Source organism: Cupressus sempervirens, chromosome 5 (genome assembly GCF_028749045.1).
Source record: "Cupressus sempervirens isolate cs-2001-9-10 chromosome 5, ASM2874904v1, whole genome shotgun sequence".
Taxonomy (NCBI): Eukaryota; Viridiplantae; Streptophyta; class Pinopsida; order Cupressales; family Cupressaceae; genus Cupressus; species Cupressus sempervirens.
Genome location: NC_143122.1, coordinates 400,019,294 through 400,091,117, shown reverse-complemented (window position 1 = coordinate 400,091,117; position 71,824 = coordinate 400,019,294). Strand labels below are relative to the sequence as shown.

Genomic DNA, 71,824 nt, shown 5'->3' with positions numbered 1-71,824 from the left:
CAATATTCCCTAAATTTGATAACTGAAAATTTTCAATCCATTGAGCATACAAACTAAAAATTAGAAGCTTTTGTTATCCAACTGTGAAAACATTTGTATATGGATATGAATCCATTGATAAAATAATTTTTGCATGTATCATGTTATGCCCCTGTTCCTTTTTTCTCCCTCTCACATTTGAAAAAATGGACAAAAATTACAGTCAAGCATGTTTTATATCTAAGGTGAAGCAAGATGTTTTGAGGCCCGAATCAGAGTAATTTGTTTTCTCAAAATCTAGATATGGGAAAGAAGCGTTGTTTGGAATATGATGTGAATAGTAGATTTGTTAAAATCTGGGCTAAATCTCCAATGCCACTATTTACATGTCCCCTTTTAGACCTAATAAAGAAATGGAAACTCTTATCGAAGCCACTTTTATGATTGCATTCCTCACCTTCTTATCATCGTGGGAACATTCAGACTCCCGAACACATCACCTGCTCAAAATCAGGTACCACAATTTCGATGGCTCTCCACATTTGAAATAGTCGTGGTGATCTCAAAGGTAACAAGAGTCGTTAAATATTTTCCGTCTTATTTTCTTGGTTGTATGAGACGATTCTGAGGGCCCATGGCTCCCGTGAAAAAGCTTATTGGTTAATTAATAAATACTTTGATTATTGGATTTTTTATGAGATTATATTTTAATTTTAAGTATTAATTTTCAATTGAGTAGTTTTAAAAAAAAATTATTATAAGTTAAATTATGTTTAGTGTATTTAATTATTCTAATTATATTTTTTTGAATTTATGAAAATGTTTAAAAGTTGTTATGAAGTAATATATTTTAAATAATATAAAGTTGAGGAAAATGTTTAAATCTAAAAAATAATATAATTATGCACAAGAATTGTTTTTTAAGATCAATAATTTAAATTAACTATCAATTTTCTTATAAGACCCTAGCAAATTCAAAATCTTCCCTCTTCCTCTTCTAACAGCACTATCATGACATTCATGTAGCATATAGTATGTACTATATAGGTTAAATTGCTATACTTCATATAAATTTATATTACTGTTTCTTTATGAGAATTATAAGGAATATTTTCTTTTTTAAACTTTTGTATCATTGAAGATTAGAACGACACTATTTAACTTTTCTATTGTATCAAATTAATTTAAAGTGATTTATATTGGATTGATTATATCGCAATTGATAATATACCAACAAGATGTGAATAGATCACAATTAATAATATGTAGTCTCTTACAATGTCATGATTGCAGGTCATGCTCAAAGTGAGGGTAAAGACTGTATTTCTTTAGCAATGCCACCTAAGAAAAATTTCCATATAGTCTGACACTCAAAGTGAGGGTAAATACTGTATTTCTTTAATAATGCCACATAAGAAAAATTTCCATATAATCTAGAAAAAATAAAAATAAAAAAGTCATAGATTGCATTACTAACCAACTAGTTGTGGAAAATCAAGTACATAATAATAATAATGACCTCATGAATACACCATGTCGTACAACATAGACAAAATTACATAAATGACATTATATACTTTGGATAATACAATGTAATTACGATCTTGTAAGGTTTCCTAGGTTGGTAAGGGTTGCAACTCAAGCCCGAATAGTTAATTCCATTCCAACTTCCAACAAATTGGGCTCGTCTCGCAACGAGAATACAATTGGAATAGGCATATGTATATTCTTAAAATTTTGAATTCTCTGTTTGGATGCACCTAATCAGAATGGGAATAGGAATAAAATTAGAATACATATTCCAATTTTGACCCAAAAATGAGGATTTGCTATTCCACCTAAATAGGTGGAATAGGAATATGTATTCCTATTCCTATTTTTATTTTATTTTAGAAAACATAAATTTTTGAGCCCATGAATTCCACATCAAATTCTAGTGAACCAAACAAGAATAAAAATATGTAACCCCATTTTCTATTAGAGAATAAGTATTCCTATTCCCATTTTTATATTTCCGCAGCCAAATGGACCCTTAAAGTGTAAGAAACGATAGAGACATCAAAGAGTTATTCAAATGAAAGAAAGCATCCTATGAATAAATCATTTAATTCAAACTAGTTGTGACTTTAAAACACTTATACCGGAGGAGTTCAAAATGATAAAATTAATAAAAAACTTGGAAACTTTTAAGCTACCTCTACTAAATTGTTTCACTCAAGTCTAATTTGGACTAAGTAATAAGAAGTATATTAAGGGCCCATTTGGTTGCTGGAATAGGAATATGAAATTAGGAATATGTTTTGTATTATATGTTTGGGGAGTCAAATTAGAATAGGAAATAGGAATACATATTCTCATTTTGCCCTTAAAATAATCATATGTCCATTCCCAAAAATAGTTGTTAGTGAAATAGGCCATTCCTATTCTCAATCTGTCTCCAATCGCATCTAAAGTTACCGAAGCATGGGGAGTGGGATATCCCATTACAGACTGAGTAGCGAGATCCCCAGTAGTAGCAGAGACAGAGTTAGTTGTCCATTATGGGATAGTTGAATTTGTTGATCTAGAACCGACACTATCAATAGTAGTATATTCATCAGATTGCATTCCATTTTGGATGCGTGGTTGTAAGGCACCCCAAATGACATTATAATAGCTTCTTGAGTGCGTGCCCAATTTAGACTTCATTGCCATTTTCAATGTATCTCATGCATCATGTTCTGATCAAACACATAAAAGAGAAGAAGCAAATCTAATATCCTAATTGAATTACCAATTCAAAACTTATAGTCAATATATCCAAACATGACCAAAATGCACAAATAGTTGATCCCTAATCATTGTAGGGATGAAGACGGTCAGAGCCCTTCTAATGTAGATCTATATTTCCCCAAGCCTTAGAAGCCTAAATCCATTGTCAGATCCGTAAACTATATACTTAAAGAGAAATGCTTAATATTTGTATTGGTGGGTACGTTGATAGCCACTACAATCTTCACTGAACCTAAACTTAACCTTATTCCAAGAACTGGACTGAATCTTGGTTTTTAGAACGGATCTGTATGGTTCTTTGAAAATGGACGATAAAGATAAATGCATTTTTGACACCTCTTGTAGGAGGTCAGCTTCAATCGTCCAATGAATGTATTGCGTAATTTTTGTGCCCTTTTTATTCATTATTTCATCTTTGCATTATTCTCTACTTTTATGAATTTACCTTGCAGGTCAAGTTTTTTTCAATAAGGCCCCGTTTGGTTGCTGGAAGATGAGGGCCAAAACCGGGTTATCAGGAGTAAGACCAGGTTTTGCAAAAAAACTTTGGTGTTTGGTTGGTTAAAATCATAACCTGGTTTTCAATTTCATCTTCCAATTTTAGTCAAAAATTGGAAGAAGTTTCTTCCAACAAAAAGGTGGAATTTGAAATTAAAACCAGGTTTTGAATTTTATGAGAGTTTTTTTAATAATATTTTGGGGTCCACGGTATATTCATCTTCCGTGTCAACCAAACGGACCATTAGCTTTCCAAACCACAAAACCAGGTTTTTGAAAACCTGGTTATAAGATAACCTGGTTATGGCACAAATTGATCTTCCCCAACCAAATGGGGCCTAATTTCCTTATATTTGATTGATATAGACATTGTTGCTCCAATTTAACAATTTCATTTTTATTTGTACTAGTTTATAATTCATTCTTTGTTCTTTTGTATTGTTGTTTTGGATCACATTTAGGGATCCAGTGCTAGGATTAACGTACATGTTTAGTATTATATCAATATTATTGACTCTAAACTTAACCTTATTCCAATTCTAATTTTGTACAACCAAATAAGGGACTAATATATTCCCAATCAAATTCTAGGTGACCAAATAAAATTGGGATTATCATTTTCCATTCCTATTCCTATTCCCATTTTTAATTCTAATTTATAATTCCTATACCTACAACCAAACAACCACTAAGTTACAATACAAGAAAAGTCGATTCAGGAAAGATGAAAATTCTCAAGCTAAGATACAACCCAACTATGTCATCATAACTCAAAGCACAAGAATGTAGGTGCTCCTTTCGCTACTATAATTATCCATTATTTTGTTTGAGTTTAGAGACCTCTACATAATGTATCATGTGGCACAACTAATGGGAAATCACTTGACTTACATTAAGAACCCCGTAGGCTTCGGTAGCCAAGCACAAAGCAAAGAAAATTAAAAAAATTTAGTTCCCAAATAGTTCATTTAAACCCAAAATTAGTTTTGGGGATTTGAACATGAAACTTCAGTCTTCTTAATCATCTTCTTTATCACTACACCAAGCAAGAAAAATGTTGAAAATTACTTTCTCTTTATTTTTTATACAATACTAAAAATAATTTTGGAAGTTCATATACCGATCGAATTTTATAATTTTACTCCATTGTAACGCTAGTTATCGCAAACTCGACATTCAATTCTTTTCAAGATGTAGAGTCATTGGCAAATTCTGGCTTTGAAAGCATATGCAGGAAACTACAAAGAATTAATTCAATCGATGTCTTCAGCTTCTAATTTCCCTATAAAGCAAAGACTATGCTAATCTATTAAATGAAAAAAAACTATTGCAGCTTCAATCAGGAATACCAATACAATAACATTTAATTTCCTATGTCATGAGGAAACACTTTTTCTTGTGCATATTTAAGATATTTTTAATAATTCACCATGGTCGCAAATAAATACGACCTCTTCTAAATTTTGAATGCCTGATACTAGTAGATATTGAGCGTATTTGTTGAGGGAAGGAATTACACTGGTATGTTTCTAGCCTATGAAACAATAAGTTTATAACTACATGCACTCTAGCAGTAAAATGTTTCAGCCAAACATGCCATTCCTTTCCTAATTTCAATATCAAGAGAAAAATGTTATCTTCTTTAGCTTGTATGTATCAGAGGTACAAATGGAACCTGGAATCTTTTTCTTTCTTTGATATTATTGTTGACAAATGTTTCTCCAACTCAATCCGGATCGGTTCCTCCCATGTTTCCACACAGATCAAGCTTGCTCTAAGGAACACTGCTGAAAAATCATTAGCGCCAGTTGTTGGAATTAATTTCCAATTTCTTCATTTATTTCAATGTTTACTTACTTATCTTCTCTAGCTTGCTCTGTCCAATCAATCATTTCATGCAAGACTTTTTTGGTTGAAAATAAATTAAATTATAATTTTTTGGAAATTTCCTAGGTGAATTTGAAACTTAAATAAAATGTCTTTAATTTTTTGGTTTTTCCCTTTTTGTTCAGCATATGGTGAGTTTGGTGTTTTTTTGTGTGGGTGTGAAAAGGTTTGATAAAAAAAGGGGTCTGTAGCAGCAAGGTAGAACAATATGAAAAGTAAGAAAAGGAAGGAGATTTTTGTAATGATGGAGCAACAACAAAGACAATGACAGAAAAAACCAAATACAAATCATCTTATGGGTGTATAGTGAGTGAGCAACAACTCTATATTGGTGTTTTACATAATCAAAATGGTGCATATCATATTGAAATATATATACAAATATTTTATAGTTTGAATGTTATTTATTTTTTATCTCCATTTTGGTGTTTTAATTAGTTTCATTTCTTTTCTATATCTACTCTGCCTCTTTTTAACAATTGTATCACAGTTAAGGTTCAACGATTATTTGGTGAAGTTTTTTGTTTGGAAAGCTCTCAAGATTAAAAGGTTTTTTGATATCAACAATGGAAGAAAGCACAAGCTTGAAAAATAATAAATTCCATAATTCAATGGGAAAAATTATGATTATAAGGCAGTGAAAATGAGGGCATTATTTTCTTCACAAGATTTATGGGATCTTGATGAAAATGGATACCCAAAACCAACAAATACAGCAACATACCATGCACTCTCTGAAGCAGATAAAGATTTATTGAAGGGTAATAAGAAGAAAAATTCAAAAGCTTTTCTTTTTATCTTTCAAGGGGTGCATGAAAGTATATTTCCAAATATTGCAATAGCAACAAAGTCCAAGCAAGCATGGGATATTCTTCAGACAATCTACCAAGGAATGGAAAAAGTGAAGACAACCAAACTAGAAACACTAAGAAGGGATTTTGAGTATATTTACATGAAGGAGTCAGATACAATAGATTTATTCTTCACTCAACTCCTTGGATTAGTAAATCAAATTAGATCTCATGGTGAAAAAACACTTAAAGAAGAGAGAGTAGTGGAAAATATTTAGAGATGTTTTCCTCCAAGATTTGACACTATTTTGGAGGCCATAGAAGAGTCAAAATATCTATCACAACTATATATTGATGAGATGCATGCCTCTCTCATTTCTCATGAGCATAGACTAAATAGATGAACACATACAAGTTCGGAGCATGCTTTCAAGAAACAAGTTTCAATCAACCATGGTAGAGGTAGGGGAAGAACAAATTTTAGAGGTAGAGAAAGAAACTCATATAGAAGTGGAAGAAGCAACCCATCAAGTTCAAGTGGAAGAGGTAGCAATAATAACCCAACACAAAATACATTTCAAAATTAGCCTCAAAGACAAAGGTATGACAAATCCTCAATCCAATGTCATTATTGCAAAAAAAATTGAGCAACTTTTAAATGATTGTAGAAAGAAGCGATAAGATTTAAGACAACAAAGTGAAAGTTTTACCAAAGAAAACCAAAATCATGATAGCATGTTCTTAGCTTGTAATGTTGCACAAGAAAGTTGAACAGATGTATAGTTTTTAGATTCCAAGATCAACAATCATATGACGAGGAATTTAGAAATATTTTCTAGTTTGGATGAAAGTGTAACTGATATAACATTCAGAAATGACAACAAAGTAGAAGTCAAAGAAAAAGGGAATATCAACATTCTAACCAAGAATGGGGAGAACAAATAGATATTTAATGTTTTTTTTTCCTAGTTTAAAGCATAATTTAATAAGCATTAGGCAACTTGTTCAAAAATGATATAGCTTTAAAATTGGAGTGTGCACAATCATAGACATATTTCCAAGTAATCAGCTCATTTCCAAAGTCCAAATGAAAAACAATAGTATGTTTATCTTAAACATAAGCCTTACTTTGACATGGAAAATTGTTCAAGCTCAACCTACAATGATCACACAAGATGAGAAAGAAAAAGTTGAAGCAGCCACACAAATAATATTTCAAGGAGATATAAAAGCTAAAAATTCGCTTTGGCATCTAAGATTTGGGCATTTAAACTTTGTAGCACTAAACTTACTTTACAGGAAATGCATGGTCAAAGGATTTCCCCTAATAGAGAAATTGGAAAGGGTGTATGAAGGTTGCATCTTAGAAAAGAAACATAGAGATCATTCCCATCAAGTGTGTCAATAAGAGCCAAGAAACCTTTAGAGATCATCCATTCAGATCTATATGGACCAATGCAAACACCCTCCATTGGTGGAAGAAAATACTTCTTGACATTCATTGATGATTATTCAAGGAAAAAATGGATATTCTTTCTAAAACATAAAGATGAAATGTTTGATTACTTCTGCCAATTGAAAGATCTTTTTGAAAAGTAAAGTGGTCATTATATCAAAGCATTGAGAACAGATAGAGGTAGTGAATACATCTCAAATATTTTTTTGAATTTTTTCAAGGAACGTGGAGTTCACAAGAAATTTACAACTAGATATAAACATCAAAAAAATGGAATAGCTGAAAGGAAAAATAGAACCATAATGGCAATAATTAGAAGCATGATGAAAGAAAAACTTTTGTCAAATGAGTGTTGGGCTGAAGATGTGTCCTGTGCATGCTATTTAATGAATAGATGTCCAACAAAGAGTGTGAAAATTATTATTCCCAAAGAAGCATGAACTAGAAGATAGCCTAATGTTTCTCATACGATAGTATTTGGATGTGTATTATATGCACATGTGTCAGATCATTTGAGAAGAAAATTGAACAACAAAGGAGAAAAGCATATATTTGTTGGTTATAGTGATGACTCAAAGGCATACATGCTATACAATCCAATTAGAAAAAGGTTATAATCAGAAAAGATGTGTAATTTGTAGAAGATGAAGCATGAGATGGAACTTGGATAAGCCAATTAATATAGAAGGGCCAACATACCACAAGAGAAAAATGAAGATTTTACATTAGCATGTACTTCAAATGTGACTCCTCCTACACTCATTCAAGGTAAACAATTGGGTCAAAGGACACAATCATCAAGCTTTAGGAAAGCCCCATTCTTACAAGCAAATACACCATCAAATGTACAACAACAAAAATACTTGTGTAGTTAGCCTACCAATAGTGTTGGGCTTGTTTAGGAAATTGTCCTTGTTGTACAAAATCACCTAATCAAATCACTATCACCTTAAACAATTTTATCCTTTTATGAAAATTATCTTTTCCATGGTTTCATAGTTAATTTTTTCATGTAAAATATGGTGTTTATTATTTGATGTAACTATACTTTCATGTTTATCTTTCTAATGTATATTGTTGTTTGAAGATTTAACTGAAAGATCTTAAGTAGAACTGGATGTATGATGAGTGCCAACAAACACATGGAAATGTTTTTTTGAATTTGTGTGGGAATTACTAATTCTCCCTTTTAGTTAACCAACTTATTCAACAAACATATTATTAGAAATAACATCTAGAAACTCATTCTACCACTTTGAAACCCTTATAGGCATCTCTCCATCATCTTCTCTATGAATTATATGAACTAAAACATAAAAATACATTCATTCTTCATACCTTACATCAACTAAACTTTTTTTTTGGTATTATTGCATACATTTTCCTCCATGCCTCTTTGAAGGGGTTCAATGTATGACAAACCTTGTTCTTGTCAAAGAAAAAGTGTTGAAATGTCTACATGTCCCACATGTCAATAAGACTTCCATAATCAATCCCTAAAAATATGTAACAAATGTCTATAGGAATAATATCATATAATATCTCATCATGATAATTTCCAATATTTAACTTTATTAGATATTACTCACTAATCAAAGCTTCATGGTCCTTTTGTAAAAAATAAATCCAGTATGGAGTTGGATGCCTTCTTATCTATAAATACAACTTACTAACCATATATTATAAAATAAGGTTATCAATACTACGTTCGTAAATAATAACATTAAAAACTTTACCTTTACACTTACAACTTTTTGCTTTTGAAAGAAATTATTTCTCTAAACTAGTTATTTCCATACATTTAACAAGGTTCTTTTGGTAATGCCAACCTCTCCTCTTTTAATATCATTAAAATCTAAAGATTCATAAGATCTTCTATGTGTCCTGTATTGATTCTAGGTACACTCATATGCTTTATATTATTCTCCACACTCAAAATAGGCTCCATCAGATCCCTTGACCTTTTAGGTCCTCATCTAAATATTTGTCTTTCTCTTTGATCTCCATTATTTTGATCGCGAGGACAATAGGTATTATTTTCTTTCTAGTTTTTATTGCTATTAGAATCTTCAATCTTCTTTTGATCTCCATTTCAACCTCTATAAGACCATCCACTAGTCTTTCCACTATGACCTCTTTCATTTTACTTGAACTCTCAAATCTTTTATTTATCTTCTCTTCTATCTTCAAAGAAAATTGATATGCATCTTCAATGGTAGGTATTCTTACCAAACTCAACTCTTCTTCAATACTTAGCTTCACTTCATCATGCAATGTAAATATTTCTCTTTATTGACCTAAAATGATCTATTCTGATCAAGACTCGACAGTATTCTTATCTTACTTTAATCCTTGCATCTTCTTCATCAAACCAATCTCATACTCAATAAGATTGAACAATATATTCAATATGTCCATTGTCCAATTCCATCTTTTAATTTTATCTCATCCTCTTCTATTTCTTTCTAACTAAACTTATTTCCACCAAATATTGGAATGGACTTTTAACTTTATATATTTTTTAACTTGGCCCTTCCAAATCTTCTACTTCTTTGTTCTTGAAATACTCCTCCATGTCAAGATGATCTAGTCAATCAACTCTTCTAGATTAAAATTTGTAGAAAATGTAGACACCTAAATATTTGAACTCTTTCCAATCTTTTTAACGACCCTAAAATATCTATCTTCTTCAAGATATGTTGCTACATGTTCTTCTTCATACCATTTTCCTTAAAGTTCATCCTCACTTTCATCTCTTCCTCTAAAATAAATCTATGGATCCCCCCTTGTAGTGCTTGAACTTTTTTGTAGAGAACTCTAGAAACATCTTCCAACAACAACAAAAAATCTTCAACCAAAGTTCCTTTGAGGAAACATTTTTTTCCTTACATTTTTATAACCCCACAACTATAGTCCTAGTGAAAAATATCTCATGTACGATGGCCTATTTATACACTAATAAAATTCCACTTTGATATCACTTGGGATACTCCCCTTACAAACCTATTTACAAAAAAACAATAGAGAAATAAACATAAAAATACAAGAAAGAACAACTTTATTTCAATTAGCTAAATGAAATGATATTCTAACATTTAGAAAATCACAAGTTATAACCATATGGGCTTTCCAATTACATTTAGAACCACAATCTTCACTTTGGATAGTCCTCTATAATTCTTGATCATCTTATTTATCTCAAAAGTGTAATTTCCCTAGAATATTATAGGAAGTGTAAATCTCAATTTGGGTACTAGAAGTACAACTATTGACTTTTTCACTCTTGAAGATATTTTGAAATTTAAATTTGGGTAGTACAACTTCCTGGGGTCATAATTTAATTTGATCATTGGATTTTCAATTATAATATACCATTAAAAAGCTCTTCTGAAGATGGTTGCTCACAAAATGTGATCATTACAGAATGTTGAATATTTTGGTCTTTTTTTTTTCTAATTTGAATCTTCTAAGTACTCAAATTTACCTTTGAATATATTTTTAAAAAAAATTTAAAAAATTCAAACATTAAAATCTCACAAATGACTAATAATATTGAAGTAATATCTTCACCGTTGACTTCATTTCACCATTTTAGAATTTTATGTAAGGATTTATATTTATATGTACATAAATGTCAACTTATTGAAACAAGAGCTACTGGCATCTAGAGTCCCTGCCTTACGAAGTGATGTAGGAGACCATGTTGATTTGACATATAACTTGAGAGAAATGAAAAATTAAATATGAATTCTCTAATTACCCATATAATTAGGAGAAAAAATGAGAATGAATAAGTTTAAGCATGCTAAGATGAGTCTTAGTAGCACCAAAAACAACAACATAGAGGAGAAAAGCGATGGAGGACGATGGTGATATGAGATTTCTTCATTCTTTAAAACATGTTATTACTAATAGTCATCCCTCTAAACCCAAGAGTTATCTAGACAAGATACCATGGGCAATTTAAATATCCCTAGAAGTAGTTTAAAGATAATGAGCATCACAATTGTTGTAATATTGATGATGTCTTTTATTATTATAATGGTAATGGTGCCTTTCAATTATAGAGTAAACAAGAAAAAAAATAATTAAACTACTTATTCATATTTGTGATGTTCAAAATGTTGACTTGGTGGTCAGCACTTCCTTCATGGTTTGTGACATAGCTTAACTACCTCTCATGGATCTTGGGTAAGTCTAGTGTTTGTGATGTTCATTGATAGCTTGAGCTCTTGGTGCAACAACAAACATACCAACAACTAGTATCAAAGCCTTGGGTCACGATTTTGAATCTAGAGAGGTCTCCTTCATTTCATTGATGCGGAACCCTCAGTTGATGCTAAGGGGGAGATTGTTGACTTGGTGGTCAGCACCTCCTTTGGGGTTCACAACATGGCTTACTTGCCTCTTGTGGATCTGGGTAATTCTAGTGTTTGTGATGTTCATTGATAGCTCAATTATTTGGCACAACAACAAACATACCAAAAAAAAATAGTCCCTATATTCTTATAGTATCATCTCATATCAGATCTATAAATAAATGACTTCTCAGATCAGATCTAGAAACAAAATATCAAGTGGAAGTCATGGTCCATACTGAAGTAGTCAACATAAAAAAAACATGGTAGACATATAGCAAGAACAAACAATGTACATATGATACTAGAAACCACTCACATGAACAACATATATATGAGGAACATATTTAATAAAGAAAAACACAATGTATCATTTTCATTGCATTCATACCTCTTTATTAATTGATTAATTAATTCATTGCCAACATAATTAAAAAATAAAAAATTATTAATTTTCATCCTACTCCAAATATTTATGGTTTCAATTCTCTTTTCTTCATGGAAGATCATGAAAAAATTAATTAAATTAAACCAATCAATCAGATCACTTCACTCTAGAGAATCAACTAAATAAATTTGTAAGTAATTAACATGTACATGTTACCAAAAATTTTCCTAATTGTTTGAGTCACCAAATGGAGGATCACAGTCAATTTAAACTATGCATCTGTTTTAAAGTAAAGAATTAATGCTTTGTATGTTTTCTTTAGTTCTCTGAAATTCCTACTTACATACTTCAACCAGAGTAATTTTAAAATAATAAAATATTCTTGATAGAAAACAAACAAGATACAAACATTTTATTTACATATTTTTTAGAAAAATAAAAAGATACTAATATCATATATGGACAATAATGTCAACTTATATTTAAATCCGTTACAATAAATTCAAGTCCCTCTAGATTGTTTTCCTAAATTTTACTGGCATATGCAAAAATCCTACAATGTCTTCCAAAGATTGACATCTATGAGAAAGAAAAATTCTTCCACACAACTTAAATTTCCTTCGCCTTTGATTTTTCGAGTTTAATACATGTTAGGATCTCTCCTTGCATCATGTATTCAAATGCCTTGTTGGTCTTACCAAAGAATATTTCATGAGTAATAAGCTTATGTATCTCAATCTCCTATAAGGAAAAATAATGGGTAAGGTTTAGAAATAGGTGAGCATAAAAAATCATGATGAACTTAATTCAAAGTTTTATGATTTCTATTGATTTCAAGTCAAAGCCATCGATTCTTCATATAGGAAATTCAAAGTTTGAAGAATTTAAAGAAAGTGTTTGTGGGATTGATAATACAAAATTATATAAAATTATTGAGAAACTAAAATTTACCTTACTTAGATACTTCTCTATATCAAGTAATCTAAATTGCATTTATAGTTCCTAGAGAAATTTCCTTCTAGTATTTTCTTATTAATGAAGTCAATGCAATTAGTCTTGAAAGTTGCATCTGAATGAGGTACTCCTACTAATACCCTTTAAATAAAAATAAACATTAATTCCAGTCATTCATTCCAGCATGTAAGCATTTACAAATAGAAAACATGAAAATGGATAATTTGAGTACTACATGGGAGGAGTATATACATCATGAACACATTCAAATATGTAGATCATTGCATTAATATTCCATGTGAAATCTACACTATACTTGGCTCCTCCATCTATTCTTTTTGCAATCACCTAATTCATAAAGGAAAAAATTATCAATATCCATGCAAATAAGTATAGAAAAAAAGCAAGATACATTTACCCATACGCTTGTGAAAAGGAACTAAAGGTAGATTATAACATTGTACTATGAAAATTAAGATAGTGAGCTAAATGAGCCCCATAAACAAGTTTTTGATGGTCTTTTACATTTATATACTTTGTTACACCAAATTCATTCATAGAAAAGGAAAGAAAAAGAAAAGAATCAAGATTGACAAAAAGACATCATTAGAGAAGAGAGTACAACATAGATAAAAGGTTATTTATTTAACTACATAGTGTATCAATTTTTCAAGGGGACTAGAGGTATATTGTGGTTAGGTTACCAGTCATTTAGTGGAAACCACTTCCACATAAAAATTAACATGTTGCCACAAAATACCAGAAGTTTTTGTTAGCATGAATGCTAATGGTATTCCTTTGGAGGGGTATCCTAAGAATTGGAGAGCATGTAGCATGATTGACATGTTTTATTCATGACTGTATTTGTCATTGATGACAACATAGTATGATTTCTGTGAAGACTCGTAGAGTAGTAGATAAACAACGAGGTCATACAAATAGAGGTTTGATGTTTAGGTGAGTGCAATTAATGACATGTTCTACACTATGTCCTAATGACAAGGTTAAGTGGGCATGAAGTAAGCCAAAGAGATGAAGGAGATATGTTTGATTTATAGAGAGTAGTACAAAGACATAGTACCTAATGAGCAGTTTCTAATGATTGGATTGTATCTCCTAATAGAGATATAATCAGGATATGTGAAGTTATATAGAAATAGAGGGTCTAATATGATGATGAAATCAATGAGTGTGCAAGGTCTATAATCACACATGTGAGACATTGTTAAGATTGCGAGGTGACAATATTATGTGATTGTGAAATAATTAATTTTCTTACTATTGTCCTATTATAATTAATTGGGAAAGGCTCAAGGCCGACTAAAGGAATTGTTTTGAGGACTTGGTATAGAGGGAATTATTGGCCTTGATTGAGAAAGGTATCAAGTGTGAAGTGCACAAACAAGAACAAATTATTTTGGTAAATGTGAGTAAGCGATCCACAAAATTATTGGATGCTAAGTTGATGATCTAGTATTGAGGTTAGAAGAAGTAGAGCAGTCTAGTTGACAAGACAGAGGAAGAGGAAGTTCAAGTACAGTCCATTTTTGTTATTTTGGAAGGAATAATACATAGATCATTTGGATAGTGGGTTCATTGATCTTTCCCCTAAAACTATTTGGACAGTGGGTCCATATGCCCTCTACAACTCCTAATAGGGTTGGAATCTCCTAATAAGGATTCAATGCTCCTAACAGGGACTTACATGTACTAGATTTTTTCATAGACTCCTAACAGGGTCCATCCTTTGACAAGGAATATTTATATTAGCACATCATTTTGTGGGTACCATCCCCACCAAGGTTTTTCCTCTTATCAAAGTTTTCCTAGTTAACTTATCTAGTGTTATTGTGCATGATTATCTTGTTATGGTTCCCGATTACATTGTTCATATGGTTAAGGATAAATAAGTTTGATAATTGTGATAATATTTGTATAACTTATTCAGTGCCCCGCCCCTCCCCGCGGCCTCTCGCCCACCTCATCTTAGTTATATTGGTGGAATATATATTCTAATAGTTGGTATTAGAGCATCAGGTCCTTGAAGTGAATTCTTAACAACTTTAGGGTTAACTATGACAACTAGAAAGAAAAGATGAAGACTTGTCTATTATGTATGGGTCTAGGTTATTGGCTTTTGACAAAGAGTGGCAAAGAAATTGTGAAAGAAGAAAATCTTGAAGGATGTAGTGAAGTAGAAAGATATGTGTTCATGTGTAATATGCAAGCTAAAGAAGCTTTACTATCAAATCTTCCTAAAAATGAATATAGTCAGGTAAAATCACTAGTAACATCTCATAGTATTTGGAAAGATTTAGAATCTAATTTTGAAGGAGATAATCATACAAAAAGAGTAAGATTACAGAATTTAATATGCTTGTTTCAAGATGCTAAGATGTTGGAAGATGAATCTGTGAGAAGCTATATTGGTAGAATATCTAAGATTGTTGTAGGAATCAAATCATGTGGTGGATCCAACGAAGAAGATGAGACTATATGAAAGATTATGAAAACTTTGACACCACCATTCAAGCAAGTAGCACAAATGATTGAGCTTTTGATACCCTATACTAAGAAGTTTTCCAGGGAAAGTTTTCTTGAAAAATTGGAAGCAACATAAGTTAGTTTGAGACGGTTTGGAGAATTGACAAAAGTGGGGATAGCTTTTAGTGCCTTAAGTGTTTGTCCATGCTTATGTAGAAGTGCAAGCACCCATGGAGATTTTTCTAGTAGTAGTAGAATCATATCTAAAGAAGATAGAAAAATTGAAGAAGGTATAACCCTACTTGTAAGAAGAGAACCAAATGGTAAGAGAATATTTAAATGTTGTACTTGTAATGAATTTGGTCATTATGCATCTAAGTGTCCTAAAGAGAGAGAAAAGGTATAAAGGAAATTTTAAGTCTAGAAGACCTATAAATTGTTTGTATGTAAATGAAGATGATGAATCTAAGGAAAGAGTTCATAGTGAAAGTGATGATGAGCTAGGATTTGTAGCCATAAAAGAAGATGAGCTTGATAAAGAAATTAGAGAAGAAAATGCTCTAGTTTCCCTGGTGGAAAAGAAATCTAATTGGATAATAGACAGTGGATTTTCACATCATAGACTGGTGATATGAACATGTTTGTTAAATTTAGGAATCATGATGGAGTATACAATAGGAGAAAATGAATGTAATCAGATCATGTGTATGAAGTAGATGGTGAAGTAGATAAAAGCATATATCCATTGAGTATCATGTTTTGAGAGAGAAGGTTGCAAAGAAAGAGATCATATTAGAGTATGCTAGTACTAAAGATCATATTGTAGATATCTTTACAAATCCATTTCCTAAAGATACATTTGAGTACTTGAGAGGTATGCTTTGGGTTATTCCCCTGCCTACTTCAAAGTAGATGATACAAATATTGCATCAGTCCAGTGGCACAAAGTGCTATTATTCAACTGGATTGAATGTTGATGCTTCCTATATGGGGGGTATCTGTGAGTAGATTCATGAAGGACTCTTGGTAATTGATCTTAAATAGTGTCTTTGGACACTTGAGCTAGTTGAAGACTTGGAGAATATTATTAACTTAATGAATCCTTTTTCATTAATGTCAATAGGGGAGTGAATGCACGAAAAACATCTCCTAAATATGGAGAGAGAAGCATGACAACTCCTATGTGTGAATGGGGAGAAATGCATATCCTCTAGTTGAATGGGAGAGATATAGTTGAATGGGAAAGATGAGGACATCTCTACTAGGGAGATTTAGAAAGATTCATGTAAATAAGAAGAAAGGATATCTCTATGAGGTAGATACACAACATGAAGAAGGAAGGTAAGTAGTGTTGATATCAATATGGAGTAACATTGTATGGGGGAGAAGCTGAGAGTTGTTTAGCATGTGAACAACTGATGCTAATCTTAAGAGTTGCATAATATATAAATGTTATAGAGGATTTTAGATTTGATTGACGAAGAGGATTTGAAATGATTACTACAACAATAGTTACAAGGTGTTCTTGGAACTTAGATGTTTTTCATCTATGTTGCCATCAATGCCAAAGGAGGATATTGTTAAAATGAATGTTGATTATATTCCTTTTGGGGATTATCCTAAGTATTGGAGAGCATGTAACATGATTGATATGTTGTATTCATGACTATGTTTTTCACTGATGAAAATATAGTATGGTTTTTGTGAAGACTGGATAAGTAGCAGATAGAGAATGAGGTTGTACAAAAAGAGGTTTGGTGTTTAGGTGAAACACGGTTAAAGACATGTTCTACACTATACCTTGATGATGAGGTTAAGTGCACATGAAGTAAGTAGAAGACATTAAGAAGATATGTTTGATTTATAGAGATCAATACAGATACAATATTTGATGAGTAGTTTCTGATGATTGGATTGTACCTTCTAACAAAGATAGAATCAAGATGTGTGAAGTGATATAGTAACAAACGATAGTCTAATTGATTATTTCAACAAGTGGGAAAGGTCTATAGTTGTAAGGGTGATAATTTGTTAAGACTGTGAGCCAATAGTATTATGTGATAGCAAAATAATTAACTATCTTATTGTGGTCCTATTATATAATTAATTGGGAAAGCCTCAAGGTTAACTCAAGGAATTGTTTTGAGGACTTGGTATAAAGGGAATTATTTTCCTTGAGTGAGAAATGTATCAAGTGTGAAGTGTGCAAACATGAGAAGATTTTTTTGGTAAATGTGAGTAAGCAACCCAGGGGATTATTGGATGTGGAGTTGGTGATCTAGTATCGAGATCAAAAGAAGCAGAGTAGTCTAGTTGACAAGACAGAGGAAGAGGAAGTTCAAGTATAGGTCATTTTTATAATTTTGCAAGGAATTATATAGAGATCATTTAGACAGTGGGTTCATTGGTCTTTCCCCTAAAGTTGTTTGGACAGTGGGTCCATCTACCTTCTACAACTCCTAACAGGGTTGGGATCTCCTAATAGGGATTCAATGTCTCCTAATAGGGATTAATATGTATTGAATGTTTTTATAGACTCCTAATAGGGTCCATCCTTTAACAAGGAGTATTTATATTAATAAATCATTTTTTAAGTACCATCCCACCAAGGTTTTCACTCTAATCAAGGGTTTCCATAGTTAACATAGCTAGTGTTATTATGTATGATTTTTTGACATAAAGGTCAATTTTTCTATCAATGATTCAACACTTAGTCAATTGGTTACATTGCTACCAAGCTCTATAGTTGCTACTGAGCTTACCATTCAATTTTTAGTGTTAACCAAGTGATTCAGTTGTTCTTAAGGTAAGTAGTTAGAATATAGTGTCTACCAAGCACCTGAGTTAGTTTGTAGTGTTTGTCGAGCTACACAGTGTTTATTGAGCTTTAGAGATAAAGTTCGGTGTAAACCAAGAATAGTAAAGGCTACCAAGTCAATTAGTAGAAGTGAAGATATTGAAGTTTTAACCGAGCTCTATAGTGTTAACCAAGTCCAACTGTGTCTAGTGAGCTCACAAGGTTAACAAAGTAGATCTAGTGTTGATTGAGTCATGTAGTGTCAACCAAGTAATCCAATTGCTACCAAGTTACTTAGGGTTCACTAAGTCACATAGCACTAAATAAGTTCAAGCTACTTGGAAGTGATTATTATGGACCGAGCTTCAATTTCAACCAAGTGCCAAAGATTGTTGAGTGTTGACAGTGTTTGTTGTGTATCAGAACATCACTGAGTTTGTCTTTAGAACTTGAGTTATAGTAGTTGAGCCAACTTTGTGGATTATGATGTTATTGGTATTGTAGTCAACTCTAATAAGTTTTAATTTGGATTGGTATATATGTAATGTATTGCATTATATCCAAACAAGATATGTGAAGAGAATATGATGAGAAAAAGTGTGAATTAAAGAAGGCTACAAGAATTATAAGGGACAAGTGATCATTATAATACAAGGAATCTCAAAAAACAAATTAGAATTGTAGATCACCCACTAGTTCATCCTAATAGGTGCATCAGTCAAATCCTTTAATAAGGTAGACTTAACAATCTTTTCTAAATCTCCTAACCGAGTGCATACTTCATTGTATGTTTGTAAATCCTTTAGCAAGGTGGACCTAATAGTCCTTATTGCTCCTAACAAGGAAAATCACTAGAAGTGGTCATTTTTAAGCCTTAAGAGGTTAACTTTATACTGCAGTACTAAAGCTCATCGGTATCATCCCCACCCCAATTTTACTTTCTAATTGGAAGGTTTATGGGTCACCATATCTTGTGTCAAATTGTTACAAATGTTTATTCTCTTCCATTCTTTCATGCATGAAATTAGATCAAAATATTATATAAAAGATTAATTGGTGAAGTAGGATAAATTTTAATTGGTTCCTAATTCACCCCTCCCCTCTCAATAGCCTTATATACCTTATATTTCCAATAGTTGGTATCAAAAACTATTCAGGTTCTCACATCAGACGTTTAACAACTTGAGGGAAGATCAAAGGAAATGGAGGTATATAGGTTAGATAAGGCTATTAACAATGAAAAGGTGGATATTGAATTATCCATTGGGAAAATAAAGAAAGAAAAGGAGCAACTCTCTCAATCATTGTAAAGAAGGAAAGATCTTGTTGTACAAATGAATGAAAAACTCTACATTAATGAAAGAATTGAAGATATATATCGTAAAAGAAATTCAGATGAAGTTGATTAAGTAATCAAAGATCTATTAGAAAAGAATTCCAATCTTCAAGAACTAGTCAAAAAGTTGAAAAGAGAACAAAAAATCCAATGAGTAAGATTATGTGGAGTCATGGAAGAAAAAGACAAAGCCCAAGAAGATATAGAAGAAAAGAATAATGAAATTCAATATCTATCCCTTCAATAAGTAGGCTTCATTGATCAACTCACCAATACATGAATCAAAGATCAGAGACTGAAAAGTTGTAGAATGATCTCAACACTACCTATGAAAGAATAATGAAACCTCAAGAAAGTATGAATCAATTGAATGAACAAATTCAAGACAAACATAAAGGAAAAGATGGAATAGGATACATAGAAGAAGGTGAATAATCTCAACAATGAGCTCAAAAGAATGAAAGACCTACTTGCAATCATTGTGTTAAGATAGGTCATACATTGAATAAATGATGGAGCAATGATAAATCAAAATTCAATGGAAAATGTTACAATTGTAATAAGCATGGTCATAGAGAAAGTGAATGTAAAGGAAAATCTATGTTTGAAGGTAAATGTCATAATTGTAATCAACAAGGACACAAATCTTCAGAGTGTAACACCAGGTAGTGGAACCCAGCATAGCAAATTGTGAAAGGTATATTTGGATGGGATTACAATACATGGTGAAGATGTCAATAGTATGGTGAATTTGGGTACATTGGAGAAAATTGTATGAAATGTCATATGAGAAAAATAGACACTACTAAGAGATGTTTCATCTGTACAAAACTTGGACATTTTGCCAAGAACTATATGAACACAGGTAGAATTAAAGATGAAAAGAAAGCCAAAGATGACAATATTAGGAAGAAAATGAGGTAGAAATAGGTACCAAAATCTCTAGAGAATGCAAACCAAGATCATGAAGTGAATGACACCCAAGTCAATGAGTTGCGTGGTCCAAACACTTCAACTTAGTTCCCTATGGAGATCATTGTAACTATGATTCAAAAAGGGGTAATTTAACATCAGTTCTAGTGAGCAAAAAAAAAAATTCAATTAGCATTCAAAATGCACAAGGATCACCAAGCATAATGGAAAGTAGGAGACCTTACCAAGCTAGGTTATGTCGTAAGACCTTACCAAGAAAGGTTGTTGCAAACTCAAGCTAGTAGTTCTTACTAAGTGATGGTGACTCTACTGAGTTGTAGATGTCTTATGAGCATTAAAAACTAAACTAAGTGAAGAACAACCTATCACCAAGTGAGTATGAAGTACAAAGCATTAATGGTCATTAAAAGGTGGAAATTTGTTAAAAGGAAGAAATTGAAGGCATTGTTTCACCATGATTATCCAAAGCTATTTGTGAAGAGAGAATCTAGAGCTTCTGAATGATTTAAGTGTTTTTTGTTGAATATTTTTGAAATTTTCAGAATCCCTACTAAGGAATGGCATCTTCCAACAAAAAAAAAAAGAAAAGTTCTAAAATGTTAGTTCATAGAGTTCATTGCAAGGCACCAAATTTCAAGTCAAGTCCAACGATTATAGAGGTGCTTGAACCAACTTGTGCATGATATCAAATTCTACCTAAGGTATTACTCATGCACACATCTATTCTTTTTATCATTGCTCAACCCAATAGCTTAGAACCCTAGAAATGAATGAAGCATTCAAGGAATTATGTGTAGATGACACATTGAAACCCAAACATAAGAATTTAGAAACTAAGGGCTTGACTCATTTATCTCATATGCCAAGAGACTTCCAAGTCAAATGGATTAAATATATTATGAACCATGCACATAATGGGTAGTTATGGTTGGAGCAACCTATTCAGATAACAAAGAAAATGATTTATAAAATTAGTTGACTTCTGATGCTTAATAAAGTGAAGAAAACTAAAACCCTAGGTTGGGTATAATAAAAAATGCAAACTCTCACCAAGTAAGATGGAAGAGGAATGAAGACTAGTAGTGTAACTGACATGGAACTAAAATTAGGCATTCATATCATTGGACATAAGATTTACAGTTCAAGTAGATTAAACAACACTATGTCATGTGAAGTTGTTGATCTCGCTTACAAGGTTGTGAAGAATAACCTATCCTTAAATCTTTTTGAGTTACTATTGAATAAATTCAACAAGAATATGAAGAGAATGAGAGGATCAAAGAACAATCATGTAAGATCAGATCTCTTTTAACATGTTTATTCTTCTTCATTCAAAAAATTTTTGCTTCAAAAGGTACAATAGTATGGAGGAAAGATGTTCCTATTTTGTATTAAATTCATGAGTATATAGCAGAGATGGTTGAAAAATTTGAAAATATCATGGATAACTACTTTTAAACTTCAAGGAGAAGATGAATAATAGCTATAGGATCCCCAAGAAACTTGTAGAAGACTACAAGGATGATATCTATTTCATAGTGGACTGTCACAAAGTATATATTCAGGTAGTCAGACCTAGAGTGGCATGGGTTAACATTGATGACACCAAGGATATTCTAGAAGCTCTGCTGAATGAGCTTGTAGATCCCAAAGATAAATACTTTGGCACATATGATGAAGCTAAGGAAAGAATAGAGCTTGAGATTAAATTACCTCAAGAAATCAACAAAGTAAAAAAAGAGTAGAAACGCTACTAAAAGGCACAAAGCAAGCAAGCTTCCCTCTAATGCTTACCGAGAGAAAAGGTGATGATATTAAAGAAGATGATGCAAAGGATGAAGAAGGAGAAGAAGAAGCAAATTTTGAGGATGAACAACCTCTCAAGAAGAAAGGAAAGATTATCATAATCGAACCTGCCAAGTCATCCCCTATTTTATTCACTAGAAGGGCAGCCAAGTCAAGGAAGAAATTGAAGCTAGGTCAAGATGAAGCCAAGTAGATTATCTTCAAGAGAACTACACCTACACTTCAGGAAAGGTTAAAGAATATGGAAGAAGTATCTAGGATGGAAAATTTCATATCTCGTAAGTATGAAACCAAGAATGCAAAAGAGAAAAAACAAATTGATGGCATGCTTAGGTCAAAGCTAGGTAAATGGAAGTACTCACTAGATGAGCTTGCACAAAAAATTCCTAAAGAACTCTTATAGGTAATAAAGCCAAGATGGTAAAATGCACAAAAGACTATCAAGGATATCTATGAATAGAACTTGAGGCAACTGATGCCAAATATCAGCAATAACGAGGTGAAGGAATGATTGAAGAAAAATGAGAAAAAGTTCACTCTCAAGATGAATGAATGCATGATTCTTATCAAAGACATTGAATATGTTGTGAAGTCAACTACAACTACATGGAAGAACATCTACCACCTACATCAACCTAGTGGCTTTGTCATTCATGTCGATAACAAGGATGATAAAGATGAGGAAGAGGATGTAGAAATAAATGATGATGAGATTGATGATGTCAATCTAGATGATTAGGAGGAAGAATAGGAAGTTACTAGAGGAAGTTTTCTAGAGATACAAGGTATTGAGGAGACTGATGCAGAGAAAATTGTAGCAACAGTTATAACCACATTTCATCACTATTTGAGCACAACCTTAGTGTAATCTAGCTCAAAGATAGCTTCTACTGAGTTGGTTGTGGATACCAAAACCATAGCAAGCACCCAACCAAGATTTGAAAATGTTCATTTGAATGTTACAATGATTAAAGTATATAGCACTTCAACTATCGAGCAGTAAAGTACTCCATCATCAAGTTTGACCAAGCATCAACAAGGTATTTCTATTATTAGTGTCATTTCAACGATTATTGCTATTCCATCATTTTCAACTATTACTTCTTGTGTACATGAAAACCTAACTTGTCGGGAGCATGCATAACCAAACAAACATTAGTTGCATATGTATATCAAATATTCAAAATAAAACCAAATACAACTAATACTATGCTTGAGTTTTACAACTCAATGCAACCAAAAAGAAATGTCCTCATACAACCTCAAAGTAGCTCAACAAGGGTGCCCATAAGATGCCTTGTTGGTGTTCTTTAGATTGGAGGGATGTCGATGTGCTCTCCCAAAACACAACTATTGAATCCCATTATGATAAAATGCAATGACAATGATACTATGCTAAAATGAATGGTGAATGCTTCAAACAATGGCTATGAAAGCAACCATTCTTGAAAGCACTCAAAGGATGTGAGTGTGGATGCAAGAAATAAACTAAGTTAACAATGCAAATGAAATGGAAATCTAGGAACTACCAAAGGTTAGTAACAATGCAACTCACAAAAATCACTAAAAAGCTCTAACAGTAAACTAGCATGATAACAATGCAAATGAGGGAGATGGAAAATTCTTGAGACAAGGACTCTATTTATAGGTTTGAGAGAGGCCTTGGGGAGGTGGCATCTATGTGGCATCCACATAGGTGCTACAAGGGAGACACATGGGCTAAGGAGATAAGCCATGTAAAGGTCAACATTCAGAGTTTTCTCACACATGTGTGAGCAAACTCAAAAGGAGTGGGAGACAAAGGTGCAAGAGGTGTGAAAGGCGTGAGAGGTGTGAAAGGTGTGAAGGGTTTCTCATACATGTGTGAGCACACACTTAGGAGCTAAAAGGGGTTTAGCAAGGTGTCTAAGATAAATAAGTGGGAGTAAGTAATGGGTAGGCTTAGAAGTATGAAAGCGATGGGTGTAGATTAGGTTTCAAGATAGGTTTACGACTAAATTAAATAGAATTTAATTTAATCATACAATTAGATAATTTAATGGAATGGAGGGAATTAAATAAATAGGATTTATTTAGAAGGGAATTTATGGAGCACTATGTATTAAATAAATTTAAATACATTAGGAAAGTGAATGTAATTAATTAATTAAATTTAATTAAATTCAGTAGAAGAATATGAAAAATATAATTAATTAGTAAGTAATTAACTATAATGTCAAAAGAAATATTAAATGAACTAATATAGTGTTTAGGACAATTTTAAGTGTCTACATTTTGCCCCTCTTTGATGTGATGCTAGGATGACATTATATCAAAGAAAAGAAAATATAGGTTGCCCCAAAAAGGATAGGAGTATTAGGAGTGGTGTCAAAGCAACAAAAGGGGAGGAGGGTGCCCCCTCGCAAAAATAGGACAAAAAATAAATTTTGGGCAATTTTCTCAAAAAGGTCTTTAAAAAAAAGGAACAGGGAAGGAAAGGGGATAAATGAAGACTTTGCATGACTTGGGGATAAACAAGGGGATCGACATAGCTTAAGAAAGGACATAGGCTCAAAAAGGGGGCCTTAGAGGGCTTATATAAGCCTCCAAGGGGCTCAAGGAAGAGTCATTTGCACACCTAGAGAGTAGAGAATCAGAGCAAAAGATGAATCCTATCAAAAAATTGCAGCTTGGAGAGCACATTCAAAATCACCAAAGACTAGTTGAGATGGGCCCATCGGTGAGTCAACTATCCAGCCTTGTAAACAAATTTATTTTTGTCTCTTAGATAGCATTTATGATGCATTAATGGGCCCAAAAACTTGGTCATCTCTACCCTGTCATCTATGCAGATGACAAAACAAGGATCAAAAGGTCTATGAAGATGACATCTATGCAGATGACAAAAGAGGGAAAAGGGGGGTCATAGATGATGATCTCTGTGTCATCATCTTCATAGATGATAATAGGGTACCATTCGGTAGGAATCCAGCGTGTGCGCAGCCGCTAGAGATGCTGAAATGGCATCTCCATTGGCTGTCATTTGTGTTGTTTGGCTTTTGTGCTGATTGGGACAAATTGGCAGAGAACAGAGGAGGATGCCCCATACTAAGAGCAACATTAGATAGAGGAAATTGACCATGTGCATGTCTATACTGCAAATGGAGATGGTGATATTCTAGTCATAGGAGCACTATCCACCAACCATGGTGCTAGGAGACAGTCTGATAGAGGTAGAGTGGGGACATGTTAGATTGTGTGGGCTAGAGCATGTCCATGAGTGGCCAAATTTGAGAGCACATTTAGCACAGCTTTCAACTTTGATTGAGTAGTGGCATACACTGATATCGAGTTTCCATCTGCGTACTAGAGAGGCAACAGTCACTTTTTTGGACGTGTGGTAGATTCTACGAGTGTCGATCTGTGAGATGTACCCTGAGTATGTGCTAGAGGGTGTTGATCCCTATCTACGAGAGTGCTTTGAGTGCCAATAGTAGAGGTTGCTGCTACAGAGGTCATGGTTGACATGGAGAGAGGCATTGGAGTAGAGACTACCATGACTTGCTATGTACCTCGCTTCATTGTTATTTAGGATGGTACCAGACCATGATAGGCATGGATTTGCTATTGGGTGGACATGGATGCTTAGCACATTATTACAAGATGATGGTGTTGTCTTCTATTGAGGTTAGGCCATCCTAGCTGAGTTATATCATGACCTACATATGTGTGCCTATAGGGCAAAGTGAACCATGGGCCCAAGGCTAATAGTACTCCTAGTATGGTCATGGGAGCATATAGGTGTCACACGGACCAGTACCAGATGGGAGACCTGATAGTTAGGTGAGCCATTTGTATGCTAGTACAAGCCTCCTATCCAATATACCTCCACAAAGTTTGTTAGTTTCTGGAGGAGATGCATTGATGAGATCATTATGTTTGAGTGGACATCCTATGATGGCGTGGAGCGATGGGGTAGTGTCCTATCAATAGAGGGAGAGAATGATAGGGAGGATTAGAGATACCTCCCATATACATAGACACAGTGCTAGCTGATCAAGTAGACCATGCATATCATTATGAGGTATATGCCTCTAGGGTGTAGCTCTAGTTTGGGAGGATGTAGGATGCAATCCTAGACATATTTGTATATCCAGTGGTATCCCAGGAGTATGGCAAGCTATGGGGTCATGGGACCACTCTGACGTTAGCTAGGATATCCTGGAAACCAATGTAGCCAGTGCCTTGGGTGCACAGACAGGACTGAGGGGATGCAGGGATGACACCAATCTATACATAGTGGTGGGCGGTTCATTAGCCAGTCTGATTAACAGTACCTAGAGCACCACCACCAACAGAGCAGGCACAAGCAGAGGGGGATAGAGTAGGGGATGGTGGATAGGCAGTGGTGGTGCCACTGCCAATATAGGGGGCATAGTAGGGTCTCTGAGGGTGTAGAGCCTACCCAAGGAGAGTACCATCACCAGTAGGGCCACCATAGGGGCCACAAATATAGGGGCCATCGGGGCCACAGGTACAAGGTCCACTAGAGCCATAGGGACAGAGACCAATAGGTACATATGATGCAGATATGGTTAGGGTGAAGCAAGATAGTCTCTGGATAGAGGTTGCCCATCTCCAAGGTAAGATATAGGTGAGGCAGGCGTGGGAAGATAGTGCCCAGTAGGCCTTGGTAGCATTACAGGCAAAGGTTCAGGCTTAGTGAGCTAGGGTTGATAGTGCCCAGGAGGCCTTGGTAGCCCTATAGGCAAGGATAGATGCTAGAGATTTCAACAATTTTGGGATGTAGAAGGAGATAGATGAGCTGGCAAAGATAGAGACCCTCCGGTGAGAGGTAGCCATGCTATGGCAAAGTAGGACACACACTAGGCATAGGTAGATGACTACCACTAGTAGTGCGATCTAGCCTAACAAGTAGTATAGCCTGAGGAAACCATGGATATGATGTAGGAGGCTATGGTAGCTTGATGAGTGAAGACATGGGCTGTGCAAGAGGCAGCCTACTATAGGTCCCTATATCATGATGTTGTGCCTGTCGATTAGCGGTAGCTAGATTTTTGAGAGGCTTCTAGCTCATGGACCACAAGGGGTTGAGATAGGTCAGAGTAGTCAGTTGGATAGTGCTAGCCTCCATGAGGAGGGGATGCAGGAGGGGTGGGGCACTCGTAGCTAGTGACCTGATTCTTTATATGAGCAGTTTTGACATAGAGGTGCAGATGCAATGAGCTTTTGATGATGCATTTATGCATGATGATACTACATGATTCTTTTGTATATAGACTATACATAGACATTAATTATTCTTTTGATTTATATATGACATGATTTGATGGGCCTATGTGTATATGGATGATTATTGCTTATGCATGTGATTTATATGATGTGGATACTGACATTGTGATGCAAGATGTGTGTGATGTTATGTTGCCTATGATTTATATATGATGCCTAATGTGTGAATGATGCAGTTTCTATGGTGAATATGAGATGTATGCATTGTGTTAGATTACATGTATGGATGTACTATATGATTTGCAAGATGTTTTATGATGTATATGCCACTAAATATGATGATTATACTATATGCACCTAATTAATTAATGTAATGAACTAATGATGAAATCTAATAATGAATAAAATGCCTAATTAATATGACAATGAATGTATCCTAAAATTTTAGTAACAGAAAAAGACAATAATGAATGCAAAGTGAAATGATTGAACTTTGAAATGTAAATATGAAAATGTAATATGAATGAACCTAATGAATGGACATGTGTCAAAACTCCTCACTCATAGGAACCAAGTAGCGTAGTATAGGAGGGGGGAAATAAACAGAACCCTTGTCTCAAGCAGGGTGCAATGAAACTCTATACTACATGAATCCTAACTACATGACACTGAGGGATTTAGTTGTGTTTATATAGGAGAGCATACTCTATTTTGATTTTACAAAGGAGTGATGCATCGAATTCTATAGCAGCATAGATGAAAAATTTCCTTTGCATGGTCTAGACTCTCAACACAATAGATACTTCAGGATAAATAGGTGTAGTTTGCATAGTCATGATGGAACAAATGTTGTATATGCCCTAGAGAGATCTAGGCACACCCAAAGTCTTTTTAGGGATCTTTGGTGGAAAGTGTACTAACCCATTGCCCCCATTGCATAGCACATAAACATAACCTAAAACTAATACATATGTACTAAAGCATCAAAAATAGATCATACCACAAATAACACATGTAGTCAATGAGAGTGATTCAGGTGCCACCAAAATATGAAAGATCAAGGCACACCATAAAAGGCTTTCACCAACACACAAAATGAAATCAACCAAAAAAGAGATCGCATGATCACATAGTCATTCAATCCATAGTTCCTACCAAGAACAGTAAGGCCTAAAGGTGAATGTCATACTGTCATGTATAGGAAGGATTCATCCTATGAAAGTTTGTTTTGTTTGACATTGGTTATTGCAAATGTTGGTTGGCAAGGGCTATGAATAGAACAAGTTTCTCGAATTGTTAAGTCTCAAAGGTGATTTTGTTTAAATTCTGTTGTAGTCACTATTTTGGGGAAAAACTCAATGTAATGGGATTGGGACAAGCGCTCGACGAAAAAAAATGCCTCGCAGACTAGAGGTCTTTTGAAAAATGGGAGTGAAGTGAAGCCTCGTGGACAAGAGGTCTTTTTATTGGATTCATGAAAAGCAAAAGCTAGATAGGACCTTTGCACAAAAATGAGATGAAATGGTGGAATGTGGTGAAATGAGATGAGCCTTACAGATAACGGACCAAAATACTTTTTTCAGGAACTTTTTCTTCTTTTTAGTCATTTCTTCAGGAACATTTTACAAATGTTTTTTGGAGTTTTCAAAATTTTCTTATTTTTTTGTATTTTTGTGGGACTATAACAATACTATACAGGAACTGTGAGACTCAAGAATAGAACCACTTGAGATGTTGGATATTTATAGGCTCAGGGAGCAAATCTCCCTCTGAAGCAGCAGCTTGATATGCTCATTACCTTTGTCATCTAGTTGTGCCAACAAAGTGCCTAAGGCAACTGAAGTAGAAAAAATATATAGAATCAATGGTCTGCTTGCAATTGGAGGGACTAGAACTGGTAGATTAGCCAAATAGACTTTACTTTGCTCAAATGATTTCTGACATTGACAATCCCATTGATTTCTTATTGTCTTTTCGAAGCAAATGTTGGAGTGGGTGAACCTTATTTGATAATTGGGACATAACCGTCTGATGGATTGTAGCCTTCCTTGAAAATTGTGGAGTTGTTTCAATGTGGTAGGAGGAGGCATTTCCATGATGGCTTTTACTTTGGAAGGATCTATGTCAACTCCTCTTCTTAACACTATGTAGCCTAATAACTTGCCTGATTTGACCCCAAAAACACACTTCTTTGGATTAAGGTGCACTTTGTATTTTTCCAACCTTTCAAAAATGGTGGTGAGCACATCAATGTGGGAATCACATCTTTGATTTTCCTAGGATGTCATCAACATAGTCCTCCATTATGACATGTAGAAGATAATGGAAAATTGTAGTCATGGCGCCTTGACAGGTGGTGCTGCATTCTTCAAGCCAAAAGGCATGATTTGGTAACAAAAGGTCCCCCATGGGGTAGTGAATGCCATTTTATGTTGATCTTCTTCTACAATTTTGGTTTGATTGTAACAGGAGAAACCATCCATTAAAGACAACATTTCATGTCCAAAAGTCAAATCCACTATGATGTCTATGTTAGGAAGTGGAAAATCATCTTTAGGACATGCAAGATTTAAATCTCAAAAATTTGAACAGATGCGGATGCCCCCAGATGCTTTCCCTATAGGAACAATGTTGGAAACCCACTTAGAATAATCAATAGGTTGGATGAATTTTGCCTCTAACATTTTCTACAATTATGCTTTGACCAAAAGTGCTACTAGGATGCATTTTGCATAACTTTTGCTTCATAGGTTTAATCTTCGGATCTACTATCAAGTGATACACAACCAAATTTGTGTCTAAACTAGGCATGTCTTTGTATGTCCATGCAAAATTGACTTTACCCTTCTATAAGAACTCAGTCATTTCCTTTTGTTCTTTAGGACTTAAGGTGGCTACAATGTAGGTGATTTGTGGATTTTCCTCTATACCCAAATTGATAGGAATTGTGTCTTCATTCAATATAGATAATTTTTCTAGTGGTAAAGATCTGAATGGCAAGTCAACCTCTCCCTCTTCTAGTGCCTCTAGGAGGTTTTCACCAGAAGATGCACCCTTTATTTTATCTTTTTCTTTATCCAAAAGTGCTCCAAAAGAGTTTTCACTAGAGGATGTTTCTTCTATTTTTTCATTCTTATTTTCTTTTTCACTTTTACGACTAAGAGAGTTGACTTGGCTACCAAAGTAGGCTTCCTCATTGTATTGGATCTCATATTCATAATCTTGGAGATTCTTAAGGCCAAAGAGTGCCATCACTACTTCATCAGAGTTATAGATATCAAGAGCTAGTGGTTTGTCTTGAAGGTCCCAATCTATCATGTCAGGGTTTGTGAGGGGCAAGTCAGGGGATGAAAGGTCAGCTATGTTAATGGCATGGACATGGTTATCTAGGTCATCCTCAATGTATTGGAAGGGTACTTCAAATAATTCCTCCTCTTTAGTCTTAGAATTAGGTTCAACCATACAATAGTTGTCAGCAAAGGATACCTTGGGTTTAATAGAGCCCAAACCACGTCCTTTAGGATAGCTATTAGCCTCAAGGGGTTGTCTAATTCCATCTTCCTTAGGCCCAAGGCTGGTACCATGATATCCCATATTTTTAATAATGGGAGGAGCCTTAAAAAATTTGTCTTTAGGGAATTCCATAGGTTCATCTTTGCCATAAAAATATAACCAATCTAGGAAATTAGACTCCATGTGTTCATCACTAAGTGAACTCCAATGTTCAAATGTGGTCTCATTAACATGCATAATATTCTTAGTTGTAGAGGGTGATATTTGAGAAGGTTTTCCAAAGGATCGAGGGGAGAGTGGTAGTTGTCCAACACACAAGGCATTTTTGAACTTATACTCCCACATTCCTTGGTCAACAAAAGTAACCTTCTTCACTATAGTATTAATCTTAACGTCATCAACCTCCTCTTTTCCATTGCAAGAATTGGAATCATTATTGGATAACTCTGGCAGTGTTGTAGAAGGTGACTCTGTTATGGTGAGATATCTAGGTATAACCTTAGCAAACTCACTAATTGGGTAAAAATTTGTTGGTGCACCTTTCAATATGTTACAAAAGGCAAAAGGCAAAGGATCGCCTAGAATTGTGACCTCCCTTCTTCGGTGGGGAAATCTCAAGCATTGATGATATCTAGATGGTACCACTTTGAGTGTATGTATCCATGGTCCACCAAGCAAAATTTTATATGGCAAGTCCAAATCTAGGACATGGCATTCAATATTTATGATAGCTGGCCCAACCTTTAGTGGTAACATGATAACTCCTTTTGATTCTCTTTCTCTTTCATCATATGCTTTGATTGTTATCATTTTATTGATATCTAGGAGGTCTTCTAGAAGCCCCAAGAAAAGGATCATCTTTAATGTATAAAGGTTCAAATTGGATCCATTATCTATAAGGACTCTTTTTATTTAATGTTGTTGTATAAGGACTTCAATGTGGAGTGACAAATTGTGGTGTGGACTAGGACCTTGGAAATCTTTCTCTGTAAAGACAAGATGTTGTGTGGAAAGATTTCCAATCATGGCAGTGAATTGGGATCCATTAATGTTTTCAAGCACACGAGACTCTAAAAGAGTAGTCTCCAAGATATCTTTGTGGATGGGTGAGATGGTAAGCAGCTCTAGAATGGATATTTTTGTAGGAGTCTTCCCTAACTATGACAACGCATCATAGCAAGAAGCGGGTCTTTGTGAAGTGGGTGTCATAGCAGGTGCATGTGGAACTGATGGTTAGTGGGGTTGGGAGTGGGAACTTGCAAAGTAATTCTCCCCCGTTGAGTGGTTGCACCACAATCAGCTACTTGTAGGACAAGGGTATTCACATGAGTGTCTACTTCTTCGATGCGACCACACATGGAGTCAAAACCACATATATCATTGGTTTCTATTTTACCACACAAGGAGTCAAATCTTGATATGTGGTTAGTAGAATAGTCATAGTGTAATGCATTTGATGTGGAAGCTCGATTTACATTGTTCGTATTATTGTTTCCATTTTTGTTATTGTCATTGTTGTGGTCAAGAAATGGCTTTTGAAATATTTTTAGTTTAGCATTTTTAGAGGGTGGTCCTCCTTCTACCTCAATTTCTCCATCATTGACAAGATTTTGAATGAAGACTTTGAGCTTTATACACTTGATTATGTCATGTCCCTTGATGCGGTGGTATTTGCAATATTCATTTTCCTTATACCATTTTGATTTGGGTTGATTTTCATCAAAGGGTCATGCGTTGGGGAACATCATGAAATTGTGACCCGCTAGTTTTTGGAATATGGCATCCAAGGGTTCACAAAAGTTAGTGAATTTCCTATTACAATCATAGTCATGGTTGTAATTTTTGTTGGTATTGTTGTTGTTGTGAGGAAAAAATTGTGTTTTATTGCAAGATTGTTGGTTGCTTTGATTGTTGTTTTGATATTGATTGTCATAGTTTAAATTGTTGTTGTTTCGGTTATGATAGTTTCTATTGTTGTTGTTGCTATTTCCACCTTGGAGGTTTTGTACACTTTTAACATTGGTGACACCATCGTGTGTGACACCTTTGTTTTTGGACCAGAATTTTGGTTTGCTATTGTTGTTTGTGTCATTGTTTGAGGATGATGAGCTATAATGTTTAATGGCACCTTTGTCTAAGAGTCCATTTTCAATGTTCTTGCCTCTCTTGACCAATGTCGCAAAGTCTTCAAAACTAGCCATCTTCATTTGGAAAGACATCTTTGGTATCAAATTTTTGATAGATATATCCACAAGGTTGGAATCCTCAATTTTGTAGGGCATGCGGTTAGCAAGGTGCCTCCATCATTGTAGAAAGTTGGCAAATGTTTCACCATTTCTTTGTTTTGTATTGCACAAATCACTCAATGAGGCATGATGCTCAATATTTTAAGAGTATAGTGCTACAAATCTTCCATTCAAATCATTGAAGGAAGTAATGGAACCCTTGGGTAAGTTCATTAACCACTCAAGTGCAGGACCTCCAAGACTTCGTGTGAAGAGCCTCTTGAGATAATCCTCACTATAGGCTACTTCTTGACATGAGACAAAAAAAATCTTTGAGATGTGCGAAAAGGACATGTTTCTCCCATGTATTTTTTGAATTTAAGAATCTCAAAGTTTGGTGGAAATGGTATCATGTTAATGGATCTATCAAATGGAAAGGGGAAAATTTCCTCAAAAGATAAATCCTTCACCCCTTTGTTGCTTATGGTATGGACCAAGTTTCGAAGTTCATGCAACTACTGGGCTAGATCTTGGTTTGGTTGCATTTGTGATTGTTGGGAATTTATGAACCCACCTCCAAAGTTGTATGGATTCCCAAATGTGTTATGAGGTGGTGGAGGTGGTGGTATGCTACTTTGGCCAATGTATTGACATGCAGTTATTGAAATTAGCGTAGATGTTTTCACCATACTTGTTGGCATTTGTAAATAAGAAGGATATATCAGTTGTGTTGGAATTTCCATTTGTTGTGTAGATATTTTCTCAATGTTTATGCATCCTACAATTGGACCTCTCAAGGTGGACTGCAGAATACTAGCATGCATAGTAGTGTTGGGTAGAGCACTAATGATTTGTTGAATATGTTTCACACTCAATTGGAATGTTGGTTGTGTTGAAACATTGGATGTAGGTATGGCACTAGTTGTCACCATGGGTACCTTTCCTTTGCTAGATGTTTGGACTATGTTTGAAGTTGGCAATATGGGAGCACCACCTTTGGTAATTTTTCTAAGCAAAGTGTTCTCATAAAAACTCATAGGGACATTAACACCATCTTTAACCAAGTTTAGGAATATCTTAGTCTTGTTTGCCCTAATAGACTTTTCCTTCATTTTTAAGTTGTATGGATCTGATAGAAATGTTTGGATGTCACTAGGAATGTTATTGTTATCAGTGGGATCTTCCTCTTGGTACACTTCTTCTTCATCATGTGAATTTCTTCCTAGAGTGGTGTTTCTAAAAGGATTCTCTAGTTCTTTTGTAGATGTGGAACTAGGCATACCAAAGTTTATACTAGGGGGAAATGTATTCCCCAATAAGGCCAATCATGGAGGAAAAGAATTCTCCATCTCTTGTTGTCTTAGTGATTCCAATAAACATGACATAGGATTAAAAGTGAGTCTACCAAATCGTGTTTGTACCATACAATTGTGACCAAGATGAGGGTGGAAGGTTGTGGAAGAAAATAGGATGTGTGAAAGAGCAATTGAACATTATATGATAAAGCGGCCAACCACCTAGATGTAGACAAGAGACCTTGTTGATTTGGAAAACCAAGTGTAATAGACTATCTTTCTCCTACCAAAGATGGACGAGTGATCTTTAGGCAAGATGGGACACCAAATTGATTACCCACTATTTGGAGATGGACTTTTGATCCCAAACGAATGAGTGTAATTATGATAAATGGTTTGCTTATGGATAAAGGCCTAGAGTTGTAATCTTGGAAGATTTTCTTATGCCAAAAGTTTAAGGTTCAAAGGATCAATTTCTCTTAGAGGAATCTTGCAAATGAAAGACTAGAGATTTTGAAAATGAATTGGTGTGGAAAATGAGGGTGTTATGGTCACTATGTGGTTAGCTCAATCTTCTCTTACTGGAAACAAAAACCCTTGGTTCACTCCAAGGAAAGAAGACCAATTTTGAAGTTTTCTATTGTAGTCAATTCTATCATAATGGTCTTGTTCATCTTCTTCTTTCTTGATGTCTTTGATAGTGTATCAAAAATTTTTATCACTACATGCTAGGTTTTTCCTTTCCTTGTAGGCAAATGGTTTAGATAATTTCACCTTCTTGAGCTTGACTTTGTTAGTCATGGCAACAACAAAACAAACCCAATTTCAAGCACAAAAAAATTGCAACAAATTGTAATTAGAAGACTCAATCAATTTCAAATGATAGACCAAATATAGAAACTCCTAAAAATAACTATGAGTCAAGAGGACCCACTTACCACTATTTCACTCATTGATAGTTTAGCCCCATTTCACTTGTTTGATGTTTGGTGTTGGTTTTGGATGTTTAAACAATCAAGCACGTTGAACACATCAAAAATCCCAATAAGGCTACCACTAGGATGTACAAGGATTATCTAGAGGGAATCTTCGATAAATGCAAGGTACATGAGGGCCAAATCTATAGATGAAAGAAAATAATGCCACACAACTAGTGGGAGACGATAACCCAAATCTCTGCCTTCACTTCCCAAAAGTATAAATTTCTTTGGGGCTTAGCCAAGAGTGACAAGATGCCAAGAGAGGTGTCTTTCGATTCACCTCCCAATATTTATACTCCACTAGAATGCTAGAGTTGAGGTCATCCCAAGGGGTGATGAGATCCCCAAGCAAGCCTCCTAAAAAAAGAAAAACAAGACCACTTATTTCTTGTGCACTCAAGATCACCCGAAGGTGTGAGAGGAGAGAATACGTAAGTGGCCTCAGGTTTAGAAGACACTTGTTCTTTCCCAAATGGAGCTTTAGGTTTTGTAATCTACTCTTGAAGACACTCGTGTTTAAGCATGCATTATTCTTTCCAACTTGACAACGTCATCAATATAATGAAAAGCGAGGATTCATCAACAAAAGTAAATAGATCATGAACATAAGCCAATTGTTGAAAATGAAACCAATTTTTTTAACTCATTCAAGATTGAGTGAGTTCATTTTAAGCACCAAATCCAAATATTTCATAGCAAGCTTTATTGACCTTAGGCATTCAAGAGTGTATTTGCTATCTAAACATTCATTCCAATGAAAGCATGTCAATTTCCTTAAGGCATTCAAGATTGTGTTTAACTATCCTAAACATGCAGTCCAATGAAAACTTGTCCATTCTTTAATGGCATTCAAAAGCGTGTTTGAGCATCATTCATTCCAATGAAAGGTGTGTAAATTTCCTTAAGGCGGTCAAGATTGGGTGTAATGTTTTTACCTTAACGCATTCAAGAGTGTGTTTGACCCTTAAGTATTAGTTTGCAACTCACATTCCAAAGACAAATGATTATTTTATACAAGTTCATTAACCATTTAATCCTAGAATAGATCAAAAATCACTACAATTTCCCCAAGTGATTAAAATCACTAAAAGAGAAGTTTTCCAAAGCTTGTTTCTTGCAGTACACACTTGTTAGAAATGCTTTCCAAGCAATGAGTTGGCGAATTAAGTGTTTAAAAATTAATTTAAACTACCAAAAAGTGGAGACAATAGACACCAGGCATAGACGACACAATTGTGCAGACGTCAAAACTCACAAATGACAAAACAACGTAGATGCCAAAACTCACAGACGTCGAAACTTGCAGACAATAGAATAGCATAGACGTCGAAACTCATAGATGACAGAAGACAAGGATGTACGATTAGCATTTTAGTGGAAATAATTAGTCATAGATGACAAATTAGACTAGCAAATACTAAAACTCAAAGCTAACAAAGTACTTGGCACACAATGTAGACAACGAATCAAGGATTGCAAATGACAGTTCTCTATAAAAATCGTAGATGACAATTTGGTTTCACAGCAAGTTTTAAAGTCCGCCCACCACGCAAATGATAAAAAAAATAATAGAGATGTTAAAATTGAGGTTTAATGTCGGAACAGATGGTTTTAAAGCAACAATGGCAAAGATGCCAATATGTGCAGATGTTGGAATGCATAGACGCTGATCTACGGAGACAATGGTTCTTTGGAGACAACACTGCATCTAGCAAAGAAGGTAATGCATGGATTTTAATAGTGGGTTATGATTTTTTGATTATTTTTTGAAGGTAAAATAAGTATGTGGGTCCCACCAGGCATGCCAAAATGTGTACACAAAAACATAACCTATCAAGAGCACGTGTAAACAAACAAACCTTAGTTGCATACATATATCAAATATTCAAAATAAAATAAATACAACTAATACTATACTTGAATTTTACAACTCAATGCAATCGAAAAGAAACATCCTCATGCAACCTCAAAGCAACTCAACAAAGGCACCCATAAGAGGCCTTGTTGGTGTGCTTTAGATTGGAGGGATGTGGATGTGCTCTCCAAAAACACAACTACTGAATCCCAATATGATAAAATGCAATGATAATGATACTATGCTAAAATAAATGGTGAATGCTTCAAACAATGGCTATGGAAGCAACCATGCTTGAAAGCACTCAAAGGATGTGAGTGTGGATGCAAGAAATAAACTAAGTTAACAATGCAAATGAAATAGAAATCTAGCAACTACCAAAGGTTAGTAATAATGCAAATCACAAAAATCACTAAAAAGCTCTAACAATAAACTAGCATGATAACAATACAAATGAGGGAGATGGAAAATGCTTGAGACAAGGGCTCTATTTATAGGTTTGAGAGAGGCCTTGGGGAGGTGGCATCTATGTGGCATCCACACAGGTGCTACAAGGGAGACACATGGGCTAAGGAGACAAGCCATACAAAGGTCAACATTCAAAGTTTTCTCACAGATGTGTGAGAAAACTTAAAGGAAGGAGTGGGAGACAAAGGTGCAAGAGGTGTGAAAGGTGTGAAGGGTTTCTCACACATGTGTGAGAACACACTTAGGAGCTAAAAGGGGTTTAGCAAGGTGTTTAAGATAAATAAGTGGGATTAAGTAATGGGTAGACTTAGAAGGATGAAAGTGATGGGTGTAGACTAGGTTCTAGGATAGGCTTAATACTAAATTAAATAGGATTTAATTTAATCATAGGATTAGAGAATTTAATGGAATGGAGAGGATTAAATAAATAGAATTTATTTAAAAGGGGATTTATAGAGCACTGTGCATTAAATAAATTTAATACATTAGGGGGGAAGTATTTAAATTAAATTTAAATACATTAAGAAAGTGAACCTATTTAATTAAATACATTTAATTAAATAAGTAGAAGAAAATGACAAATATAATTAATTAGTAAATAATTAACTATAATGTCAAAGGAAATATCAAATGAATTAATATAGTGTTTAGGACAATTTTAAGTGTCTACACTTCTATTCCAAGTATATCCATAGCAAGTACAATGATAGTTGAGAAAGAGTCTAAACTGAGTATTGAAGTCCTAGACAAAGGGAAACAAATTGTTTCAACCATTTTGAAGGAAAAAGGAAAAAAAATTATTGATCTCAGTGAGGATATAGTTATTCCAAATTGGGATATCTCTAGCCTTACTCTTGATCAAATGAACACTATGGGTGAATTACTAAAGAAGAGAGCTAAGTAGTAGAATCTTAGAGAAGAAATATGAAAGAAAACCAAGTCTTTGAAGACATAAAGAGCATATTTGTCGATGTTCTAAGTATTGTGGTTGATGACACACAACCTATTTTGGATCAATTGCAGATATTGTCCACAAATTCAATGAAGACTTAAATGGACAAGAGAAGCTACTTCAAAGAGTAGAAAGGAAATTTGAAAATAGAGTGTTAGAACAAGTTGAACAAAGAATTGCAATAGATCAAGTAGAGTTAGCTACTATTCTTGGTTTATTAGAAACCTCTATCAATAATATTATATTACTAAATTATCCAAGATAGATGAAGACATTATAGAAAGATCAGATATCTAACCAATTTGCAAGTAGAACTATTGAAGGAAGAAGCCAGGATCAGGGTCACCCCTGTAAAAATCCAAGGCATATTTCTTCCAAACATGGATGCATTGTAGAAACATATTGCAAATGCAAAGACACTCATCTATGATAACAACTTCTCCATAGCTGATCACATGATGGAATTATCGACAAAAGTTCATATTGCATTACATGCAAGCAAGGTACTATAGGAAATTTGGGACAAGACAATGATACTTATTTTGAAAGTACATTCTAAATTCTTGTCACATTTTGGTATTATCATATAGTTATTATACACCTTTGACATTTATGTCAAAAAGGGGGAGAAGTGTATATTATATGAATAAGAATGGAGAAGTAATATGTAAAGGAGGAGAAGTAGTATACTATACTACATTTGTATGTATATAGGGAGATATATGTAAGGGGGAGTAGTATAGTATGGATAAGAAGAAAACATACCTTTACAAAAGCAATTTTGAAAAATCAAAAAAATAGAGTATGTTACCAAGCCATAGTAAATGGAAATCAAGACCGAGTTGAAGACACAAAATGATGGTAAAGGAAGTTTTGAGTTACAGTTTTGTATGATCATATTTTTTTGATAAGTTTTTTTTGTCACTGATGCCAAAAGGGGGAGATTGTTGACATAAAGGTCAATTTGTCTATTAGCGACTCAACACTTTGTCAATTGGTTACATTGCTACCGAGCTCTATAGTTGCTACTGTGCTTATCTTTCAGTTTGTAGTGTTAAGCAAGTGATTCAGTTGTTCTTGAGATAAGTAGTAAGAATATAGTGTCTACTAAGCACCTGAGTCAGTTGTTAGTGTTTGTTGAGCTACACATTGTTTACTAAGTTTCAAAGACAAAGTTTAGTACAAACCAAGCATAGTAGATGTTACCAAGCTAGTCAATAGAAGTGAAAAAGATCATAGTGTTAACTGAGCTTTGTAATGTTAACCAAGTCCATTACTGTCCACCAAGCTCACAAGGTTAATAAAGTGGATCTAGTGTTGACCAAGTTATGTAGTGTCAATCGAGTGATCCAATTGTTACTGAGTTTCTTAGAGTTCACTGAGTCACACAATGCTAACTAAGTTCAAGCCACTTGGAAGTAATTATTATGGACCAAGATTAAAGTTCAACTGAGTGCCAAATATTTTCGAGCATTGATAGTATTTTCCATGTATCAGAACACTACCGAGTTTGTCTTTAGAACCCGAGTTACAGTAGTTGGGCCAAATTTTTGGATTATGGTGTTATTGGTATTGTAGCCGACTCTAATAAGTTGTAATTTGGATTGGTATATATGTAATGTGTTGCATTATATCCAAACAAGATATGTGAAGAGAATATGATGAGTAGAAGTACACATTAAAGAAGGATACAAGTAGTATAAGGGACAACAAAGTATTATCTATCACAGTCAAGTGATCCTTGTAATACAAAGAATCTCAACTAGTAAATTAGAGTTATAGATCAGAGATCAACCATTGGTTCATCCTAATAGGTACATCAATCAAATCCTTTAACATGGTAGACTTAATAGTCTTTGTTAAATCTCCTAATCAAGTGCATACTTCATTGTATGTTTGCAAATCCTTTAATAAGCTGGACCTCATAGTCCTTATTGCTCCTAATAGGGTAGATCACTAGAAGTGGTCAATTATAAGCCTTAATAGGTTAACTTTATACTGCAATACTAATGCTTGTGAGTATCATCCCCGCCCAAGTTTTACTTTCTAATTGGAAGGTTTTTGAGTCACCATATCTTGTGTCAAATTTTTATGAATGTTTATTTGCTTTCATTCTTTCATGCATGTAACTAGATCAAAATATTATATAAAGGATTAATTGGTGAAGTAACATAAAGTTTTATTGCTTCCCGATTCACCCCTCCCCTCTCGGTAACCTTGCATACCATATATTTCCAACATGAGTATCTTACTATGGTTCCTTATTATATTGTTCATATAGTTAAGGATTAATAAGGTTGATAATTATGATAATAGTTGTAACAGTTTCATCCTTTCCAAATTAATGTACTTAAGAACCTTTCTCAAATCTCCTAGTGACTAAATCAATGCCAATAATCTGAGAAGGTTTGACTAATCAAGCTCCTTCAACATATTTAAGAAAATGATAAGTATCATTTTATTTTTTTATTTTATTTCAAAAACACTTAATTGAGATATTTAAATCAACTAGATCCTTCTATACCTACATGTTGCATTGGTATAATAATCTTAATATCTATTTTCAATCCTAATAAATTAATTCTTACCACAAACTCCATAGATTCAAGACTAGATATGGCTATGGTTGATCCCTTCTTAGGTTTAGCCACCTTAAATGTAGCTCCCATCCCTAATTTCACATAGAATTTGAAGTACAATCCCTTTTAAAAATGGACCAATGTCAAAAAAATATATTAATATTAATTGATTTATTATGTTAACCCACCCTTGGAAACACTACATCTAAGAATACTAGTTTTATTGAGAGGAGATATTGGATTTATCTTGGAAACATAGCCAACATTTGCAAAGGCATACTCACTGAATGTGGATTTCCATAGGAAGTGATAAATGCGTTGTCCCTTGATAGAAAACCTTGACTTTCTATCGCTAATAGTAAACCCTCTTACTATTTTTATCACTAATATAAGCCCCTTGTCTATGTTTCTCCTTGGCATATCACAAATATTTATTTCTTTCAATTTGTGGTGGTTGTAATCTCCATATTCCCTTATACATATAGGCAGAACATGGTCTCCCTCCTCCATATCAGTCACACCTTCACCCATACTTTTTGCCACTTTGGAAAAATATGTAAATGGGCTTGATTGATAAGACCTTGTAATTTTGATCAACCCTAATTTTACATATAATAAAACCCTAATTGAAATTAGGGTTTAAAAATTGGCATGATATGTTATTCTATTCACTCTGTTTTCTGAAAATTGATTCAAATATAGTAACTTGGTTGGTTCTAGATATAGATTTGATAAAAGGGGAAGGGAATTTACCTCGCTACTTCATGTCAATATATGTGCAATAAATGAGGAGTCTTTCCCTACTATGGAAAAAGAGAAGAATAGATTTTACAAAATTTATGTGACAAAAGCAAGTATATTGGGGCTTAATCCTAAGATCCATCACCTGCAGAGTGCACTTGCACTTCTTCAATCTTCAAGAGGTCCCATGTGGCCCATGCCATGACACTTTCTCATGAAATAAAATTTGATTTTCTTAAAAAAGAAAATTAGTATTCAAATCAAATTTAAAGTGACACCAATGCAAACAAATCCTAATCATAAGGAGGATTATATTTCTTTTAACTCAGTTGAGGACAAAAATCTAACAACATGGAATAGAAAGAAAAGCATGCAACTTACCTTAGCATGTAATTACTTGTCCTACAATAGTACCTAATTTTTTATTATTATTTGATCTATGTTGCAAAAATGTAATGAATAGTTTTGAAAAATAAGAATCTTATCACCGAAAGCATAGAAAATTACCTCTAACTATGTAAATATACTTGAATGTGCAAAGTGGAAACCATGATCATAAAGATGAAGGTAATAGATCATGATGAATGTGAATAAAGAGTCAACCCATGATAGTTTGGAATCAATGCAGTAATCAAGTTTTGCTAGTTGCTTTGATGGAGGTTTACTATTTCTTCAAGTTTTGGGGCTGCCATTATTTTCCAACGAGTAAATATACATAATTTGTTTACCAAGAGTTTAAAAATTTGTATCATACATATTTTTTTGTTTAAAATAACTTTTTTTCTAGTAGGCATGAATACAAATTATGGAAGCCTAGATTAGATGCATATGATGCATAAATGCTCCATGAATTCTCTCCCAAATGATTGCTAAGATCTAACTAAAAAGATCATTGCTAAAAGAGATTATAGAAAGAGGGAGAATGTTGAAGCAAACAATGTGTTTCAATCATTATTTTTTCCTTGATGTCAAACCTGCTATTTTTCTAGTAACACAATTTCTTATATACTATCACTTAGTTGATTGATGAAGAGGATTTAATCAATAAGATATAACAATAATACCTAGAGGAAAGGTTGAGTTATGGTTATGTAATGAAGTAAAAGGATCAGTTAAGACAATGGTGAAATGATGTATTGATTATCTACTTAAGGTTACAAATGTTGGCTACACTCAGAAACTTTAGAAGATCAAGTTATACAAAGACTCTCTGCAAAGCTTGACTGAGTTGATAGTAGGAGCCAAGAAAAGTTAGTACAAGTTGAGTAGAAAAATAGTTGTAGCCAAGTAAAAGAAAATTCTAGTGTGTGTCAAGTAAAACAGTTGATTTCGAGCAACACCATATGTGTCGAGCATCAACATACCGTAGTTAATGCTGAGTGAACTCATAGTTGATGTTGAGCAACGTAGTATGTGTCAAGCATTAGAAGATTGATAATGTTGAGTTGTTGCATTATTAGAAAAGTTAAAGATTCCCCAAATTTGAGCCAAAAAGTTTGTTTTCTTGAAGTCTATAAACCAAGTGGAAGATAAGATTGATGAGCTGGTGGTACAGAATTTGAGATAAACCTTTCTAAGTGAATTCAAATGGATTCTAGGAGAAGTTCCTAAAATAAAGATGGAATATGAGGTAGATACATTGTATCCTACCTAATCCATCCAAACCCTAAAATGGATGATGGAAAATGGCAAAGTATCTTAATTTCCTATTTATAGGAATTTCTGGTCATGAAACAAAAGAGAGAGAGGTGAGAAGGTCAGAAAGACAAGGAAAGAATAGAGGAAAGAAGGAAGATAGGAAGTTAAGGACTCTGCTTCGTCAAGTGACCAAATAGGATACTACATTGGTGTACCAAGCAAAAAGGCTTAAGGAGATACATGCTTGAAGGGTGAACAAGCTGTCAGAACTACAAAGTATGAAAGCCAAGCAAAACTGAGTACTAAACAGTGATTTGAAATTTATAAGAGAAGTTGTAAGTTGTAGCAAATTGAAGCTCTGTTGTTACTCTCTAATAATTGTATTAGTTTAGAGTAAAATCCTTTGGACTATGATTGACTTAACAGTCATTTGAAAATCTTTTAACAGGGTGGCATTCTAAGTGAATGGCCTAAAGTCCTCTAACAAGCCTCACTTTTAATAGGGTGATTGAAATCCCTTAACCGGGTCACATTTAATAGTGTGTGTTGTAACCCTTATTAGGGTTGGCCTTTCATAGGACATCACTTCAGAAGAGTGAAAAGGAGTAGCATGTTACTGGTGGTTTTTCCCAAATTGGGTTTCCATGTTAAATCATTGTGCCAAGTGTGTGGATGAATCTTTATGTTTCATGTTTTTATTGATGCAAGTTAATTTAATAGTAACCTGCAAGTTTTAGTGATAAGCTTAGATGCATTCACATATATGAATGTTTAATGGGTTCACTAAGCTAACTGAAAAACTAAACCTTGAATAACTAATTCATCCCCCCTCTCAGTTATTCTAAAGAATTCTAACAATTGGTATCAAAGTCATTTTCTAAAGAAGGACTAGTTTGAAGGTACTAGAAGCAAAAAGATCAAGATGTCCAAAAGAGAAGTACCCAAGTTTAACAAAGACAACTTCCCTACATGGAAAGGTCTAATGAGACTGCATCTTGGAAGAATAGGAGATCATGCACAATCCACCATCTCAGTGGAACATGTTGATCCTACTGGAGCTCCTATTGTTGAAGATATGAAGAAGAAGAAAGAACACAATCAAGCAATGTTGGAAATTGCCTCTTCCCTTAGCTATGCCGAATTTGATGAGATAAAAGGATGTGACACTGCAAAGAAAATGTGGGATGCCCTGGACACCATCTATGGAGGAGACAAAAATGTTCAAAGAGCCAAATTTGAGAGCCTCAGAGGTAAATTTGATGACATGAGAATGGAAGAAGGTGAGAACATTGCTCAATACGTTGATAGAATAAAAGAAGTAGTTAGTGTAATAAGAAGAGCTACTAGTCAAATAGAGGATGATACTGTTTTAAGCAAAGCCTTAAGAACACTATTGTCTATTTATGCTATTAGAGTTTCAGCAATCTAAGAATTGAGATGTATTCTAGGAAATAATCTAACTCTTGAAGATCTAGTAGGTAGACTCACTACTTTTGAGCTATCTAACTTTGACAACTACAAACCAGAGAGTCTTGAATCTGCTTTCAAGGCTAAGTTGCTATTGAAAGATTCTGATGAGAAGAAGCAGAAGAAGAAAAGAAAGATAAAATATGTGTCTACTGACAGTGATATAGATGAAGAAGATGTTGAACAACTAGAAGCACTATTGGTAAGAAGATTCCATAGAGGAAAAGACAAGTTCAAAGGTAAGTTACCCATCATTTGTTTTAATTGCAATGAGATTGGTCATATTGCTGCTAGATGTCCAGAAAAGAAAAATTACAAAGGAAGTGACAAATACAAAGGTAGAAGAAATGAAGATAGCAAGGATTATAAAGACAAAGGCAAGAAGTGTTATATTGCTGAAGAAGATGATTCAGATGAACATGATGGTGAAGTAGTTTATGTTCCAATGAAGGACAAATCTGATGAAGATGGGGCAACTGCACTTGTGACTTGTGTAAACAAAAACGACAGATGGATCATTAACAGTGGATGCTCACATCACGTGACAGGAGATAAAAGTAAGTTCATTACCTTAAAATATTATGATGGAAATAGTGTTAGATTTGGTAATGATGCTCCATGTCTAATAAAAGAAAAAGGTTCCATTAAACTCACAAAAAAGATCTCATGTGACAATGCTTACTATGTTGAAGGACTAAATTATAATCTGTTGAGTATGTCACAACTAAGCAATGTGGGATGAAAAGTTGAATTTGGAAACAAGACTAATAAGGTATATGACATAAATGGGAAATTGATAGGAAAAGGAGATCAAACTAGAAGCAATTTATTTTACCTTGATATAGAGGATGCTACTTGTCTTGTTATGAAATTTGATGATGTGTGGCTATGGCATAAAAGGTTATGTCTTGTTAACTTTGATAACTTGATTAGTATCAGTAACATGAAGAAAGTTAGAGGATTGCCCAAGCTAAAAAAGCCTAATAATGTAATATGCAAACAATTTTAGCTAGTTAAAATGACAAAGTCAAGCTTCAAGAGAAAAACTTATACCTCTAAAGAGATACTAGAGATTGTTTATACTGACTTATGGACCAATAGAAGTACAAAGCTACAAGGGAGACAAGTACATAATGTTATTTGTAGATGATTACTCTAGGATGATGACAGTCATGTTTTTAAAGAAAAAGTCTTATGCTTTTCAAATGTTTAAATGGTTCTTGGCAAGAGTTGAAAAAGAAATAGGTAAAAATATAAAGTGCTTGAGATCAAACAAAGGAGGAGAATTCACATCAAACAAGTTTGAAATGTTTTGTAATGATAGAGGAATCAAAAGACAAACATCTACACCTAGGTCCCCTCCACAAAATGGAATTGCTACAAGAATAAACAGATCAATAATGGATTGTTCCAAGACACTTATGATGGAGAAGAATGTTGCTTTGAAATATTGGAGAGAAGCTGTGAGCATAGCTATATATACCCTGAACCAAGTGCAAATCAAAAAAGGTACGCATTCAACACCTTTTGAATTATGGTATGGATACTCACCTAATGTAAAATACTTTAAGGTATTTGGGAGAAAATGTTACATTATTAAAGATGTTAGAAATGGTAAACTTGATACAAAAAGTGATTAAGGTATATTCCTTGGCTACTCCAAAGAAGTAAAGCATACAAGTGTTTAAATACTAACACTAACAAAATTGTGGAATGTACAAATGTAAATTTTGATGAATATATAGAAGTTCATAATGCTGAACCCATCAAAAAGCTAGAAGAATACAAATCATTTGTATAGTTCTATGAAGGAATGCCTGCTAAAGAAAAAATTGTAAATCAGGTTGGAAACCAATAGTGAGTTTTAGTAACTATTGAGTCATAGCTAGTAAATGTCGAATTGAATTCAGAAACCCAACTACATTCAGGTGCCAAGTTATAGAATGAAGGAACTACACATTCTGACTCTGAGGTTAGTGTACATGAAAGAGATGCTGAGATACCTGGTAGAAATATACATAGTGACTCTAAAGTTGAAAGACAAAATGAAGAAACAAGGGCTGATCCAAGACTATCCAAATATGTTAAAAGATACCATCCTACTGATCAAATCATTGGAAATAAAAATGCTAGACCAATGACAAGAAATAGACCAAGGAGTGAATCATGTTTGTTGAGCAAGAAAGAACCCAAGATAGTAAAATATGCACTAGAAGATGATGACTGGTGCAAAGCCATGGAAGAAGAGATCAAGTAGATAGAAAAGAAAAATTTGGAGTCTAGTTCCAAGACCACATGACAAAAATGTGATTAGCACCAAGTTGGTATTTAGGAATAAGTTAGATGAAAATGGTGAAATCAAAAGGAACAAAGCAAGACTGGTTTGCAAAGGATATGCACAAGAGGAAGGAATTGACTATGGGGAAATATTTGCCCCTATTGCAAAATTGGAAGGAGTAAGAACTCTACTTGCATATGTTGCATACAAAGGATTCAAAGTTTATTAGATGGATGTTAAGTCTACATTTCTGAATGACATAGTAGAAGAAGAAGTCTACATAGAACAGCCAGAAGGATTTTTTGATGACAACAACAAGGATATGGTATTTAAACTACACAAAACTCTTTATGGTTTCAAACAAGCACCAAGAGCATGGTATAAAAGACTTCATAAGTATCTTGTGAAGATTAGATTTGAAAGAACTGATTATAACAACAATTGTAATGTCCCCTTTCTAGCATTCATAGCATGATGTTGTCGTTAGCCTATTTCCCCACAGTCCCGTAGGCTAACTAGGACATTAAAGGGGCTTAGAGGCCATTTGGCCTAGACAGTTTCAGTTGCAGGTCTTTCTGAGGGGTTTTGGGGCAACTTTGGGGATACTTACTATTTATAGTAAGTCATCTTGGACATGGCCGGACATTCAGTCATAGTGGTATGTCGATGGTAATTGTTTAAAATTGGCAGGAAAACTTATTTATCATTGATAAGATTTGTTATGCATTGATAAAGCCATTTTATAAAGTTATATTTAAATATTTAACTTTATTAATGCATAGACTATAGTTTGTGGGAAATATTTAAATTAAAAGAGTTCCCTTTATTTTTATAACACATTGGAGACATAAGGTACATAAAGGGAGTTATGTTTTATCCCAAATTGAGAAAACTAAGGATTGAGCTCTTGTGAGAACACTATAAAAGAAATGGAAGAGCTTTTTTTTGTATGCTTGGATGAAGATTAATGTTATGTTGTTGGATATCTGATTATCAGGCTTGGAGGATAGAATCCTTCTTTGCTAGCATTCTCTTCGCTGTTGGAAGACACAGTCAGGAGGATCAAGGGTGTTTTCACTTCAGGAAATACTCTAGGTTTCATTTGGGGTGTTCGCATAAAGAAATTTACAAGGGTTTGAGGTGCAGATCTGAAGTTAGTTATTGCTATAGTGTCGCATGAACAGTATTTTGCTACAGTCGGCATGAACAATATTTTGCTACAGTACGACGTGAACAGTGTTGGTATCAAGTTTACTTGTTTTTTCGGCTGATTAGAAGTTTGGAGGGCTGCCGACTACATCTGCAAAATACTATGGCAACTAATTCCAGGTTTCTTCTGTCAAATTTTGATACTTCGCATAATAATTGTTGAATACAAGTCTGAATAGTTGTTGCAGCCTTTAAGGCAGTTGTAAGTGCACATCTACATTTAAAAATCACCATTTTATCAGCAAATTGAAAGAGTTTCCAGATTTTTCATATATTGTTGAATGTGTGCCAAGTGTTTGTGAAAATGTTATGATGTGTATTATGCATTTTAAAGTCACTTCATAGTTGTTCGTAAATCTACTCATTGGAAAGCAATTTATTGAGGAAATCAACTTTATGATTTTGCATACAAAGTGTTTAACAATATTCCTTAAGTTAAATTTCTACAAGTCAAAGTTCAAATCAGGGGAGGATATTACAGTGGTATCAGAGCTATAAGTCCTGCCATCCTATGGAGGTCTTATAGGAGATTTGGAACTGGTGGATAGAGGGGAAAGTGTTTGATGAAATGTCAAAACACTAAAATCAGAGCATTTATGTTTGAGCATGCGACAGGGGCCTTATAATTTCCGCAATACCAGAGCAAGACAAAGTAGGAGTTCAGACCTGCAAAGCAAACAGTCTAGTTCATCCGTATAGGGGGGTATAGAATCTAGTCATACAGACACAGCGGAGGTATTCTTTGATCAAGACAACAATATGGGTGACCGAGATGACAGGAATACAAGATTAGGTGGAGGCAGGAATGCCGGTCCAAAGCCTGGTGAGGAAAGATTCTTACAATTATTAGAGACCTTGGTACAGGGTCAGCGAGTAGCAGAACAAAGGGCACAGGAACAGAATCAGAGATTGGATCTTATGATGCAGATGATGGCTCGTCAAATGGGGTTGAATGCTAACATGGGTGGAGGAAATAATCAAAATGGTAACAATCAGAATGGAAATGATTAGGATGGGACACATAATGGAGATGAACAAGTTGGGAACAATTTCGGTCATGCACCCCAGCGAGCTAGGACAGTGAGTTCAAGGCCCATGATTCCTACGTTTCCTCCTAGAGCTCCAGAGCAACTCATACCAGAGCCCCAGATTACTGATATACAGGACTAGTTGAGGAGAGATTGGGAAGTCGGAGGGCCATATTTTACTGCTGCAATTACCTTTAGGGAGTATATGGATGTGCGGATGAAACATATGCCACGTGGACATGAAAGGAACCAGACCTATGAGCTACAGAAGAAAGTAGGGAGACTTGAGTTACCATATTATGATGGCTCAGGAAAGTCTACAGCAAGAGGTTGGGTTCAAAAGCTTGACACATACTTTCAATTGAACCCTATGCCCGAGGAAGAAGCTATTAAGTATGCAGCAATTCATCTGGATGGGTTAGCACACGAGTGGTGGCATCATGGTATGGTCACTATGGGACATGCACACATTACCTCATATGTGGAGTTTACAGAGAGGCTGATTGAATGTTTTGATAGGAAGGATCCAGAACTCCATTTCAAGGAGTTAGCTCAGCTTAAACAGTGGGGATCACTGGAAACATACATTTCAGAGTTTCAGAAACTTGCAGTGTTAGTAACAGATGTATCTGAATGGAGGATACTAGTTCTATTTATGGATGGGTTAGCTGATCCGTTGAGAGGGTGGATTAAAGCTCTCAACCCTCCCACTTTGCAGGAAGCCATTAAGAAAGCTCGTGACATGGATTCCTCTTCATCTTCAAAAAATAAATTCTAGACAAAGAGTTTCCCTTCAAGGAAAGATAAGGACAGGAAACCTTTTCATAAAGAGGTTCAGCAAGCTAAGGAGGAAAGTAAGAGGTTGGACAATGAGACACTTAATGATCTCAAGAAGAAGAAGCTTTGTTTTCATTGCAGGGAGCCTTGGGATTTGTCACATAAGTGTCCATTGAAAGCAAAAGCTAAGCAGATGGAGTACTTTTCAGCCAAAGATTCAGTAGATGGAGATTCAGAGCAGTCATCCAAATCAGATGGAGATGATGATAGTTCTTCACAGGAGGAAGCACATGGTGATAGCACGATAGCTCAGTTGTCAAGTATACAGGAGGTCGTCACTTTCAGAGTTAGGGGAACCTTGGATGGACAGAGAGTTGTGGCACTCATTGATACAGGGGCGACACATAACTTCATTGATGAGAAGTTTGTGACACGCAGAGGGCTACATACAAAGGAGCATAGGGGATTTAAGGTGATGGTTGTCGATGGCTTCAAAATTGAATGTACCAAGAAAATCTCCAACTTGCAGCTTCGTTTGGGAGATTATGACATGACAAGAGATTTCTTTGTGGTCAACATTGGTGATCAGGATATGGTGCTTGGGATGAACTGGATGAAGTCTCTGGTAGAGTTTACATTTAACCTTGAGAAAATGGAAATGAGGTTTGAGGAAAATGGTAAGAAGATAGTGCTCAGAGGTTTGTCAGATGGGAGACTTCGAGTGGTGTCACTCAAGTGGATGCAGAGTTTCTTTAGACATGATCAAGTGCAGTGGGCAGCAGAGTTTAGAGTAATGCCTGAGATGATAGAGCAGCATAAACAAGAGTATCTACCTGATGTACAAAAAATAATAACCAAACATACTAAGGTTTTTGGTGAGATACCTCCAGGGAGACCCCCGGATAGGGGAATCGAGCATGTTATTGAATTAGAGGAAGGGGCTAAGCCAGTTATCATCACACCTTACCGCCATCCGAAGAGATGTAAGGATGAAATAGAAAAGGCAATTAAGGAGTTGATTGACATGGGGCACATATGGCCAAGCAAAATTCCTTTCGCTTCTTCACTAGTATTGGTGAAGAAGAAGGATGGTACAATGAGGATGTGCATTGATTATAGGGAGCTAAACAAGAAGACAATCAAGAACCGATACCCTATTTCGCGCATCGATGAGCTTATTGATGAATTGCATGGTGCATGCTACTTCTCCAAGATTGATTTGAGATCTAGCTACCATCAGATACGGGTTAGAGAGGTGGATGTGGAGAAGACAACTTTTAGATGCCACTATGGACATTTTGAGTTCTTAGTCATGCCCTTTGGGTTGACAAATGCCCCTGCCACTTTCTAGTCCTGTATGAATAGAGTGTTCAGAGATCATTTGAGGAAGTTTGTGTTGATATTTTTTGATGATATACTGATATACAGCCATACTTGGGAGGAACATTTGAAGCATATTGATACAGTGCTCAATATTCTAGAGAGGGAGTCATTATATGCCAAGATGAGTAAATGTGAGTTTGGGATGATAGAGTTGCTCTATCTAGGGCATATTATTCGTGCAAGAAGTGTTCGGGTTGACCCAGACAAGATCAGGGCCATTCTGGATTGGCCACCACCGAGGAACACTTTACAACTCAAGGGATTTCTCGGGCTTTGTGGGTTCTACCACAGATTTGTGAAGGGATTTTCACAGATAGCAGCACCACTTACAGATTTGACACAGAAAGATAGTTTCAAGTGGTCAGAGAGGGCTCGGGATTGTTTTGACAGGTTTAAGGAGCTGATGAGTACATGTCCTATTTTAGCCATTCCAGATTTCACCAGGCCCTTTGAGCTGCAGTGTGATGCCTCAAGAGAGGGCATAGGAGCTGTTCTCATGCAAGACAAACATCCCATCGCATATGAGAGTAGAAAATTATGAGGTTTGGAGAGAACCTACAGTATCTACGACAAAGAGATGCTAGCAATCATGCACGCGCTAGCTAAGTTCAGGGAGTGCTTAGTGGGAAGCCGGTTCACAGTAAAAACAGATCATAATAGCTTGAAACATTTCCTTGGACAGAAGGACCTTAATGACAGGCAATAGAAATGGGTGAGTAAATTACAGGCCTATGATTTCGACATAGCCTATGTCAAAGGGAAGAAAAATATTGTTGCAAATTCTTTATCTAGAAGGCCTCATTTGCTTGTTGTTGGGATAGTCATGGATGATTGGAGAGAGATGATCTTGGTAGAATATGCTAAGGATAGTTGGGCATCTAGCATTATTGAGGGAGCTATTCAAGATAGTCGATACACTGTCGTAAATGATCTGATCATCTACAAGGAAAGGATTTATTTAGTACCCAGGTCTGCTATGAAGCAGAAGATTTTGAGGGCATTTCATGATTCACCAATGGCAGGACATCCTGGATTCTTTAAGACATATCGACAGGTGAGAGAGCACTTCACTTGGAAAGGACTCAAATCAGAGGTGCTTCAATTTGTGAGGGAATGCCCTGTGTGTCAGCAAAACAAACATGAACATTCTTTTCTGGGTGGTTTACTACAGCCCCTACCCATACCAGAGAAGAAGTGGGATAGCATTTCCATGGATTTTATCACAGGCCTCCCCAAGGCACAGGGTCGGGATTGTATCTTTGTTGTGGTAGACAGATTGACAAAATTTTCACATTTCTTTGCAATTTCGTCTACATATTCAGCAGCACAAACAACAGAACTATTTTTTTGAGAGGTATTCAGACTACATGGGATACCACAGAGCATAGTCAATGACAGAGACAACAGATTTATGAGCCACTTTTGGCAGGAGTTGTTCAGGTTATGTGGAACAGAGCTCACTCCGAGTACCAGCTACCACCCCCAAACTGATGGGTAGACAGAGATAGTGAACAAATGGGTTGAGGGGTACCTTCGAAACTACATTGTAGGAGAGCAGAAGGCTTGGGTGAAGTGGCTACATCTAGGGGAGTACTACTATAATACCTCTTTCCATATGTCTATTCAAATGTCCCCTTTTATGGCACTGTACGGGTATGATGCTCCTAATTTTTTGGATTTGTTATTTGGGGACAGTAGGGTGCCTAGGGCCAAGGATACTTTGCAGGAGTGCCAAGACATTATGCGATCCTTGAAGGAAAATTTGCAAAAAGCACAAAATTAGTAGAAGCAATATGCTGATCAACATAGGGTTGAGAGGTCTTTTGAGGTGGGAGATATGGTGTACCTCATGTTACAACCATATAGACAGTCCTCTCTCAAGAAGAGTGGAGCAGAGAAATTGAAACCACGCTACTATGGACCGTTCAAAGAAATCAGGAGAGTGGGCGAAGTAGCTTATGAGTTGGAGTTGTCTGCAGACAGTAAAGTGCATAATGTGTTCCATGTGTCATGCCTTAAGAAGGCATTGGGTCACAATGTGGTGCCTTCAGTAGTATTGCCACCTCTTGATGATGAGGGAAAGCTTATCTTGGTTCACGAGGCCATACTTGACTCCAGGGAGAGGGTGCTTCGCAGGAGGACTATCAGGGAGTATCTAGTGAAGTGGAGGAACCTACCTGTCGAGGATGCTACTTGGGAAAATGAGCAGATATTGCAACATCCAGAGCTGAAATTGCTTGAGGACAAGCAATTTTGGGAAGGGCGGACTGTAATGTCCCCTTTCTAGCATTCATAGAATGATGTTGTCGTTAGCCTATTTCCCCACAATCCCGTAGGCTAACTAGGACATTAAAGGGGCTTAGAGGCCATTTGGCCTAGACAGTTTCAGTTGCAGGTCTTTCTAAGGGGTTCTGGGGCAACTTTGGGCATACTTACTATTTATAGTAAGTCATCTTGGACATGGCCAGACATTCAGTCACAGTGGTATGTCGATGGTAATTGTTTAAAATCGGCAGGAAAACTTATTTATCATTGATAAGATTTGTTATGCATTGATAAAGCCATTTTATAAAGTTAAATTTAAATATTTAACTTTATTAATGCATAGACTATAGTTTGTGGGAAATATTTAAATTAAAAGAGTTCCCTTTATTTTTATAACACATTGGAGACATAAGGTACATAAAGGGAGTTATGTTTTATCCCACATTGAGAAAACGAAGGATTGAGCTCTTGTGAGAACACTATAAAAGAAATGGAAGAGCTTTTTTTTGTATGCTTGGATGAAGATTAATGTTATGTTGCTGGATATCTGATTATCGGGCTTGGAGGATAGAATCCGTCTTTGCTAGCATTCTCTTCACTGTTGGAAGACACAGTCAGGAGGATCAAGGGTGTTTTCACTTCAGGAAACACACTGGGTTTCATTTGGGGCATTTGCATAAATAAATTTACAAGGGTTTGAGGTGCAGATCTGAAGTTAGTTATTGCTATAGTGCCGCATGAACAGTATTTTGCTACAATCGGCATGAACAGTATTTTGCTACAGTACGGCATGAATAGTGTTGGTATCAAGTTTACTTGTTTTTTCGGCTGATTAGAAGTTTGGAGGGCTGCCGACTACATTTGCAAAATACTACGGCAACTAATTCCAGGTTTCTTCTGTCAAATTTTGATACTTTGCATAATAATTGTTGAATACAAGTCTAAATAGTTGTTGCAGCCTTTAAGGCAGCTGTAAGTGCACATCTACATTTAAAAATCACCCTTTTATCAGCAGATTGAAAGAGTTTCCAGATTTTTCATATACTGTTGAATGTGTGCCAAGTGTTTGTGAAAATGTTATGATGTGTATTATGCATTTTAATGTCACTTCATAGTTGTTCATAAATCTACTCATTGGAAAGCAATTTATTGAGGAAATCAGCTTTATGAGTTTGCATACAAAGTGTTTGACAATATTCCTTAAGTTAAATTTCTACAAGTCAAAGTTCAAATCAGGGGAGGATATTACAACAATATGAACATAAAGATAGAAAAAGGTAAAGGTATTTTGTTATCTAAAATCTTTGTTGATGATATAATATTTGGAGGGCAAGATGCTTTATGCAAGGATTTTGCTAATCAGATGAAACTTGAATTTGAAATGTCAATTTTTGGGTAGATCAAATTCTTTGTGGGACTACAAGTATATCAACTGAAGTATGGTATATTTATCACATAGTTAAAATACATCAAGGAAATACTAAAAAAAATTGGACTGGAAGATTCAAAACTAGTAAGTACACCTATGATAATAGCAAACAAACTATCAAAGAATGATGATTCTGTTGAAGTGAATCAAACACTATACAAGTCAATGATTGGGAAGTTGCAATATGTTGTACATAGTAGATCTGATATTGCATTATCTGTTGGGATAGTTGCAAGATTCTCTGCAAACCCTAGAGAAAATCGTTTAATGGCAGTGAAAAGAATAATGAGATACTTGAAAGGAATAGAAGAGTTTGGCCTATACTACAAGAAGAATGAAAAGTTTGACTTGAGAGCCTACATGGATGCTAACTGGACTAGTAACATAGATGATAGAAAGAGCACTAGTGAGGAGCACTTTTCTTAGGAAAGAGAATAATTACATGGACTAGCAAGAAACAAAGTTGTACCTCACAATCTATAGCTAAAGCTAAATATGTTGCTATTGCTACAAACTGCACAAACATTGTATGGATCAAACATCTACTTAAAGGAATGAGGGAATAAATAACTGAACTAGTGATACTTTATTGTGATAACACTAGTGTCATCAATATATCAAAGAATCCAGCAATGCACACTAAGACAAAGCACATTGCAATCAAGTATCATTACTTGAGAGAGCTATTTCAAGACAAAGAAATGAGGATGGAGTATGTAAACTCAAAGGAACAAATTGTTGATATCTTCACAAAACCATTACTTAAGGATGCACATGAATATTTAAGAGGTAAGTTAGGGGTGATGCCCCTATCAAAGTCTATCTAAGTAACATGAGGGTTTCCTTGCATCAAACAAGTTGATTTCCAAATGTCACAAATTGATGCAAAGGATTTTACTTTAGGTGTTGCTTACAGCAATCAAAATGTTGAAACTCCAAAATAGTCACAAGTAAGGTGACAGAGGGAGAAACTGAAGATACTGTAAAATTCTATATCCACATGTTGAGACGATAAGATGATATGTCTTTGGCATTATTTTCAAAGAGGGAGAAAGAGCAATAAACTGATCACCATCAAAGAAAAATCATTTTGGTCATCATCAAAGGGAGAAAGAGTTATTCTACTGATTAGAATGGAGCAAGTTAGTGTAGTTTTTAATTTCCTAGTGGGTTATTTTTTTCCCCTTAGTGCTAGGTTTTTCCTACACTTTTAATAATCTTGCTTAGGTTAATAAAACATGTCTTATTTAGTAAGTGGTTGTGAGGTGTCACCTTCCTACATGTGAGCATCCATTAGCCATATTAGAAAGATACTTTGCTATCTTTAGTCTAATAGATGGTTGCTCCTCATTGGTCAGTGTTGCCACCTCCTCCCTCTTCCTAGTCTATATAAGCATGCTACCTAGCTTGTATTTGTAATTGATTTCTTTTGCATCCTCTTAATGCTATTTTGCTTCTAGCATTTGCATTACTCTCTTGGAGACTAACTCTATTTTGCTATTTTGATTTTGTATCATTTGCTTTCATAGTTTATATATCTATTCATTGCACTAGTTTTATGGGTTATCAATCTTTTTAGATTCTAACAAGTATATCAGAAGAAGATAAGAAGAGTTAATTGCTAGTGAACTCTTAATCTACCTAGTAAGAGGGAGTAGAGGGAGTTACAAGAAGAAACTTAGAGGAAGTCATAAAATTTTATAACCTAATGGAAGTTGCTGATAAAGGGAGAAATTTTGATACAAGTTTTCTTTTTGGTATTTTCTTACTGTTTTAACTTAGTCAGTTTGGTCAAACAAAGTGTTTTACCAATTAGGTGACTTAGTTGATCAGTTTGGTTTGCCATCAATTCCAAAGAGGGAGATTGTTGAGATCTGATTGAAAAGATCATTGCTAAAAGAGATTATTGAAAGAGGGAGATTGTTGAAGTAGAAAATGTGTTTCAATCATTATTTTGTCACTAATGTCAAACCTGCAATTTTGTTGGTAAGACAATTTCTTATAAGATTCAAGTACTATCACTTCGTTGATTGATGAAGAGGATTTAATCAATAAGATGTAACAATAACACCTAGAGGAAAGGTTGAGTTATGGTTATGTAATGAAGTACAAGGATTAGTTAAGACAATGGTGAAATGATGTATTGATAATCTACTTGAGGTTACAAAGGTTGGATACACTTAGAAACTTTAAAAGATCAAGTTATACAAAGACTGTCTACAAAGCTTGACTGAGTTGATAGTAGGTGCTGAGAAAAGTTAGTACAAGCCAAGCAGAAAATGAGTTAGAGCCGAGTAAAAGAAAATTCTAGTGTGTGCTGAGTAAAACAATTGATGCCGAGCAACACAGTATGTGTCGAGCATTAGTAAACCATAGTTGATTCCAAGTGATCTCACAGTTGATGTCGAGCAATACAATATGTGTCAAGCATTAGAAGATTGATAATGTCGAGCTGCTACATTATTAGAAAAGCCAAAGATTTTCCAAATATGAGATGAAAAGTTTTTTTTGTTGAAGTCTGTGAACCAGGTGGAAGATAAGATTGATGAGCTAGTGGTACAAAATTTGAGGTAAACCATTTCCAGGCGAATTCAAATGGATTCTAGGAGAAGTTTCTAGAATAAATATGGAATGTGAGGTAGATACATTTTATCCTACCTAATCTGTCCAAACCTTAAAATGGACAATGGAAAATGGAAAAGTATCTTAATTTCCTATTTATGGGAATGTCTAGTCGCAAAGCAAAAGAGAGAGAGAGAGGTGAGAAGATCAGAAAGACAAGGAAAGAATAGAGGAAAGAAGGAAGATAGGAAGTCAAGGACTTTGCTTCATCAAGTGACCAAATAGGAGACTAGATTGGTGTACCAAGCAAGAAGGCTTAAGGAGATATATGCTTAAAGGGTGAACAAGCTGTCAGAACTGCAAAGTATGAAAGCCAAGCAAAATTGAGTACTGAACAATGATCTAAAACCTGTAAGAGAAGTTGTAAGTTGTATCAGATCAGCTTTGTTGTTACTCTCTAACAATTGTATTAGTTTAGAGTAAAATTCTTTGGACTAAGGTTAACTTAATAGTCATTTGAAAATCTTTTAACAGGGTGGCATTCCAAGTGAATGGCCTAAAGTCCTCTAACAAGCCTCACTTTTAATAGGGTGATTGAAATCCCTTAACCAGGTCACATTTAACAATGTGTATTGTAACCTTTATTAGGGTTGGCCTTTCACAGGGCATCACTTCAGAAGAGTGAAAAGGAGTAGCATGTTATTGGTGATTTTTCCCAAATTGGGTTTCCACGTTAAATCATTGTGTCAAGTGTGCAGATGAATCTTTATGTTTCATGTTTTTATTGCTGCAAGTTGATTTATCAGTAACCTACAAGTTTTACTGATAAGCTTGGATGCATTCATAGATATGAATGCTTAATGGGTTCACTAAGCTAAGTGAAAAAGTTTTATTTGTACATCTGGACCTTGAATAACTGATTCACCCCCCCTCTCAGTTATTCTAAAGAATTCTAACAATGACATGTCAATTTCCTCTACAAACTAGCACGCTTCCATCTTTCTAGCCATATTTTCCTGAAATTTCCTAGATAGAAATTGGAAAAGACTCCCAAGAAAAAGCTAGGTATCCAATTAGAGAGAAAATAATAAAATACTTGAAATTTGTTTAATGCACAAATTATAAATGACCATGGTATAAATGGAGTAATTAACAAGTTGCACAATAATCGAAGCATTGATTAATTCTAAATAAGGAGTTGAAAACATTAATCCCTGCTATAGAGGTAGGGACCAAAAATTAGTATAAGTCTAAAGAAGGCCATGGATTAATACTAGTACAAACCAATTAATTGATTTGGCATCGTAATGGGTTCAAAGTAAAATGGGTGTATGATAAATCTTGCACATCATGTAACACACAAAAATGGTAGGTTAGATTCTTGGGTTTAATGTTTAGTAACATAATGCAATTTTGGAAATTTAAGAAACATAAGATTCATATATGTGAGATAACATATAAATGCAATGACTAAAAATTGGTGCTTTTTCGTTTTTAGGGTTGTCGTGTTTGGATGATGGAAGCAAATGATAGGCAGACATAATTGGCATTTTCTTTATTATTTTTACTTTATATGCATAATTGTAGTATTTATGTAGAATTTTTGTTCATTTCTTTCTTGTTGTGTTAAAATTGGAGTAATGGTTTAAAAACATTGAGAGACTGGCATGATTTATTAGCAATGGATAATACTAAACAAAGGATAATGAACACATTCTAAATTATTGTTTCTCCATGTAAAAAGAAACAATGCCTGTGCCAATAATTTGGATATTCATAAATCTTCATGCATTGGTAAGAAGAAATTGTAACCTCACAATGTTTGAGTAAATCTTTTGCATAGAAATGCAACATAGAGCATATAATCAGGAAACTAAAAAACTTAAAAAAACTCTAAATTAGTGAGAATTGCAATGTCATTAAAAGTGTTCTCTACACCTGCAAACTAAGTTAATTGAAGATGATTGATTGTTACTACAATGTAAAGAGGGAAAACAATGGAAGCCCTGATTAAAAGGGAAACCCGTCTAATCTAGTTTGAAGAAAAAGCAACAAATATCAGATCACATACAGATTTCTAAAAATAAAATTCTTTCCAATTTATGCATAAATATTTTCTTGCTTTCAATGATGCCGATGAAAAAATTGGCAAAATTAACTGTGAAAAATAATTGAGCAACCCTTCTAGCACATATATTTTTACTAATGACTAGAAACAAAACAAATTTCTATTCAGATGTCGATGCCATTTTCCCTTAGCATTGTCACATTCTAAGCATATGCAATATGTGGAAGGATAGTAAAGGTACATGGATTGTGAAGGAATTGTCATGATATGCACATGGAAGGATAGCAAAGGCATATGGACTATGAATTTTTTTTCATAGTATGCAGTGGAATATTTATACAATGCCAATTGTCAACATTTCTTGTAGTTCTATTTTTTATCTAATTTTTGCATTAAAAAAGAGAAAGATCACTAGGAAAAAGGCCCACAATCAATAGTAAAAAAGAAACAAAAAACAAGAATGATAGTTTAATGAAAAAAATAGCACAAACTATAAGATACATAGTAGTTGTTTCTATCCTAAATAAATATATTACTATCAAAGAAGCATGTGAAAACTTTAATCTCTTGTCTTCAACAATAAGGACTAATAATAATCTTACTTATTTTAATAAAGGAGACAATATTATTTTAATGATACAAGATTGATATTACACTATTGAGAAACTACAACTATAAAAAGTAAAAATAAAGAAACATGAATATTGAACATTATCCTTTCAACAAAAGAGAAGCGAATCTATATGTTTAGCCTAAACAAGTAAACTATTGAAGCTCATTCTCTAGTCATATTACTCACTGATCACACGGTCTATGATTTTTTAAATCTTTTTATTGAATAAAACGAAAGAAAAAAATACATAAAAATGGCAACCAATCATTGCCGATAACAATGTCATACAACTATCATATTACTGGTTACGCTATATGGGTTTCTTTGATTAGATTCTAGGAATGGCGTGACCTCCTTAACCCCAAAGCATTCATCCACATTCAATTTTATATCTGGTTTTTCAAATAATACCATACAAAGAAGAAATTGAAATGATACTGGTCTTGGAGAGATGTATAATGAGAATGCAGCCCTCATCTTCTCGGAGGTAGTGTTTGTCCTAATTATCTCTGGCTAACAGTTAATCGCGGGTTTGTCAGTGGTTTTCAAATCCATAATCTACAGTTTTATCTTATTTTCAATGTCATGAAATTTCATTACAGATAAGGTGCCTTAAGGCGGAGTATGAGTGAAGAGTAATGGTAGTCATGGCTGCAGCAGTTTGTCTCCAATTCCCTGCTACAGCTGCATTGCCTTCAAGCAAATGGCAGCCTCCCACCAACTCTTGTACTTTTCATTCTTCTATATTTCACGACCACAGATATAAAATTATTTCAGCTTCCAGTAGAGAATGTGCTGTGCAAATTTTTGAGCCAAAACATGAATACATCAACAATTTATGGGATGATAAAGAAGATGCTGTGTGTAAAGATCAGGGTGAGCAAAGCGTCTATGATATAGTATTGCAGTCGTCATCTCGGATCACTAACGCCACAGAAATTAAAGAACTCCATGCCAAATTCATAAAAACTCGTGGTAAAGAAGAGATATTTCTGAACAACAGTTTTATTCAGATGTATACTAGATGCGGCTGTTTGGATGACGCACGCCAAATATTTGACAATATGTTTAGACGAAATTTGGTCTCATGGAACACCATCCTTGCAGGATGTGTAAGGAATGGACAGAATGAAGAAGCCCTGGACATATTTAATCGGATGCATTCCACAGGAGTGAATCCAGATGAATTTACCTTTGGGAGTGTTCTGAAGGCATGCTCGAAGTTGGAAACTCTTGCACGAGGTAAGGAGATTCATGCCCATGTCGTCAAAATTGGGTTTGAGTTCAGTATCTTTGCTGCAAGTGTCCTGGTTGATATGTATGTGAAATGTCGCAGTATTGATGATGCAAATAAATTGTTTGAGGGATTGCCTGAACGGGATCTGGTGTTGTGGACGGCGATGATTTCAGCTTATGCTCAGGATGGGCAGAGTATCAAGGCTTTAAAATTGTTCTGCCAAATGCAACGGTCAGGTATCAAGCCCAATACATTCTCCTTCACTAGTGCTCTTGTTGCATGTTGTTCTCTGGCTAGGTTGGATCAAGGCACACAGTTCCACGCACTTGTTGTAAAATATGGATTACAGTCAGACACGCCTGTGGGGAATTCACTTATTACCATGTACAGCAAATGTGGTAGTATCAATGATGCAGAGCTTGTGTTTAGCAAACTGCCCAAACGAAGTGTAATTTCATGGAGTGCAATGATATCGGGATATGCATATCATGGAAAGGGTAAAGAGGCCCTCCAATTGTTTGAACAGATGAAGAAGAAAGGGATGAAACCAAATAATGTCACTTTTGTTGGTGTTCTTTCTGCCTGTAGCCATGGAGGTCTAGTGAGGGAAGGTCTCACCTACTTTGATTCCATGAGTCGGGATTATGGCATCGATCCAATTGCAGAGCACTATGCTTGCATTGTTGATCTTCTTGGCCGTGCTAACCTTATTGAGGAGGCTGTTGACTTCGTCGATAGAATGCCATTCGCAGCTGGTGATGCAGTATGGAGAACATTACTAGGTGCCTGCAGGGTTCATAACAATATGGAGATAGGTTTGCAAGCAGCAGAACGTCTGCTGGAGTTGGCACCTCATGATGCTTCGGCATATGTGTTGCTTTCAAACATCTACGCTGCAGCAGGCAGGTGGGAAGATGTGGCAAGGGTTAGGAAAAAGATGGATGATATGGGAGTAGAAAAAGAGGCAGGGCTCAGTTGGATTGAAGTCAGGAGGAAGATGCACAAATTTGTTGCGAGAGACAGATCACATCCTCGAACAGAGGATATTTATGCAACACTAGAGTCATTGACAAAGCAGATGATTGAGGCAGGTTATAGGCCATATACAAAGCTTGTGTTGCATGATGTAGAGGATGAGTTAAAAGAACAATATCTGTGCCACCACAGCGAGAAGCTAGCTATTGCTTTCGGCCTTATAAGTCTTCCCTCAGGAAAACCAATCCAAATAGTGAAAAACCTTCGTGTCTGTGTTGATTGCCACAATGCTACTAAGTTTATCTCCAAGATCTCTAGTCGAGAAATTGTCATGAGGGATGCAAGTCGCTTTCATCATTTCAAGGATGGGATTTGTTCATGTGGGGACTACTGGTGATTTTAAATGAATAATAAGATTTGTTTTGAGAAGAGTTAACCAGTTACTATTTTGGCATCATATAGAATGATGCTTCAAAACTTGTTGGTAGATTATTTCCTGCCTTTTGAATGGTTTGTTTGTAATGCTTTTACATTTGAAGAAGATTGCAGGGCTCCAATGTCAGGTTTATTCTTCACTCCTAGAGGAACAAAAATGTAAAGTACTCTTCAGTTTTGCTTCTTGTTGTCTTTTGAGGCAGGTTTCTAAAGAAGCAGGAAGCTTGAAAAATGAAATGCATGATGAGTTGCTAACCGGGCAGCAAAATCTTCCAGTGCTTAATAAATGGTAAGTTGCACCTATTAGTTGTTTCAGAAAGTTCTAAAAGAAAGATTCACAGTACATACACACTTTGGGATCGTCATGCCTATATGATAAATCTAGGACACCATCTGTTCTCGCCGTTTACTATACTGGCCATCTATAGGATATATCTGAGTATCATCTAATGGTATCCTGAGTAGGTTGTGACTGGAATACGGATCTGTAGCTTGTCAAATTGAGACATCCCAAAAATATTCATTATAGAACTTCTTCTGTTGTTGGGGTTTTTTTTTAGGTTTTTCCTTCGCTGACCGCTTTAGAAATACCATATTTATAATCTTCTTGCCTTCTAAATTTATTTTTGGGAATGCTGTTGAATAAGTGGAAGTTTCAAAACCAGCTAATCGGGCGCCACTACTTTCTCATTCAGCTTCGAAGAACAGATGCTGCAAAGCATCTACTAGCCAGGCCTACAAATCATTGTAGAAGTTTCCTATTGGGGCACGCATCACTTTTATTTTATCCTTCACTGGCTCGCAGGCTGCATGATAAATCCCTAAATTTATGCTCTTCCATTCTTATTTGCTCTTGAACATGCCGTTAAGTAAGTGGAAGCTTCAAAACGAACCAATCAAACTCCACTGTTTTAAATTTTCTCACAGGCCTGAAAAAATAGATACTGCAGGGTATCTAACTAGCTAGGCTTGCAATCTTCTGAAGGGCTCTGATCATTAGCTGCATTTTCATTGCTATAGGACACAAAAGTTATGAGAAGACAATTTACAAGTGGAATAGTCAGAATCCAGGCCAGCGGCTGATTCTTTGAACTACACAAAAGTTTAGAATTGGATGAGTCCAATGGGAAAGCATCTCATTTCTTATTGCCAACGAACATCAATCTATCTATCTATGTGGAACTGCATTCAAGCATATTATACTTCCTGAGATACGTAGACTACAAGACTGGATGCTCTTATTCCGAGATTTTGATTTGCTTGATGGGTTGATCTTAAATTGTCATAAACGTTATCAATTTCTTTATATAGAAAATATCATCTTGATTTCTGTTATAGCAGTGCTGGTGTTGGATGACTCACTTTACATTCAGATGATAAGGAATCTCACGATGAACATAACCAGAGTTGCTTTCTAGGAGTTTTTTATTTGTTCATGGTTACGTCATAACCAAGCGTGCCAAATACCATGTCCTCTTTCTAAGAACATTTAGTTGACATTATGCATAGCACGGATTTCAATCCGGCTAGTGAAAGAAACTATCAGAAAATTTTATATGTTGGAAATGATCTGAAAAGTCTACATCTTGGATACGCATGGCCTAATTAGGTGTAATGGATATTCACTTAATATGTTCTTGTATAAATTCCTGTAATTTTGGCTACTTTGCGCATGCAAATTCATTCCAAATGATGCAATTCTTTTTGGGCATTTCTGCTGTTTGTATCATGATAAAGAGGTTTCGTTTGTTCGTTAAGCCTTGAGGATAGTGCTCTGTTAAAGGGATGAGGCACTAGAGCCCCCTTTTAATACATGCTATCGAATTTTTGCTTGTGAGTGCAGATGCTTGAGCTGGCCAAAGTATCCCACATGCAATGGAAGAGGATTCATACAGAACACATACTTTGATCAAGATGAACCTTTATAGTGGCCTTTTGCAATACTCATTGTAAGTGATGCAATTCCTTTTTGGTCTCCTTTGTCCTGTTTGAGCCTTTCCCGTCATTATTATAATGACATCTGTTTTCCCATAGAATTTTTTTAAAACTTTATTGCAGTCTTAAAAACTGTTTTGCAAACTGCGATGACTCAAGTATTTAATGATCTCATTGCAAATTAGATAGTCATTTTGCAAAATCTGTGAAGAGTCGAGTATTTCATGGTCTTTATTGGGCTGTTCAACAGCTTTTTGCAGTCTGTGACAAGTCAATGTATATAATATGTTGTGTGTGTTTGGAAGCATCAAAGAGGTCTTTGCTAGTTTAGCAAAGAATTCATTATTAATGTCCACAAGCACAGACTAGCCAAATTACCCGCATGTGTGCAACCTTGTAAATCGCTAAGGGATTATGGTCGAAAAGTTGTAAGATTAGAGGAATAACGATGAAGTCTCTTACCTAGTCTACTAAGGGCTATTTATCAGCTATTTTAAACTTCATTGTGTAAACATTGCTATAGTTCTATAATGAATTAAGAGATACAGCTCCTGATTTAGACTTGGTGCCACTATATATTGTGGAAGAAATCAAATGAAAAATAAAATCTATTTTGATATATGTGAGTGAAACCTATATTAACATGTTTGCACCCTACACCCTTGAACCCGATCTAGGTGCAAACCTGGTCTGGTGCGTGATATGGTCTATGTGGGTGCGAATCATTGTGGACCTGGGGATACCCAACCCGGACCCACATGGACTGCCAGGGACTCATGGAGCTGCACGGACCGCTTGAGACCTGTGGCCACAAAATGAGATCTTGAGCCCACAAACAAATGAAATTGCATTTTTTTTAAATTCCTCCTAACCCTAATAAAGAGGCTACAAAGACTTCCCATTTCACATTTGCTCTGTTCATCTTGCAAGTTCGAAGTGAGCTAATTGAATTCGAAGGCGTTCCATTGTGAAGTTGGAAATACCTTCCAAAGAGCATATTTAAGATTTTAGGATACACATTTCAATCATATTCTTTAGTTCTTTGATAGATTGTTTCAAGTTTTAATTTCTTTTCAAGCTTTTTGTAGAAATTCTGAAGTTTTTTTTCCCTTCTTTTTTGTTATAGATTGCAACAATGAGTAGCCAAAGCTTTGTGGGTCTCAAAAATTTAAAATTGATATAGGGTCTCCTCTATGGAAGTACACTACAAGAATTTCTCAATGTCCTGGAGGTGGGGTTTCTATGGAAATGTAATTTTTGCAACTCATATTATGGTCCCTAGGGGTAAATGTATTAATATGTGAGAGGACTAGTATTGGGATAAGAAGTGGCTGCCACCTAAACAAATAACAACATCCATTAAAGAACAAGAAGATGTAGATAAATTAGTTGCAAAAAGAAACAAAGTGGTTATAGTTCACCGCCACCCACTGAACCAACCTTTAGACATCCCTTCTAGGGAGGAGGATGAAGATGTACATGAACCACAAGTTAACACTCACAAAGAGGCCCACTAAACCAGGCATTTCAAATTGAAGCAAGAAATATTGTTGATGAAACAATTGCACATTCTCTCTATACAAATGGTCTCCCATTCCAACTTAGGGAGGTCACCTTGTTGGAGGGGGATGATGACAACAATTACTAATGCACCTTTTGGTTACCAAGGTCTTGGATTTGAAAAGTGTGCACCATCTTATTGCATAAAGAGAGGGAAAATGTAGAGGTCCAATTAAAGCCAATTAAAGATTCTTAGGTCCAAATAGGTGTATACATTGTCTCAATAGGTGTATATATTGTCTCTGATGGATTGAAACATTGCAAAAACCATCCCTTGATCAATGTTATTGTCATGTACATCAAGGGGGAAATTTTTTTTAAGGTAATTGGTTGTGAGGGAGAGTAAAAGATGTAGAATTTATTTTATGGATTCTCATTGATTCCATAGACTAGGTGATGGGTAGTGATAATGTTGTCCAAGTAATCACAAATAATGCAAAACTTTGCAGGGCAACAGGTGCTTTGGTAAAGGCTAGATATGATCACATCTTTTGGACACCATGCACTATACACTCTTAATTTGGTGATGTAAGCAATTGGCACCCAAATAGATTGGGTAAGACAAATATTTTAGGAGGAGGGGGGAGATTCAGATGCTAGTGAAAAATCACCATATATCACAAGCAATTTTAAGAACTTTCTCCATATTGGAACTATTGAAGGTAAAATTTTAAAATTTAATTTATTTAGTTTTATTTATCGTTTTATGTTATGTTTTGCATAATTGAATAAAACAATTTTATGTTGTTTAGATATTTTAAATGTGTTACTAACTTACTATTAACATGTTTTTAGATGACATTCGATAATAATAACATGCTGTGCAATTTTCCCACTTAGTGCTGATTTTGAATTTTGACCTTGGCTTCCATGGCTCATAGGGGTAGGTTGCTCTTTGACTTCAGTCCTCCTATTTATCTGAATCTAGTCTCCATCTTGCAAGTTTGAAGTGAGCTAATTGAATATGAAGGAGATCAATTGTGGAGTTGCAAATACCTCCTAAAGAGCAGATTTAAGTGTTTTGTTATGCATTTCAACCACATTCTTTAGTTTTTTGATAAATTGTTTCAAGCTTTTCAAAAGTTTTAATTTCTTTTCAGTTCTTTGTAGAAATTTTGAAGTTTTTTCCCCATTTTTGTTATAGATTGCAACAATGAGTAGTCAAAGCTTAGTGGGTGGGTCTCAAAATTTAAAATTGATTAAAGGTGTCCTTTATGGAAGTACACTCTAAGAATTTCTCAATGTCTTGGAGGTGGGGGGGTTGTGTGGAAATTTAATTTTTGCAACTCATTTTATGGGCCTTAAGGTTATAGGTATTAATTTATGGGAGGACAATCAAGGGGATTGGAAGGAGTTGCCGCTTGGACAAATAGCAACATTTATTAAAGAACAAGAAGATATAGATAAATTAGTTGTAAATGAAAAAGAAAGTGGTTATAGTTCACCACCACCCACTCATGCAACCTTTAGACATCCATTCTATGAAGGAGGATGAAGATGTAGATGAACCATAAATCAACACCCACAAATAAGCCCATTAGACCAAGCATTTCAAAATGAGGCAAGAAATATTATTGATGAAAAAATTGCATGTTCTCTCTATACAAATGGTCTTCCATTCAACTTAGTAAGGTCACCCTATTGGACAAAGATGGTGACAACAATGACTAATGCACCTTCTGATTGCCAAGTCTTGGATTTGAAAAGTGTGCACCACCTTATTGCATAAAGAGAGGAAAAATGTAGAGGCCCAATTAAAACCAATTGAAGATTCTCGATTCCAAACAAGAGTATCTATTGTCTCTGATGGGTCGACAGATTGCTAAAATTATCCCTTGATCAATGATATTGATGTGTCTCCTAGGGGGACAATTTTTCTGAAGGTGGTTGATTGTGAGGATGAAGTAAAAGATGTAGAATTTATTTTCTAGATTCTCATTGATTCCACAGAGGTGATGGGTAGTGATAATGTTGTCCAAGTAATTATAGATAATGCAAAAATTTACATTGCAATAGGTGCTGTAGTAGAGGCTAGATATCATTACATCTTTTGGACACCATGCATTGTACACTCTCTTAATCTGGTGATGTAAGCACTTAGCATCCAAATAGATTGGGTGAGAACAATTTCTGAAGAGGGTGAGGAGATTCTGATGTTTGTGCAAAATCACCATATATCACAAGCAATTTTAAGAACTTTATCCAAATTGGAACTGTTGAAGATAAATTTTAAAATTAAATTAATTAAGTCTTATTTATCATTTTATTCATGTTTTGCATAATTCAATAAAATGTTTTTTTTTTGTTTAAATATTTTAAATGTGTTAATATTATCATGTTTTTAGATGGGTGAAACTCATTTCGCCACTCACATAATCGTCTTAAGATGCCTTGTGAAGGTAAAAGATGCATTGTCACAGATGGTGATTATTTGGAAGCAGCCCAATACAATAAGGGCCCAAAATTGAAAGCAATGATTTAATATGCTGATTGGTGAGATTGTGTGGAGTATGTAATAGAATTCATAAAACCAATCATGTCCATGCTTCGGTTCGCTGACATTGATGAACCATGCCTTGGGGATTTTTTATGATGTCATCGACACCATGTTGGAGAGGATAAAAATGATAATTTATTCATTTTATTTATAATACATTCCTTTATCATTGTTTATTGAGAGATCTAAATTTTTAATTGTCATAACTTACATCAAGATAACTTACATGAACATCGTCCAACTTACAAGATCATCCACCTTGTTGCCCGATGCCCCTCTGATAAATCTAGACAAAAGAAGTCACCTACTTGGTGGAAGGGGGTTTCAGATAATCACTACACAGTTTAGAAAGCTCCCTCTATTGGGGATAGTGGCTCATCTCAAGACACTTTGGTGGTGGATTTGATGGTTGTTGATGATATGAATGTTGCCCCAACAATGGTGACCTCTTTTGTTCTCCCTCCTTCAAATTCTATCACTGGTGTTCCGACTATAACCCCTCTTATGGCTCCATCTTTGGATGTCGCTGTTGTACCTTCTTTTGCTGCAGTCCAGATTTCTCCCCTAGCTGTGGGGGTTTTGGGGGTTGATTGTGTTGTTGATGACTTTGCATGGCAGAAGGCTACTGGTATGGTGGAGGATGGATGGACAACAGTAAAAGGAAAAAAGGTTAAGTCCTCCAATCTAGCTTTTGATATGGTATTACGTTCTCAAAAGAAGGGACCGAAAGGGAAATCTTGAGTCCCTGTCCCTGTTTGGCTCTCTTGGCATTTTTTGGCATGCTTCCCTTTGAAGTTTGTCATGGTTAGGGACTTATTGTCAATATCTATTTTAACCATGGGGTTTTAGGTGCCCAGTCACAACCTATTTTTGTGGGAAAGGTGTACTAAGCTATTTGTGTTGCCATCCTGGTCACCTGGTTCTTTGGTGACCTGTTTCATCTATGGACTGTTGCATTGTTTGGGTTGGGCTACATTGAAATATTTTTTCGATTTGTAAAAAAGGTTCAAGGCTCCCTTCAAAACCTATTTTCCTTAATCAAAAACTTACATGAACATCATTTGATATCCCAGGTAATACAAAGAATATATAATGATCCTAAGGACATCTTTTATTAAAAGGTGAAAGCAATTGTTCTTCATTGCTGGAACAAAATTACCACACCTCTTCACCCACTTGCCTATGCTTTCTCTCCCAGATACTATAGTGTAGAGGTACTTACTACTCCTAGTAGAGTACCACCTTATAGAGAGGTCAAGGTTTCTAGAGGGTATAAGAGAGCATTTAGCAAGATCTTTATTGATCTAGAGGTGGGGGCAATAGTTAGGAGAGAATTTGGATTATTCATCTCAAGAAAAGATCTTCTCCTTCATGCTATAAATGACCAAGGGAGAATGAATGCAATTACATGATAGTTCCTTCATGGCTAAGATTGTGTATACCTCGAACCTCTTGCCATTATGACCCTCTCACAAGTATGTTTTTTATTTGTATCCTTCTTTTTTGGTCACTTGCATTGCAGAATATGACACTTAGCATTCTTGAACTTATTTTGTATTTGTTTTTGTTTTCTCTCCAGGTTACTAGCTCTTTAGCTACAAAGAGGGATGTTTTTGTTTTCTCTCCAGGTTGCTAGCTCTTCAACTACAGAGAGGGATTGGAGTTCTTACTACTTTATGCACTCAGTCAAGTGTAACAGGTTGGTTGTCAAACAAGCTAAGGACTTGGTATTTATTTACAACAATTTTCTTCTCATGCACGCAAGGATTCAAAATATAGATTGGGGGCAAAGAAGTTGTGGGACATAGTACTCGAGTATGTCAACTTGGATATGACCATTCAAGATCTTTCTAGAGTCACCCTGCTTGATGTGGAAAATGATGAAGACATGACACTTAGTGGTTCTAGTGCCAACGGGACCAATTTGGGTGAGACTGAGGATATAGTAGCAATTAGTTAAAATGAAAATTCCAATGATTTTTTCAATGATTTGTTTGATGATTTATCAAAACTTTGATTATTTATGAACATTAAATTTTGAATCAAGTTTTGATGTTTATCTTTGGTATTTGGCATTGATTGATGATCAAGCACCCTCCTGTGAAATGATTTAGTGTTAAATTTTTGTATGTGTGTGTGTGTAAATTTGTGGGTTCGAGGAAAACATATTCATTATGGTTCACAAGGGT

General features: G+C 35.0%; 2 pseudogenes across 1 annotated transcript; one reads left to right on the top strand and one right to left on the bottom strand.

Moving 5' to 3' along the window:
- Positions 1 to 12,738: 12,738 nt before the first annotated feature.
- Positions 12,739 to 41,628, bottom strand: LOC149556504 (alcohol dehydrogenase-like; annotated as a pseudogene).
- Positions 41,629 to 61,260: 19,632 nt separating this feature from the next.
- LOC149556503 (pentatricopeptide repeat-containing protein At2g01510, mitochondrial pseudogene) lies at positions 61,261 to 63,637 on the top strand (annotated as a pseudogene). The gene is made up of 2 exons (XR_016364705.1): positions 61,261 to 61,483; positions 61,599 to 63,637. The product of XR_016364705.1 is annotated as a pentatricopeptide repeat-containing protein At2g01510, mitochondrial pseudogene (transcript).
- The last annotated feature ends 8,187 nt before the right edge of the window (positions 63,638 to 71,824 follow it).